This window comes from Oncorhynchus clarkii, chromosome 1, assembly GCF_045791955.1.
Source record: "Oncorhynchus clarkii lewisi isolate Uvic-CL-2024 chromosome 1, UVic_Ocla_1.0, whole genome shotgun sequence".
In the NCBI taxonomy this organism is placed as follows: domain Eukaryota; kingdom Metazoa; phylum Chordata; class Actinopteri; order Salmoniformes; family Salmonidae; genus Oncorhynchus; species Oncorhynchus clarkii.
In genome coordinates, this window is record NC_092147.1 from 35014827 (window position 1) to 35086915 (window position 72089).

The window sequence follows — 72089 nt, forward strand, 5'->3', positions numbered from 1 at the left end:
GGATTAGATTAAGCTGTCCCTGCTGCCCGTGTGGGCGGAGTTTGCACCGGGTGGACAAAAAAATAAACGCATCATGTAAAGTGTTGGTCCCATGTTTCATGAGCTGAAATAAAAGATCCCAGAAATGTTCTATATGCACGAAAAGCTTATTTCTCTCAAATTTTGTGCACACATTTGTTTAACTCCATTAATGAGCATTTTTCCTTTGCCAAGATAATCCATTCACCTGACAGGTGTGGCATATCAAGAAGCTGATTAAACAGCATGATCATTACACAGGTGCACCTTGTGCTGGGGACAATAAAAGGCCACTCTAAAATGTGCAGTTTTGTCACAAAACGCAATGCCACAGATGTCTCAAGTTTTGAGGGAGTGTGCAATTGGCATGCTGACTGTAGGAATGTCCACCAGAGCTGTTGCCAAATAATTTAATGTTAATTTATTTACCTTAAACCATCTCCAACGTAATTTTAGGGAATTTGGCAGTATGTCCAACCCGCCTCACAACCGCAAACCACATGTATGGTGTCATGTGGGCAAGCAGTTTGCTGATGTCAATGTTGTGAACAGAGTGCCCCATGGTGGAGATGGGGTTATGGTATGGGCAGGCATAAGCTACGGACAACAAACACAATTGCACAGATATACCGTGACGAGATCTTGAGGCCCAATCCAAGGCCCATTTTTTAAGCTATTTGTGACCAACAGATGCATATCTGTATTCCCAGTCATGTGAAATCCATAGATTAAGGCCTAATGTATTCATTTTAATTGACTGATTTCCTCATATGAACTGTAACTCAGTAAAATATTTGAAATTGTTTCATGTTACATTTATATTTTTGTTCAGAATATTTTATGGAAAATAGATATTAACAGTATTACCTTACCGTGCGGCTCAGATTACTGTTCGATTTAAGCTGGGAAGGCATAGCCCGGTACAACACAGGCTAGCTCAGCAGAATCCCCTCAGTGCCTCAGAATCAGTTGAGGCCACCCCCTCTAGCTTACTCTTTATGGTTTTTCAGATGGCCATTTTAACCTGCCCTAACAAGCAGTTCATGAGGCAGTCCATCTGCCTGTTTGCCACGCTGTACTTGGGCCCCCCAACGTACAGCTGCAGGGTCCGCTCCATGCCCAGCCCCTCACACCACCTATCTAGGACCATGACCGAGAGATAGAGGGAGAGAGAGAAAGTAAAACAACAAAAAAAGTCAAATAAGATTTACCTAGCATAGGTCTAGACCTATCCAAGGAGAATGCCCACTGGCTTCTTAACCAAACTGAGGAATTATGTCAGGTATCAAACATCTGACTAAATTTTTTTTTTTAAGGAAATTAATTCATTTTTACCATCCTCCTCTTGGTGATTGCAACCCTAAAATTGGTTCTCAAACACTTTAGGCCTATCTGGTGAAACAGTTCTAGGCTACACAAAATAACACACTTAGGTAAAGAGGCTAGTAAATTAATTGTAACGTAAACCGACTTTCTGTACATTATGGTATGTCGTCGGGAACACGCCTTTGGGATTAAAGCGGTTCGATGACAGTCGTGAACGCGCATCGCGGGCTTGACGTCACTGAAGCGCCCAGGCTCTCCAGAGCGAGAGCCACTGGTTGTGTTGGCAAAAAATATGGGAAAATTAGATAGAGGTATGCTGAGGAAATAAGGGAAAATGTCCGTATATGTGCCGTTTTCCATTTGACGCAGGATACAACAAACTGACTTGACTGACCCCCATCAGACAGAGCTACAGCACGGTAGGCTAGTTCACTCTATAAGTGATTTTCGTCATCATTGTGTTCATTTCTAAGGATTCTGCTTGACCATATCATATTTATGAATATGTATGCATCAGAATATTATGACATTTTTGGAAAGTAAATAACGGCATTATTGTTAGTCATTTTTTAGGGGGGAGCAAATTTCTTTAAATGAAGGAAAACCCCGTAAATGATGTTCAGCCCTACAGCAATGGAGGAGGAAAAGAATGGATATTTGAGAGGGTGCGATTGGGTGGCTCTTGTATTTAACGATTTTTTTTTTTTTAGATGTTGTCCATTACTATAAATTTTAGACGTCTTGCCATCCAAGTTGACAATCGTATTACCTTCAGACCATTTATCAGTTTTGTTAGCAGTCTATCTTGCATCCATGAGGTTTTTATTCCCCAATGTTTAAATGGCCAGCCCTTTCAGTCATAGCTAACGTAGCGAACAAGAAACAATGTAGCACGCTACCGTGCGCGATATAGGCTAGTGCAAGATCCATCCATCTACATTCAATTTCGGAACAGTGTTACATTGCAATATTTTTTTTTCGATATTGCAGCAAAACGTTACATTGTAACGCTTGATAAGTCACATTAGCGTCATTTTTGCTCTTAACTAGGCTGCCATTTGAAACTCCTACTAGCTATGGATACGTTTATGAGGAGTCTACAATCGAAATGGTCCGTGGTGTAATGTATCACGGATAAAGATTGTATTTGGGTTTTCTTAGGAAATTCTGTACTATCGGTCGCATTTTTGGGCCCACAACTCGCAGTCATTGGATACAATTGAAAAGGGGCGCTCCTCCCTACATTAGCCAGGTGACGTGACACATACTGTACCATAACGTACCAGCGTCCCTACTTGAAATTCTCTTTGACGCTGAACGTAAGGGGGGGGAAAAAAAATCGAAATTATCTATACAAAACGGTCTTTGCAGAGTCTACTATTGAACTGTAGGTGTAGCGGATTTCACATATGTATTGATACAACTGTACATTCATTCATAGTAGGCCTATAGGCCTACATTAACACGGCAATATGGGAATTATTCCATAGTAGCCTTTATACATTGGCTAGTAGAAATAAAAAATGTCAACTAACCTTTTCTTGCCGATACTTTCTTCGTTCTCTATTGGGAAGAAACGTATTTTACATGCCCGTATTCAGTTGCAGGTGGTTCTCAAAAAAATCAGAGAATATTCAGAAAGATAGTCAAATTCATATTTTTCCACAAAGTAAGGAGTTCCCTCCTTTAATCTGCAGGATATCTTACATTTCCCAAAATATTTTCAGGAACAAATCGGCGATAAGTCAGAGCAAAACAGGAAAAATATCATACTTGCTTTATGAAACATAATACACAACATCCGGGACTAGCATTAGCCACTGTAGCATGGTGGGGAAAAGGGTGTTTCATAAAGAAAGTATGCATATTTTCCCCGTTTCTTTTTGCCTTCTCTCCATTAAGTCGAATGAAGGCGAAAACCGACGCCTATGCAGCCTGAATGGACAATGTTTTATGTACGAACCGGTCCACGGGGGATACGAGTATATAGCTGGCTGCATACATTCCCTTTGGATGGTAAGATGACATGACTCTATCGACATCGTTTCTATGTGACACAACCGGGGCCATGTGTAGAAGTAGATGACAGCGCAACCAAAACAAAAATCAACACAAATACAAGAGGGGCGCCATAAAGCTCAGGTGTGAGTGCTACGCCACTGCTTATTAATTAGTTAATTTATTTGCCACCTCTTAGATAGTTATCTCCAGTTCAGGGTTCCAGCTATATGTCTCCAGTTCAGGGTTCCAGCTATATGGTTTGCTAACTTTCCATCTAAGTGGCAAGCTTGCTAGATCAAGCGTCTTGGTTACAGCAAATACCTCTTGGATCAAGATCCCTGCTGCCTAAATTAGTTTTGTGTGCACTACTGGTAATACTGTATACCCTGGTATGGTATGAAAATCTGGATACCGCCCAACCCTATTTCTCACTCCATACAAAATGTGGATTTGAACATTTTTTATTATATTCTCTTGTTTTTGGAGAACCGCCTGCAACTGAACACAGACATTTACAAGATGCATGCTTTGTTCTCAATTCGGTAGAAAAGTGTATCGGCTAAAACAGGTTCATTTGAAAAATTGCTTTAAACACTTTTTACTAGCCACGGTATAATGGCTACTATGGAAGAATTCCCATATCACTGTTTTAATGGATATCTACACCCAGTTGGTGGGCTGTCTATATGGGAATTTCTTACTGGACACGCTCAAAGCATCTGCCAAAATGCATTGGCCCTTTGAAAAACCTTAGAGCAGGTTTTATTGCAAGATTATGCCCATGGTAGGTAGTCTGGTTTCCACTGGTTTCTCCTTTAGTCAGCTTGTCTTTGTTGTATTTGGAAAGGCAACAATGTAGTGTTGTTGAATGCAGAAACATGAGTATGACCTCTTCTGGAGTGTACGGTACAGACTCATCTAGAGTCTGTTTCTTCCTAGTTCCTGCCTACTAAGTTTTATTTTCTTGCCACTATAACCTCTGCTTGCTCTTTGGGGGTTACGGTCTGCATAGTTGTGACATTTGAGGCACTCATCCTACACGCTTGGTGTAGGGACCCTGGATGTACTGTCGTGGCCAAAAGTTTTGAGAATTACACAAATATTAATTTTCACAGTCTGCTGCCTCAGTTTGTACGATGGCAATTTGCAAATACTCCAGAATGTTATGAAGAGTGATCAGATGAATTGCAATTAATTGCAAAGTCCCTCTTTGCCATGCAAATGAACTGAATCCCAAAATAATTTCAGCCATGCCACAAAAGGACCAGCTGACAACATGTCAGCGATTCTCTCGTTAACACAGGTGTGACTGTTGACGAAGACAAGGCTGGAGATCACTCTGTCATGCTGATTGAGTTCGAATAACAGACTGAAAGCTTCAAAAGGAGGGTGGTGCTTGGAATCATTATTCTTATTATTGTCAATCATGGTTACCTGCAAGGAAACACGTGCCGTCATCATTGCTTTGCACAAAAAGGGCTTCACAGGCAAGGATATTGCTGCCAGTAATATTGCACCCAAACCAACCATTTATAGGATCATCAAGATCTTCAAGGAGAGCGGTTCAATTGTTGTGAAGAAAGCTTCAGGGCGACCAAGAAAGTCCAGCAAGCTCCAGGACCGTCTCCTAAAGTTGATTCAGCTGCGGGATCGGGGCACCACCAGAACAGAGCTTGCTCAGGAATGGCAGCAGGCAGGTGTGAGTGCATCTGCACGCACAGTGAGGCGAAGACTTTTGGAGGATGGCCTGGTGTCAAGAAGGGCTGCAAAGAAGCCACTTCTCTCCAGGAAAAACATCAGGGACAGACAGATATTGGGGCGGCAGGGTAGCCTAGTTGTTAGAGCATTGGACTAGTAACCAAAAGGCTGCAAGTTCAAATCCCCAAGCTGACAAGGTACAAATCTGTCGTTCTGCCCCTGAACAGGCAGTTAACCCACTGTTCCTAGGCCGTCATTGAAAATAAGAATTTGTTCTTAACTGACTTGCCTAGTTAAATAAAGGAAAAATAAAAATAATTCTGCAAAAGGCACAGGGATTGGACTGCTGAGGACTGGGGTAAAATCATTTTCTCTGATGAATCCCCTTTCTGATTGTTTGGGGCATCCGGAAAAAAGCTTGTCCGGAGAAGACAAGGTGAGCGCTACCATCAGTCCTGTGTCATGCCACCTGTAAAGCATCCTGAGACCATTCATGTGTGGGGATGCTTCTCAGCCAAGAGAGTGGGCTCCCTCACAATTTTTCCTAAGAACACAGCCATGAATAAAGAATGGTACCAACACATCCTCCGAGAGCAACTTCTCCCAACCATCCAGGAACAGTTTGGTGACGAACAATGCCTTTCCCAGCATGATGGAGCACCTTGCCATAAGGCAAAAGTGATCACTAAGTGACTCGGGGAACAAAACAGACCTTAAACCCATTGAGAACTTGTGGTCAATCCTCAGGAGGCGGGTAGACAAACAAAAACCCACAAATTCTGACAAACTCCAAGCATTGATTATGCAAGAATGGGCTGCCATCAGTCAGGATGTGGCCCAGAAGTTAATTGACAGCATGCCAGTGCGGATTGCAGAGGTCTTGAAAGAGAAGGGTCACTGCAAATATTGACTCTTTGTATCAACTTCATGTAATTGTCAATAAAAGCCTTTGACACTTATGAAATGCTTGTAATTATACTTCAGTATTCCATAGTAACATCTGACAAAAATGTCTAAATACACTGAAGCAACAAACGTTGTGGAAATTAATATTTGTGTCATTCTCAAAACTTTTGGCCATGGCTGTACAGTACCAGTCAAAAGTTTGGACACCTACTCATTCAAGGGTTTTTCTTCATTTGTACTATTTTCTACATTGTAGAATAATCGTGAAGACATCAAAACTATGAAATAATAAAAATGTATTTTATATTTGAGATTCTTCAAAGTAGCCAGCCTGTGCCTTGATGACAGCTTTGTGCACTCTTGGCATTCTCTCAACCAGCTTCATGAGGTTGTCACCTGGAATGCATTTCAATTAACAGGTGTACCTGTTTTAAAGTTAATTTGTGGAATTTATTTCCTTCTTAATGCATTTGAGCCAATCAGTTGTGTTGGGACAAGTTAGGGGTCGTATACAGAAGATACCAATTCCATGTTATGGCAAGAACAGCTCAAATAAGCAAAGAGAAACAACAGTCCATCGTTACTTGAAAACATGAAGGTCAGTAAAAAAAGGAAAATGTCAAGAACTTTGAAGTGCAGTCGCAAAAAACCATCAAGCACTATGATGAAACTGGCTCTCATGAGGACCGACACAGGAAAGGAAGACCCAGAGTTACCTCTGCAGCAGAGGATATGTTCATTACAGTTACCAGCCTCAGAAATTGCAGTCCAAATTGCAGTTCTTAGAGTTCAAGTACAGACACATCTCAACATCAACTGTTCAGAGGAGACTGCTTGAATCAGGCCTTCATTGTCGAATTGCTGCAAAGAAACCACTACTAAAGGACACCAATAATAAGAAGAGATTTGCTTGGGCCAAGAAACACGAGCAATGTACATTAGACCGGTGGAAATCTGTCCTTTGGTCTGAGTCCAAATTGTAGATTTTTGGTTCCAACCTCGGTGTCTTTGTGAGACGCAGAGTAGTTGAACGGATGATCTCTGAATGTGTGGTTCCCACCGTGAATCATGGAGGTGGGGGTGCTTTGCTGGTGACACTGTCTGTGATTTATTTAGCATTTAAGGCACACTTAACCAGCTTGGCTACCACAGCATTCTGCAGCGATATCCCATCTGGTTTGCGCTTCGTCCAACTGTCATTTTTTTTATCAACAGGACAATTGTGTGCCGCCCTATGGGACTCCCAATCACGGCCCGTTGTGATACAGCCTGGAATCTAACCAGGGTCTGTAGTGACGCCTCTAGCACTGAGATGCAGTGCCTTAGATCGTTGCGCTACTAGGGAGTGAAGGAAAAGCAGCCAACAAGTGCTCCGCATATGTGGGAACTTCTTCAAGATTGTTGGAAAAGCATTCAAGGTGAAGTTGGTTGAGTGAATGCCAAGAGTGTGCAAAGCTGTCAAGGCGAAGGGTGGCTATTTTGAAGAATCTCAAACATAGAATATATTTTGATTTGTTTTGTTTAACACTTTTTTGGGGGTTACTACATGAATCCATATGTGTTTCATAGTTTTGATGTCTTAACTATTATTCTACAATGTAGAAAATATAAAAATAAAGATAAACCCTTAGGTGTGTCCAAATGAGTAGGTGTGATATTCAACTTGTTCCTCATTTCATGCATCATGGCTAGATCAATATTACAGTAAAGCAGCGATGGTATGCTTTTGCCTTTCGGTGTACGGACTTTCTCATTTAGCCAACTCTGTTCCTTCCAGATCAGTCTCCTGTGTATCGACCCTCTGAATGGTCGTTATCTAACTCCAAGAGCAGCTGTCACTCAGTCCCTTCTGAGATTGAGAGAGCGCTCCGCTGTTTCACATGAAACAAGCGCTCACTTACTTCAGTTGAGTCCGTCACACACTAGACAAGGCTACATCTCCACGTTTCGGACACTGCACCTCTTCCCACCATCCAGCCGTCCACTCCTCTGCTTCAGCGAACATGTACGGCAGCGCCCGTTCCGTTGGCCGAGCGGATGCCAACCACAGCGGAGGAGGGAGAGACACTGGGAGGGATGGGGGGAGCAGCCAGGGTTCTGGGCGCTCCCCTCGTCTCCCCCGCTCACCACGGATGGGTCACCGTCGCACCAACAGCACGGGGGGCAGCGGAGGATGTCCAGGCGGAGCGGGGGGTAAGACCCTCTCCATGGAGAACATCCAGTCCCTCAATGCAGCCTACGCCACCTCAGGACCCATGTACCTGAGCGACAACGAGGTCGCCATGTCCGACCGCGTTAACAAGAGCGGTCGGGAGATGACCACAATGGGGCGACAGAGGGTGACATACGGGTCAAGGGCGAGCGCAGGTGGGGGTGGAGGCGTGGCAGCCAGCACACCAAACATCGCCACGTCGGCCCCAGCCAACGCTGTGCTCCCTGGGGGAATGATGGCAGGTGACTCCCTGGCTTTTGGGGATCACCACATGGCCTCTACAGTGCCCCACTCCCTGAGACAAGCCCGGGATAACACCATACTGGACCTGCAGGCCCAGCTCAAAGAGGTCAGTAGCCCCAGTTGCAGCTATCTAATTGACTGATTTGCATATTTTAGTGAGACTGGAAGCTGTGATGTCATAAGGACATTTTGCAATGACACGTTTGACATGTACCGTATTTTGAGCAGCGCATCCAGTTTGACTTTTGCATAGTGTCTGCCATTCCAAGGTTTGTGTGAGAACGTTTCGGTGCAGAGTGTGTGTGAGTGAAGGTCAGACGGTATGTTTGACTGACTGAGTCTCCTTGTCCCTCAGGTTCTGCGTGAGAATGAGTTGCTGTGTCGTGAGGTGGAGGTGAAGGAGAGCAAGCTGAGTTCCTCCATGAACTCCATAAAGACCTTCTGGAGCCCTGAGCTGAAGAAGGAGAGAGCCCTAAGGAAGGACGAGGTGTCCAAGATCACTGTCTGGAAGGAACAATACCGCGTGGTGCAAGACGAGACACAGGTTAGTGTGGGTGATATTTTACATCCATGTAATTGTTAAAGAAAGAATTGGGGGCAATTTACTACCTCGAGCAAAGGGAAGGTTAGAGCCTATTGGCTGTGTGTGTGACAGGGGAGAGACGTAGGCTCTAACCTATCCTATAGCTATCGGCAGTGTGTGTCTGAGGGAGGATGTGTAGCTTTAGCAACATCAGCTAATCCTCTTATATGCAGCTATGTGCTCATGCTACAAACTGTAGATGAAAGAGGGGTGTTAGTTTAATGGCTGCATAAGTCTGTACACAACATCCCCCTTTTGTTAAAGGAATGGGAGGATGTAGTGAGCAGATATGAGAGGAAACCTGTGAAAAAAGAGCTTCAGATTGAGCTAGGGGGATGTTACAATGCTACTGTACTGTACCTGCCATAGAGAGAAAATAAATAATGGAAACCGCAGAACAGTCTCTTGGGGATAAGACGTAGAGTAAATAGCAGGCTCTTGGGAAAAGCATATAAAAGCAAGTGTTTAGTCCCCCCCACCCCCCTGTGTGTGTGTGAGAGAGAGAGAGCAAGCTTTTATTTTCCTCACATTGCTGTCTTATGTGGTGACAGCTCACAACTCGGCATACTGAAGACAAACTTGCTAATCAGAGACCAAGGGCTCTATTTTTGTCTGCTGCTACGGCGGTGCGAGTACCGAACACACGGTAGTTTGCGTTTTCAGCATGTAAAAACTGGCCCCATGCGCCAGGTTCATGCCTAATATCAGCTCACTTGCGCTGAGGTGGGAGAGATGGCCATGTTTGAGGTGTGTCCTTAAAAACAACATGGATTTTGTGAGTGGAAGGGCAACCAACCTAGCCGTGACGCACAGTGCCCTTATGCTCATCGAACAAGAGAGGGGATGTGTTTTTTTGTAGGTACCCTTGTGGTTAGAGCGTTGAAAGGTTGCTGGATCAAATCCCCGAGCTGACAAGGTAAAACTCTGTCGTTCTGCCCCTGAACAAGGCAGTTTACCCACTTCCCCAGTAGGCTGTCATTGTAAATAAGAATTTGTTCTTTAACTGACTTGCCTATTTAAATAAATAAAATAATAAATCAAGCATATAGCCTCCCCTCAATTAATGCTGGTTTCAAGCCTGAAAGGGTTTGACTCGTGAGAGTGCTTTGAAATTAATCTTAATCTCCAACGCTTTATTCAAATATCAAGTTTGGGAGCAGCAAAACAGTGAGCCAACATCCCCTTTTTATGTGTTGCGTAGGCCTACATTATTTTAGCCAGCTCTCGTTTTGGGTGTGCGTAAACCACCTCCAAATAGGCTACATGTGTCCATATGCCCATCACCAAACGAGATATGAGATGATGCTGGTGCCCCTTGTGTTTAGAACTTATTTTCCTCGAACAATTGCTTGTTTTCCATTTCACATGATTAAAAAGCATTCCCTCCGTAGGCTACCCTCACCCTAGACCTATAGGCTGTAACAACACATGATTAAAAAGCATTCCCTCCGTAGGCTACCCTCACCCTAGACCTATAGGCTGTAACAACACATGATTAAAAAGCATTCCCTCCGTAGGCTACCCTCACCCTAGACCTATAGGCTGTAACAACACATGATTAAAAAGCATTCCCTCCGTAGGCTACCCTCACCCTAGACCTATAGGCTGTAACAACACATGATTAAAAAGCATTCCCTCCGTAGGCTACCCTCACCCTAGACCTATAGGCTGTAACAACACATGATTAAAAAGCATTCCCTCCGTAGGCTACCCTCACCCTAGACCTATAGGCTGTAACAACACATGATTAAAAAGCATTCCCTCCGTAGGCTACCCTCACCCTAGACCTATAGGCTGTAACAACACATGATTAAAAAGCATTCCCTCCGTAGGCTACCCTCACCCTAGACCTATAGGCTGTAACAACACATGATTAAAAAGCATTCCCTCCGTAGGCTACCCTCACCCTAGACCTATAGGCTGTAACAACACATGATTAAAAAGCATTCCCTCCGTAGGCTACCCTCACCCTAGACCTATAGGCTGTAACAACACATGATTAAAAAGCATTCCCTCCGTAGGCTACCCTCACCCTAGACCTATAGGCTGTAACAACACATGATTAAAAAGCATTCCCTCCGTAGGCTACCCTCACCCTAGACCTATAGGCTGTAACAACACATGATTAAAAAGCATTCCCTCCGTAGGCTACCCTCACCCTAGACCTATAGGCTGTAACAACACATGATTAAAAAGCATTCCCTCCGTAGGCTACCCTCACCCTAGACCTATAGGCTGTAACAACACATGATTAAAAAGCGTTCCCTCCGTAGGCTACCCTCACCCTAGACCTATAGGCTGTAACAACACATGATTAAAAAGCGTTCCCTCCGTAGGCTACCCTCACCCTAGACCTATAGGCTGTAACAACACATGATTAAAAAGCGTTCCCTCCGTAGGCTACCCTCACGCTAGACCTATAGGCTGTAACAACACATGATTAAAAAGCATTCCCTCCGTAGGCTACCCTCACCCTAGACCTATAGGCTGTAACAACACATGATTAAAAAGCATTCCCTCCGTAGGCTACCCTCACCCTAGACCTATAGGCTGTAACAACACATGATTAAAAAGCATTCCCTCCGTAGGCTACCCTCACCCTAGACCTATAGGCTGTAACAACACATGATTAAAAAGCATTCCCTCCGTAGGCTACCCTCACCCTAGACCTATAGGCTGTAACAACACATGATTAAAAAGCGTTCCCTCCGTAGGCTACCCTCACCCTAGACCTATAGGCTGTAACAACACATGATTAAAAAGCATTCCCTCCGTAGGCTACCCTCACCCTAGACCTATAGGCTGTAACAACACATGATTAAAAAGCATTCCCTCCGTAGGCTACCCTCACCCTAGACCTATAGGCTGTAACAACACATGATTAAAAAGCATTCCCTCCGTAGGCTACCCTCACCCTAGACCTATAGGCTGTAACAACACATGATTAAAAAGCATTCCCTCCGTAGGCTACCCTCACCCTAGACCTATAGGCTGTAACAACACATGATTAAAAAGCATTCCCTCCGTAGGCTACCCTCACCCTAGACCTATAGGCTGTAACAACACATGATTAAAAAGCATTCCCTCCGTAGGCTACCCTCACCCTAGACCTATAGGCTGTAACAAAGGCTGGTTCAACAGACATCCGTCATGTCTCTTTTATCCTGTTGGTTTTATGATATCATGGTTCTGACCCCAAGCTATTTAGAAATATTGTTGTAAAAAAAAAAAAAAGACAGTGATTTTGTTTTAATTTGATTAAAAAACCAACTTATTAGAATGATTCACCGTCCTAGCTTTGTGATGAGATCGTCCAGCTCGCATGCAATGGAATTTAGGAACCGTCTGTTATTTCTGGTGTGAATGCCATATGTAAGATGGCTCCATTATGTTTCTGAAACATATTTGGGAGCAGTATAACGGTTGTTCTCTTGATATTGGAGCTTTGTCCAGCTTCTGTGAAAAGTTTGATGTGTGTAAAACCTTCCATTGTCTGCATTGCCTTATATTATGCTCATGGGAACAATTTATGGTGCCTGTAACTATATTTATGTATAGCATATTTTAAAACAAGTTTTGATTTAAATTTTATTCGAATTTTTTGCTCTTTTTAGGCCTTGTCAATAGTAAATTCAATCTTGCTTATTGACTACATTTGGCATGTTCTTGGCTCAGACATAATGCAATTTACAGTAGTCTTATCCCCTGATTCAGAGGGTTGGGTTTATATTATGTATTTATTTATAGACAACCATTTTTTTCACCTCTTCCACACTGACTTTACGAATTCAAATGTACAATTCTTGTCTTTCATAATTTGGTCCGGTATACTTGGGATGTGTAGTGTCAGCATTTGTTGCTGACATGTCATCCCTAAGTTTGCTTATCTTGCCAATGAAAAAGTAATTAAATAGTTTGCAATATCAGTTGGTTTTGTGATGAATGAGCCATCTGATTCAATGAATGAAGGAGCCGAGTTGCCTTTTTTCCCAAAATTTCATTTAAGGTGCCCCAAAGCTTTTACTAGCATTCTTTATATAATTTATCTTTGTTTCATAGTCTAGTTTATTTTTTATTTAGTTTAGTCACATGATTTCTTAATTTGGAGTACGTTTGCCAATCAGTTGGGCTGCCAGACTTAATTGCCATACCTTTTGCCTCATCCCTCTTAACCATACAATTTTTTTCTCATCAATCCAAGGGGATTTAACCGTTTTTACAGTCATTTTCTTAATGGGTGCGTGGTTATTAGTAACTGGAATAAGTAGTTTCATAAATGTGTCAAGTGCGGCGTCTGGTTGCTCCTCATTACACACCACAGACCTGCAAATATTCTTTACATCATCAACATATGAATCACAACAAAACTTCTTGTATGACCTCTTATACACTATATTAGGCCCAGCATTTGGAACTTTGGTTTTCCTACATATGGCTATTATATTGTGATCACTACATCCTATGGATTTGGATACTGCTTTAAAGCAAATATCTGCAGCATTAATAAAGATATGATCAATACATGTTGATGATTTAATGCCTGTGCTGTTTGTAAATACCCTGATAGGTTGACTGACAACCTGAACCAGGTTGCAGGCAATGATTACAGTTAGAATTTTTTTCCTGAGTGGGCAGCTTAATGAAAGCCAGTCGATATTTAAATCACCCAGAAAATATACATCTCTGTTGATATCACATACATTATCAAACATTTCACCCACATTATCCAGATACTGACTGTTAGCACTTGGTGGTCTATAGCAGCTTCCCACCAGAATGGGCTTTAGGTGAGGCAGATGAACCTGTAGGCATATTACTTCAACAGTATTTCACATGAGATCGTCTCTAAGCTTTACAGGAATGTGGTTCTGAATATAGACCGCAACACCCCCTCCGTTGGCGTTTGTCTTTTCGCTAGATGTTATAACCATGTATTTCTACCACTGTAACGTCATAGGTATTATCTAAGTGCGTTTCAGAGATAGTCAGAATATGAATGTCATCTGTTACAAGCAAGTTATTGACTTCATGGACCTTGTTTCTTAGGCTACATATGTTAAAATTGGCTATTTTTTTTGTGCTTTTCTGGGTTGTTTGATTGTTTTTAATGCTTTACTGGGAAGCTTATCAGAGGAAGACTTACTCATGTTATTTACATTGGAGCTGATAGTGCAGGGTAAGCTGCATAAAGATGTCTTCCTACTATTGCACACCGCCTCAGTACTAACAGTGTAACTCTGGTTCATAGTCTCATGATTAAATGCGTAAGACACATTTCAGTTGGACAACTGACCAGGTATCCCACTTTCCTTTCCCTATATTAGTAGGAAGGCTATGTTTTAAATATATATTTCAATATTGAAGCCATTCAATTACTTAAAACAATGTGGACTGCAAACTTGTTCAACATATTATGCAAAGATGGGATAGGCCGACATTTTGTTTCTGTAGACTATTTAATAAACTGGGCTATAAAAGACTAACATTCAAATTGGAATTGATGACAACACGGTACATAAGACTTCAAATACACAAGTTGAATCAACTGCATATTTAGCCAAGGAGCACATTCTGATTGGCTAGTGAGGGGTCAAGCCTCCAACTTATTTATTCATCAAAACTCCTACTTTAGCAGTCAATGGCATTTGATTCTTACCCCCTCCTGTCTCCTTGGATTTGTGCCAAGTTCAATTCCACATCAGGTGCTTTAAACACAGCTACCCGCCTCTCTGTTTCTCCTGCTCTTCAGAGTGAGTGAGAAGAGACGCTGCCTCTGCGTTTAGGATAATGCCCAGCTCAGCACCCCATCACTGCGTGTGTATAATGTGTGGATGCTGGCAGAGGGATTTTCTGCACTCCAACCTTCTGTCATCGTGTGTGTGTGTGTGTGTGTGTGTGTGTGTGTGTGTGTGTGTGTGTGTGTGTGTGTGTGTGTGTGTGTGTGTGTGTGTGTGTGTGTGTGTGTGTGTGTGTGTGTGTGTGTGTGTGTGTGTGTGTGTGTGTGTGTGTGTGTGTGTGTGTGTGTGTTTGTGTGTGTGTTAACTAGCAATAGCAATCCTGGTTTAACAGGAGATTAACTGTATGAGAAATGGGGATAAATTCTGTTTCAGAACTAGTGTATTTAGGAAATCATCTATAATCCAGATGTCTGGAAAACATGGATGATTTTTCACTTCATGTTTTGGAATTCACTAATCAAATTAATGTATTTCCCCTCTGAACACTGGCATTCTGACATAAGGCATGTCTTTAATGATTAATGGCCTGATCTGGATAATTTGGTGTTTCTTTTCCTGCCCATTATGCCCTGCTGAGTCACACACACACACACACACACACACACACACACACACACACACACACACACACTACGGGAGAGTGGCTGTGTGAGGGGGCTGACGGTTAGACGGACAGGGTAATTACCCAGATGCCTGTGCAGTGGGGGGCTGACAGTCTGAAAACAGCCATCTATAAATTAGAGCATTAGAAGCTAGTGAGGCTACTGTAGGGCTAATCAGCGGGTGCTCAAATTTAAAGATGGCTGTTTTCAGACTGTCAGCCCCCTCACACAGCCACTCTCCTGGTTGTGTGTGTGTGTGGCGTGCGTGCGTGCGTGCGTTGCGTGCGTTGGTTGCAGCTCTTGTCATCCCAGTAGAAAATAGAAGACATTGATCCCCTTCATCCCCAGTGATAAGTGACTGCTATTAGTCTCAGAATGTGTGGCGAGCGCTGTAAAATGGCTGTCATCTTCCATCTCCTACAGTAGTACGAGTGATACTCAGCTATTTTATATTGCCTGTTACTCACTAAACACCACTCGCCTCGCCACTCAGATACACCATTTGTCATGTCAGAAATTTTAAAAATGCTTAATTGGCTCATATTAAAGTGGATGTATAAGAGATTTGTGGTAAGATAGGGAATGAATACAAATGGGAGGGAGGGATAAATATATAAAGAGGGGGAGGGAGTGTCAGTGTTGATATGTTAGTGTTTATCGTACGTTTGACCCATATATAGCATTGTACTGCAGTGTGTTGTGCTGCAGAGCTTTGCCTAGTGTGTGTGTGTGTGTGTGTGTGTGTGTTCTGTTTAGATCAGCTTGCTGAATCCAGTCTCTTAAACGCCTCTCTGTTGTCTCTTCTCATGAGGGAGAGGAATGGAGCGAGGGATCAGTGAGTCAGACTTAGTCACTGGGTCTGGGAGGGGCGAGGAGGAGAGAGGATGAGGGAACGTGTGACAGAAACGGGAAGGTGAGGAGGGGAGTGAAAGAGACAGAGCGAAGGAGAGCGCGAGGGATACAGACACGGACTTGTCTTTGTGCTGTTGTCTGAAACACCTCCCAGCTGATCCAAAGCAGAGAATAGAGCACAGCATTGTATTTCTGTCACATAGCTACTCTGTCAAAGAACTGTGGCAGTACAGGCTGCAAACAATGAATGCTGGCTGATTGTGCTTTTGCTCTCTGTATTTCACTACATGGGAACGCCAAAATGTCCTGATTGAGTAGGTGGTGTATTTGTTGCTGTACCCACCGATCCTTCTCTTCTCTCCCCTTTCCTTCCCTTTTTGATACATATAACTTCTCCCCCTATCTCTTGCTCTCTCTCTAGCACCTCCACATGACGGTCCAGGCCTTGCAGGATGAATTGAGGATCCAGAGAGACCTGAACCAGCTGCTCCAGCAGGACCCTGCCAGCCAGGGTCGCGAACTGGCCCTGAACTCTGAACCCACGGAGGAGAACTACCGGCGGCTTCATGGGGACCACGAGCGTCAGGCCAAGGAGCTGTTCCTGCTCAGAAAGACCCTGGAGGAGATGGAGCTGAGGATAGACACCCAGAAACAGACCCTGGGTGCCAGGGACGAGTCCATCAAGAAACTGCTGGAGATGCTGCAGAGCAAAGGTGTGTTACTGGGACACAAACAGCGACCCATATTAGTCATTTTCCAATGTTAACGCATCTTCTAAATGACCATATTGTTGTATTCCAGGGCCGTCGGCTAAGGCCTCAGAGGAAGACCAGGAGAGAACCAGGAGACTGGCTGATGCTGAGATGCACAGACACCATCTAGAGTCCCTACTGGACCAGAGAGACAGGGAGACGACTGCTCTACGAGAGGTGAGGGACACTGGGAGAGATGAGGAGGAGAGAGGGGAGACGGAGGAAGGTAACACATAGAGGGGCTTTAGTTGGGTCACAATACAAACCATTTGGGATTGAGTGTTGTGTAGTAGACAATGTGTATGAGCTGTGACAACCTTGTTCTCTTTAGGAGCTGCATCGTCGATACGAGGGAACCCCAGAGTCCACCAAAACCAAGGCTCTACAGACAGTCATCGACATGAAGGTACCTGTCTCTGTGTGTGGCTGTGTCTGTCAGTGTGTTTGTCTGTGGCATAACCCCTTATCTCTCCGGTGTGTGTCAGGATGCTAAGATCAACTCTCTGGAGCGAGGTCTGAGGGACATGGAGGAGGAGGTGATGATGCTCAAGTCCAACGGCCTGCTGAGCTGTGAGGAGAGACAGGAAGATATGAAACAGATGGAGGTCTACCGCAGCCACACCAAGTTCATGAAGAACAAGGTTAGACCAGTTCCCATTGGTCTAAATTCAGTTGCCCTTGGTTCTGATAGGTCAGAATTCAGCTCAATATCAATCTGTTCTATAGTTGTTTGTGTTCTCATTATGTTCTCTTCATAGCCATGCACTCCTTCCTCTCCCTCTGCTCATCACCCACTACTTCTCTACCATTCCTCCTCTCCCCTCTCCTGCTCTTGTTTTCCCTCTTCCTCCACCTCTCTCTCTCTCTCAGATGGACCAAGTAAAGCAGGACATGTCCAGGAAGGACACAGAGCTGCTAGGTTTACAGACCAAGCTGGAGACTCTGACCAACCAGTTCTCTGATAGCAAACAGCACATCGAGGTCCTCAAGGAGTCGCTGACCGCTAAAGAACAACGAGCTGCCATCCTACAGACAGAGGTACACACACACACGCACACACACGCACACACACACAGAGCCAGTATGCTGAGCGGTTCCCCTCTGTTGGCCAGGTGGATGCGTTGCGTCTGCGACTGGAGGAGAAGGAGACCACACTGAACAAGAAGAGTAAACAGATCCAGGAGATGTCTGAGGAGAAGGGCACGCTCAACGGAGAGATCCACGACCTCAAGGACATGCTGGAGGTCAAGGAGCGCAAGGTCAACGTCCTGCAGAAGAAGGTGGAGCTTGACTATATATCACGCTGTATAATGCAAAACTCATACTACGTCCTGTTTAGTAAGCGTTTTGTGTATGTTTTTCGTCTAGCTCACCTAATTTTGTGTGTGTGTGTCCAGATTGAGAACCTGCAGGAACAGCTGAGAGACAAGGAGAAGCAGATGAGCAGCCTGAAGGAGAGAGTCAAGTCTCTACAGACAGACACCTCTAACACAGACACAGCTCTTAACACACTGGAGGAGTCCCTCGCTGAGAAGGTACACACACACACACTAGAGTCCTACATTGGTCAGTTTTATGGATCCGCGCCTACCACATCAATTCCGATACCTACCTGACATCAGGACAGGTTGTTCTCCCAAACCGACCCACGCACTTAGAATTGTTCCCGAGAGCCGGTCCATTACCCACCAAATTGCATTAATTTATTTAATTGTTTTTATGACTCCAGACAGTAGGCTATTCCTTTTCCCTGCTAGAATGAATTTGTCTCCATGTCTATTCAACAGTTGGATAAAAGAAACCATGCGGCACATTGACAACTCAAATAGCTTTGAATGAGAGCCTTCTTACCTAAAGAAAGCTATAGGCTTAGCCTACATAACAAAACATGACCTTTGCATTCAATATTGTTTTGATTTTCAAATAGTTTAATTGAAACTTAAATAAATAATTTTTTATTTTTATTTTATTTTACCTTTATTTAACCAGGCAAGTCAGTTAAGAACAAATTCTTATTTTCAATGACGGCCTAGGAACAGTGGGTTAACTGCCTGTTCAGGGGCAGAACGACAGATTTACCTTGTCAGCTCGGGGGTTTGAACTTGCAACCTTCCGGTTACTAGTCCAACGCTCTAACCACTAGGCTACCTGCCCAAATTTAATATAGCCCACAAAAATACGTAAACCTTTTCCAGCGTCACCGGTCAAATGCAAATTATATGGCCAGTGTATGGTGAATGAAAGTCTGAATTGCGAATGCCTCTGCACATGGACAAATTAAAATGTTTCTGCCCCAATAACGGACAGTTCCCTGCTCCACACTCTCACTGTGGCTGGGTCTGACACCGCTCACACAATGGGATTTACACCAATAAAACAAGCTGCTGGGTTTGTACAAATTGTATAAGCATGATTTAAAACATTTCCGACCCGCAATATAATTGTTCTGAACTGCGAGCCAACCCACGGGTTCAAGGAGTGCTTTCATTCCACCCGCCAGCAGATTTTTTGTTGTTGTTGTGGGTCACCCGTGGGGAACCTTCGGTACTCGATGCAGTGCTCGAACACACACACACACACTGTCCAACTCCGGCAGAGACTCATGAGCAGTGCTGTTTCTGTCCGGGGTGTTTGTACTCTCATATGGACTCTGAAATGACGCCTCTGTAGGAGCGCATCATTGAGCGTCTGAAGGAGCAGAGAGACAGAGACGACAGGGAGAAGACTGAGGAGATCGACAGCAACAAGAAAGAACTGAAGGATCTGAAGGAGAAAGTCAGTCTGCTGCAGGGAGATCTGTCTGACAGAGAGGTACACACACCCAAAATGTAGTGACACTGTTGACACATTTGAAGTTTATTTTTATTTTTTATTATTATTTTTTCAAAACGCTATATCATAAAAAATGATTGCTTATGAGTACCTTCGTGTGTGTAAAATATTACAAAAAAAAATTTAATTAAAAGATTAATAATAATTTGTGTTGTTGTTGGGAAAAACACATATATCCATTGTTTAGCTGGAACGGAATGTTCATATCCTGTATATCTGACTGTGATACGTGGTTGTCTCACCTAGCTATCTTAAGATGCATGCACTAACTGTAAGTCTCTCTGGATAAGGGCATCTCCTAAATGACTAATGTCAAATGTAAATGTTTTACATAGAGGTCATATTACTGTATAGAATTATTATTTTTTAAATGTAAATATTGATATCACAAATGTATTTAAAAAAAAATGAATGTAGTTATTTGTTACATTTTACTATGTAAAACCAAGCAGTACTCCTTATTTCCCTGAGAGTGAGTCATTTACACTGAGTGTACAAAACATTTCCATGACAGACTGACCAGGTGAATCCAGGTGACAGCTATGATCCCTTATTGATGTCACTTGTTAAATCCACTTCAATCAGTGTAGATGAAGGGGAGGAGACAGGTTAAAGAAGGATTTTTAAGCCTTGAGACAATTGAGACATGGGTTGTGTGTATCATTCAGAGGGTGAATGGGCAAGACAAAAGATTGAAGTTCCTTTTGAACGGGTATGGTAGTAGGTGCCAGGTGCACCTGTTGTAGTGTGTCAAGAACTGCAACGCTGTGGGGGTTTTCACGCTCAACAGTTTCCCGTGTGTATCAAGAATGGTCCAACACACCCAGCCAACTTGACACAACTGTGGAAAGCATTGGAGTCAACATCCCTGTGGAAAGCTTTTGACACCTTGTAGAGTCCATGCCCCGACAAATTGAGGGCAAAGGGCGGGGGTGCAACTCAATATTAGGAAGGTGTTCTTAATGTTTTGTACACTCAGTGTATGTAGCATTTAGCAACAAAAAAAACATGATTATTTGTCTCTGGAATAAAACCATCAAGTGATAGACGTATTTGTTTCAAACCTGTCATTGAACAACCCCATGCCATGATTAGTGAAAAAACACACATCCCTTTCATTATTTATTTAAACAATAAAAGCTAATTTACCAACATTTCTGAAATGGATTTATAGCATTTTGGAATGAAACTCTTTAATTTATGAACCCCTCTCCCTCTCCAGACCAATCTGTTGGACCTAAAGGAGCATGCATCATCCCTGGCCTCCTCGGGGCTGAAGAAGGACTCCAAGCTGAAGAGTATGGAAATCTCTCTGGACCATAAGAAGGAGGAGTGTCTCAAACTGGAGAACCATCTTAAGAGGGTGAGATGTTGCCTCTAGACAATGATCTAAGGCCATGTTTACTTACTTGTCTGATCATAGAAAAAAAATGTGCCTGACTGTGTGTGTTTTCAGGCCCAGAATGCGACTTTGGAGGCCAAGGCGAACACGGAGCTGTCGGAACGCATCACCTCCCTGGAGCAGGAAGTGACCCGACACAGAGAGGATTCTGGCAAGGCTCAGGCAGAGGTGGACCGGCTGCTGGAGATCCTGAGAGAGATGGAGAATGAGAAGAACGACAAGGACCGCAAGATCAACGAGCTGGAGAAGTATGTGTATCTTTCTCTGACCCTGACTCTACTTGTTTGTGACTAACTCAGTCTCTGTAAACAGCACGTTATCTATATACGTGTACCTGGTCTAATGTAGGTGTTTTCCTCTGAAATACCACACGGTCCTCCTCTTCTCCTTCCTGTCATCTTGTCTTCTTGCTCTCTGAATCTGTTTCTCTTGCCTTCTTGTCTTTATGCTGGAACTCTCTTGTCTCCTCTCCAGTCAGTCCTCCAGGTTAGTAACATGTTCTCTGCTCTGTCTACTGGCTGGACTTCCTACCTTTCCCCCACCACCCCCACTCTCTTTTAATCTCAATTGCTTTTGCTCTCCCTGCCCTCTCACTTTCACCACTCTCTTCACTTTATCCCACGTCACCCCCCCTCTCTCTAACACCCTCTCCCTCTGTGATGCTTTAGTGTAACCCAGTCCTCTTGTGTCCCATGGTGCCTTGCAGGCAGACCAAGGACCAGAGTAAGAAGGTAGCGTCCCTGAAACATAAGGAGCAGGTGGAGAAGAGTAGGAACGCCCGACTGGTGGACGAAGCTAAAAAGAGAGAGGACAACATCTCAGAGAGCTCTCAACAGGTCAAGGTGTGTGTGTGTGTGTGTGTGTGTGTGTGTGTGTGTGTGTGTGTGTGTGTGTGTGTGTGTGTGTGTGTGTGTGTGTGTGTGTGTGTGTGTGTGTGTGTGTGTGTGTGTGTGTGTGTGTGTGTGTGTGACTAATAACAACACTGATATAGAAAGCTCTTCTTGTTGCACAATTTTTTTTCGACATACAGAACCAGTTTGGAGTCAAAAGTTTGGACACCTACTAATTCAAGGGTTTTTTATTTATTTGTTACAATTTTCTAAATTGTAGAATAGTAGTAAAGACATCAAGACTATGAAATAACACATATGGAATGACGTAGTAACCAAATAAGTGTAAAACAAATTAAAATATATTTGAGATTTGAGATTCTTCAAAGTAGCCACCCTTTGCCTTGATGACAACTTTGCACACTCTTGGCATTCTCTCAACCAGCTTCATGAGGTAGAATGAACCTGGAATGAATTTCAATTAATTTGTGGAATTTATTTTCTTCTTAATGCATTTGAGCCAATCAGTTGTGTTGTGACAAGGTATGGGTGGTATACAGAAGATAGCCCTTTTTGGTAAAAGACCAAGTCCATATTATGGCAAGAACAGCTCAAATAAGCAAAGAGAAATGACAGTCCATCATTACTTTAAGACATGAAGGTCAGTCAATCTGGAAAATTTCAAGAATTGTAAAAGTTTCTTCAAGTGCAGTTGCAAAAACATCAAGTGATATGATGAAACTGGATCGCATGAGGACTGCCACAGGAACGGAAGACCCAGAGTTACCTCTGCTGCATGACCTCCAGGCGGTGTAAGGGTTATTTGACCAAGAAGGAGAGTGATGGAGTGCTGCATCAGATGACCTGGCCTTGACAATAACCTGACCTCAAACCAATTGAGATGGTTTGGGATGAGTTGGACTGCAGAGTGAAGGAAAAGCAGCCAACAAGTGCTCAGCATATATGGGAACTCCTTCAAGACTGTTGGAAAAGCATTCCAGGTGATGCTGGTTAAGAGATTGCCAAGAGTGTGCAAAGCTGTCATCAAGGCAAAGGGTGGCTACTTTGAAAAATCTCAAATATTTTTTCATTTGTTTAACACTTTTTTGGTTACTACATGATTCCATATGTGTTATTTCATAGTTTTGATGTCCTCACTATTATTCTACAATGTTGAAAATAGTACAAATAAAACCCTTAAATGAGTATGTGTGTCCAAGGTTTTGACTGTTACTGTAAATATCCTTTATGTAAAATGTCTTTATCTACCTCAGTCTTCTCTCCCCTCCCATCTAGGACTCTCTGCGGTTGAAGACTGAGCGTATCGAGGAGTTAGAGGAGGCTCTGAGGGAGAGTGTTCAGATTACAGCAGAGAGAGAGATGGTACTGGCACAGGAGGAAGCTGCCAGGAACCACCAGGAGAAACAGGTACACATGCACAAACACCTGGAGGAGGTGTTGGAGATTAAGTGAAACGCGCAACACAAGGGTACACACGCAAAACACACGCACACATGTGTAACACAAATACAGCTTCTATATCCTTTCTCTTCTCATCCTATCTGCTGGCCACATTTCACTCTGTCCCTCCCTTCCTACCTGCTGTCCCACCTTTTCTCAGTTTTCTTGTCTCTCATTTTCTCCTGTCTTCTCTGTTACTTACTGCCTCTCAGAAGCACTCACACAAACCAATGCATGAGTCCAACCACGTCCACTTTAAGTGGTCTAAGGTATGACGTAATGATCCTCCTCTGTTGTATTTCACCCTTTTGGATCAGTAGCTCTTTAGACCATGTTATCATGTACCATTTACCTACTATTCACTTTGAAATGACATGGTGTAAACTAAACCAGAACCATCTGATACTTGTTTCTCGTGACGCCAATCTGTAACTTGTTGGTAACCAATGATACCAACATTGCACCTCAGAGAAAGTCAATAGTTATTATTTAGCAATGTTGGGCTGTACTATTAACCATGTGACTTCTAAGTAAATGTCAGTTAAATGAAAGTACTACAGTGAAGTCGTACCTTTTATTGCTGTTTAGATCTGTCATTGGACCCCCTTGTTGTACGTTCAACACCTCAGTGGGGTTGGATCCAGAAACAACCCCTAGCCCTGTTCACCATATTGCTGGTCTATTACCCATCAATCCGTTCAGATGTACACTAGTACCTAGGTGCTATAGGGTGTAAGAGCTAGTGCCAATGGGATAGGGTGTAAGAGCTAGTGCCAAGGGGATAGGGTGTAAGAACTAGTGCCAAGGGGATAGGGTGTAAGAGCTAGTGCCAAGGGGATAGGGTGTAAGAGCTAGTGCCAAGGGGATAGGGTGTACGAGCTAGTGCTAAGGGGATAGGGTGTACGAGCTAGTGCCAAGGGGATAGGGTGTAAGAGCTAGTGCCAAGGGGATAGGGTGTAAGAGCTAGTGCCAAGGGAATAGGGTGTAAGAGCTAGTGCCAAGGGGATAGGGTGTAAGAGCTAGTGCCAAGGGGATAGGGTGTAAGAGCTAGTGCCAAGGGGATAGGGTGTACGAGCTAGTGCCAAGGGGATAGGGTGTACGAGCTAGTGCCAAGGGGATAGGGTGTACGAGCTAGTGCCAAGGGGATAGGGTGTACGAGCTAGTGCCAAGGGGATAGGGTGTACGAGCTAGTGCCAAGGGGATAGGGTGTAAGAGCTAGTGCCAAGGGGATAGGGTGTAAGAGCTAGTGCCAAGGGGATAGGGTGTAAGAGCTAGTGCCAAGGGGATAGGGTGTAAGAGCTAGTGCCAAGGGGATAGGGTGTAAGAGCTAGTGCCAAGGGGATAGGGTGTACGAGCTAGTGCCAAGGGGATAGGGTGTACGAGCTAGTGCCAAGGGGATAGGGTGTACGAGCTAGTGCCAAGGGGATAGGGTGTACGAGCTAGTGCCAAGGGGATAGGGTGTAAGAGCTAGTGCCAAGGGGATAGGGTGTAAGAGCTAGTGCCAAGGGGATAGGGTGTAAGTCAGGAATCATCAACTAGAGCAGCCGCGGGACCATTTTGTTTCTTGCGCGGATGTTCAGGGGGCCGGAATTGAATTACAAATCATTTGTAGACTGCAAATTCAACACAAGAAGCCCAAACTGATGTAATGTTTGACTAAATAATGTCAGTCCTTGCTTATATTTGTATATGATCATGTGTGTCTTTCTATTTTGCGTGGGAATATTTGGGAACAGATTTACAAAATTATATAACTTGGAGCTGATTTCCTGACTTTTTTCCAGTCTTTTATGTCCAACAATGAACATTAGAAAACTTATCGGTGGCAAATATTTGGCCTGCAGTCTGCCAGATGGGTAACCCTGGTGTAAGGGCTAGTGCCACGGGTGTAGGGGCTAGGGGTTCTTTCTTGTGTGCCTTTGATTGACAGCTCATCAAAATGGGTCTGTACTTGAGGAAGGTTATGTCTTTGAATGATAAACATGATCTAATACATTTTCACTCGCTCTGCTTGTATTTGTATTGTCTTATTTTTATTATGTGTGCGTGTGTACAGATTGAGGAGCTGCTGGGGGCCATGGAGAAGGTTAAACAGGAGCTGGAGTCTATGAGGGCCAAGCTATCATCTACCCAACAGTCCCTGTGTGAGAAGGAGACTCACCTGACCACTTTGAGGGCCGAACGCAGGAAACACCTGGAGGAGGTGCTGGAAATGAAGTAAGACACGCACGAAGACACACGCATCATACACTGTATATACACCCATTCCCTCCACTTTCACATTTTGCAACATGTCTGCTGACTTGGTAGTCAGGTAATGCTGTAATACAGTCAGGTAATAGAATATCCGGTAAATGACTCATTCTAAAATGCCACCCTGTAATACCTCCTGGTGCAGACAGGAGGCGCTGCTGGCAGCCATCAGTGAGAAGGACGCCAACATTGCCCTGCTGGAGCTGTCCTCGTCCAAGAAGAAGAAGACGCAGGACGAGGTGGCTCTGCTAAAGAGAGAGAAGGACCGTCTGGTACAACAGCTCAAACAGCAGGTAGGGAACAATCCCTTGTCATGTTACCTAGGTCCAGCAACATAGGCCTCTGTAAAGTCACTTCCTCTACTCATCTCCTTCACCTGAAATGGGGGGAGACTAAACAGACCTCAGACAGTTTTATAGGTATAGCTTTTAACTTTGCAGCAAGTGCCAAAATCAAAAAGTAGGCAGCCATAAACTTCTCTGAGCTGTCTGCTCAATGCACCATGATTAGGGTGGCAGGTAGCGTGGCGGTTAAGAGCGTTGGGCCAGTAACCAAAAGTTTGCTGGTTCAAATCCCCAAGAAGACTAGGTGCAAAATCTGTCTGTGCCCTTGAGCAAAGCATTTAACCCTAATTGCACCTGTAAGTCGCTTTGGATAAGATTTCTCTCTCCCTCCCTCTCTCCCTCTCTCTCTCTCCCTCTCTCCCTCCCTCCCTCCCTCTCCCTCTCTCTCCCTCCCTCTCTCTATCCCTCTCTCCCTCTCCCTCTCTCCCTCTCCCTCTCTCTCTCTCTCAGACTCAGAACCGTATGAAGCTAATGGCAGACAACTATGAGGATGACCACTTGAAGACCGCTCCCGACCAGACCAATCACAAACCTTCTCCAGATCAGGTGGGTACACAGTCAACCAAACAGAATCATATTTTTTGCAGTTGAAGGCTATCTAGATGCTACTATTGTGTGAACACACGTGTAGCTTAACCAGAATATACCATCTTTCTCCAGTATATAAAGTTATCACGGCCGGCCAGCTCATTAGGCTGGATTACACCTGCATGCTTGCTGTTTGGGGTTTTCGGCTGGGTTTCTGTACAGCACTTTGTGACATCAGCTGATGACAGAAGGGCTTTATAAATACATTTGATTGAAATTGGATTAGGCAGCCACCTATGGCGGCAGATTGATGAGGGCGGCATCTTCCGAACTAAACTGACCTAGACACACCTCCAACAACAAATAAAACCTCACATTATTCTGCTCAAATACAATGACAATTTCTCTCAGCCAGTGGCATATGGGCTTTTTAGGTGATCGCTGATGCCGCCCTGTGATAAGCAGTGCCCACTTTGTCAAGGTAGGGGCGAACAATATGTTGCTTCCTCATTCCCAGCGTGCCTCTCCAGGGTGCTGTTGAGAGACTCATCGCTGCGGCGCTCCACCAACGTTCCGTCAAAAAAAAGAATCTAACATAAATCATGTAGCAGATATAGAGTAGGGTTTCCCAAACTGGGTGAACTTTTTGTTTTCTGCCCCAGGACCGAGTTTGGGAAACTCTGATATAGGATATGGTAGAAAGAGTATGTGGCCTTTTCTGTAGCTTGCAGGCTGGAGATAAAATATATGACAATGTAATGAGACGGGCACTTTTTTACATCATGCAGGTTTCTCTGGTCAAATAGCCTAACTAACCTAAATGGTGCTAAATAATTTTAACAAACAACATATCCTAAAAACAGGACAGGTCAAACAAAGTAAAATGGACAAAATGGAATGGACAATCACAGCTGTTGTCCAGGAGTTTCACCCCTTTGTCATGATCAATGGTTTAAAGTTTGTATCTGTACAAGCTGATCACAGTGAAAAATAAAATACTTCTGCTTTCCCCGCCGTGTAAACACATTGCAAACAGGCTCACGATAACTCCTGATAAAGTTGAGTAGCTGATATACAGAACTTAAATAGCCAAATTGATTAGTCACAGGTATCAGAACTAATTAAACCAATGCATCGGCCTGTTTTACAAATGGTGGTCCTACCACATGAATGGGCATTTATAACATGCAGACATGGTAGGCTACACCTCAGTAAGCACGGACTGACGCAGATGCCTTGTGGACATCTTTTTTTGGCATGGTCCAGACCGGCCTTGATTTCAACGTCCACAGACATTGATTTTTGGTCAGTTTTCTGTCTCGCACTCCTATATTTCTCTGTCACACTCTCTCTCTCACACACACATACACACACTAACCAAGTGTTTTTTTCTAACGCTGCAATTGGCTAAACCATCTGTCCAATAGGATGATGAGGAGGGTATTTGGGCATAGCCAACCCCGCGCCCCCCTCCCCTCTCTCTCAGCCATTTTGTTCAGAAGGGTGAGAGCACAAATGAATGTCCGAGTCATCTGTCCATTTTTTCACCACCTTCCTGGCATGTATGCCCGTCTCTCACTCCATCGTCAGTGTGTCCCGTTTTGCTCCTCCATTTTGTTTTGTCATCCGTTTCTCCTCTCACCATTTTATGTTGGTGCAGTGAGTTGGTCCGTGCAGTGTTTGGTACATGTCATCTGTTCTCATATTTGTATTTTTTGTGGGAATGATATTTCTGTTGTTACTGTGTTACCTTGGATGGTGTTTCAGTGTTTGTCTGCCCACCATGTAGTGTAGCTTGGACACTGTTTGTGAACAACTGAGTCAATCAAATAGGCAGACACACACACACACACGACACACTTCTGTCCCACATACCAGACTCCACAATCTTTTCTCCTTGTGATCTAATGCATGTGAGATGCAGCCTTTTTCCTCCTCCTGCATGCTCCATGATTTTGGTTTAGCATGGTTTAGTCTCTGAAAACACACAGGGACCGAATGTCATTTTTCTTATCTCTCTTATCCAATTGGCTCTTCCATTTCTTTCTCCCTTTCCTCTCCCCCTTGCATCTCTCCCCTCCAGATGATCCCCCCTCTCCTGTCCCTGAGTGAGAATCGCAATAAGCTTAAGCTCTACATTGCCCACCTGACTGACCTCTGCCACGACCGAGACCCCAGCATCCTCAGCGTCCTGACCCCACCCCCCCACTATCACCACGCCAACCCACCAGCCTGGGAGGAGGAGCTACACAAGATGACTTTGGAGAAGGTAACAGAGGAGTCCCTCCCTCTGGTGTTTTCTCTCTCTCTTGTTCCCTGTCTCTTTCTCACCCTCTATCTTTATTTCTGTGCTCTGTCATATCTTACTCTTAACAGGAATGAGTGAAGTTTTTAAAGCCTCAGGGGAGATGGTGGGGGAGGAGAAGTATGCTAACTCATTATCTCTCCCTCTGTCCCTTTTTCTCCCCCCTCCCTTCCTCCTTAGTTGGAACTGGAGTTGGAGTTGTGTGAGAAGGAGAGCGGGGAGCTGCAGGAGTATGCCAACTCAGTGCTGCAGCAGATTGCTGACTACTGCCCTGACATCCTGGAGCAGGTGGTCAACGCGCTGGAGGAGTCCTGCTGAACTCTCACCTTTATAGACCACCCCCTGATGACCCCAGGACCCTGCAAGAGCTTCAGACAACCTTCCTCCCATCTATCCACACGTGATCTTGGCGGAGGGAGGACTGAGCGATCATACTACACCCCCACATGCTCAATTCTCATTCCTGGGGAGATTCACCAGCCTGAGGAGATGATGATGATGATGATTAACTGATGAAGAACAGTCACACAGTGGGCTAATGGTGGAAGGATGTAGATGCATGCTGGTCATGGGTTGTGTTCAGTAGTGCGCATGGCACAAAAACGTTTTGAAAGAGAAAACAAAGTTAAGGTAGCACCTCCCTGTTTCATTTTTTTCAAAGTTTTCTGAGTTTTTGTCCCTACTGACACAACCGTTGTTTTCTCTTTGTATCTAAACCAGTGTTTTTTCTGAGTGGTGGGGAGTCATGGCATGGAAATGTTTAGAAAACAGTGACCATTTAAACAAAAACATTTTAGCATATATTATGTGTTATTTCCTATGTTTGACATTAAGAATCTCCTATATGAGTTTCTGGACAACAAAACTTTTCCCATTTCCCCTCAACCACCCAATGAGAGAGAGAGAGAGACTAGCTGGGTTTTAGGGCTTGATCTATGGCTGACTTACTGCATGTTCTGTGAACGTATCTTAAGACATAAGAGGGAGGAATCCTAACTCAATATCCTAACTTGAACTTCCACACACATCTCCCATTGACATCAGTGTCTGATTTACATCAAGTAAGGATTTGGACCGGGGGGGGGGGGGGGCAGTGGTTGGTTTTAGATGGTTTTGCAGACAGCACCCTCTTCAATATGTGGTATGTAATGTTAGTTTATTTTAGCCACGTACACTTCTAGTAGTGGACCACAGGAGGTTGGTGGCACCTTAATGGGGGAGGACAGGCTTGTGGTAATGGCTGTAGGGGAATGGTATCAAATACATCAAAAACATGGTTTCCATGTGTTTGAATCCATTCCATTTACTCCGTTCCAGGCCTTATTATGAGCCGTCCTCCCCTCAGCACCCTCCACTGTAGTGCACTATATGGAATAAGGTGTCATTTGGGGATGGTATGATAGAGTGGCCTTTGAGTGTGCAAAGGGATCAATACTGGACCTACATGAGGGACCTTTTTATTCCTCAGTTCTATTGGTGCTACAGCTTGACATAAGACATGAAGAGATTACCAGTCATAGGATCTCATCCATAGGATCTATAGATATGACTTTGTAAAACCTTATCATTGTTTTAATTTATGTTTGAATTATGTTCCCTGAGATTGACGTTGCCCCTTTTGTGCATTTTTCCAAAGCTTCCGAGTGTACGGTTCTTGTAATGAAATGATAGTGAATCCTACTTAAAAGGATATGAAAGTCCCTTCCCAGTGGGTTTGAACCTTTTTTTAAATCAATTTGTAAATGACTCATTAAATACGTAGTGACTAGGGTTGAATATTTTCCCGGTGTTTTAGAAATGTTCCGTCCCGAAAATAAATCCCTTTTCTCCTGGGTAACCTGGTGTTTCCCACCAAAACCAGAGGTTTCATTCAAAATAATTATAAAGCATATATGTTTGGATTTGATTAGAGCTTTGATCAGCATGAACATTCTAACCTGAATCTACCTGAGCCTGATGAGCCATATATTTAAAAAATATTTATGAGCCCTACATTAACAACATTTAATGAGCCTAAGCCCAAAAATGCCCAAATGATTATGCCATTATCCAATACATGTATGATAAATGCTACTGCACATTATGCGTGACAGAAAAACATAGAAGCCCCTAGATGTAGCCAGCTATAGCCTATGCTCTCTTGGGTAAATAAATGAAACTAGCTCCAGTAGGCAAATCTTTTTGACTGTGGACTGTATTGTATTATATGGACTGGAATTAGGCACGTCATTGAAACCATGATGAAGCAGAAGAGAACATGCAATTCTGGTGCAGCACATGCGGCCTACAAAGTTCAAAGTATTGGCTAGCGAATTTGATTTTAATTTTGAAATATAATTGGGCCTATTTGTATAATTAGTAGGCTGACATATTTCTATACCTACCTGTTTATATACCCTGGTTGTTTTCCTCTTTCTCTCATTCTTTCCGTGCTTTCAACAATGAAATGAAATGCGTTTCGTTGTCCTTATCTTCATCATTCTAATGACATCCTTGAATAATATAGGACTAGAATTAGATGCAACAGGCTTTCACTTCGCTTCACAAAGATTGAATGGTTATGGGTCTAAATAAATAACTGCTATAGCCTACCGCCATCGCAGGTTCACTCATCTTTCAAATTACCCATGAGTTCTATTGACTTCTGTGTATAACATTCAGCTAAAAAGAGAAGGCATCCCTCTTCAAATAGTCTATTGGTATAAAAAATGCTACAAAAAATGATCCAGCAAGCTATTCTGGTCTAGCTTTTCCTGCATGAAGCTAAGGAGTGGTTTTTTTAAGGATAGAGGTCAGCGGAGCACAGGTGCTTGCGTATTGGATAAGAGACAGAGGCTATAAGTTAGAAGCTTATTATGCATAACCCATCATTAATTAGCTAAATATAAGGCTAATACTGCATTGAACGTATTACCCGTAGAAGATAGGCTATAACATCTCTATATATAGGGATATATATCAATCTAGAACAGGATTATCTATTTTGGATGGAGTTGATGGAGAGCGACAGAGAAAAAACAAGACCTCCGAAAGCCAGAAGGACATGGGTAAATTAGACGTGCATTAGATCTTTATATTACTGTAACATAGGCCATGCTGCAGCAAATGTAGTCCCACCTGTCATAAGAACAAAAAGTTGAGATGATAGGTCTACATGCATTATGAACTGTGCTCCATACTGAGATGGGCTGTCTGTCCCCACCCTGAGCGCTGATTCATGCAGAGGCCGTAGAGAAGCCAGATTTAGATATAGCATATAATATAACAGTTCCATTTCACACCATGCTGTTCATATAAATAATTTATTATAATTTACCGGTTTCTCGCAGTTATTTATCCCAGGGAAAAGCGAGTGATTTTTAGAGGTAAATCCCAATAACCGGGTTCCCACCGTTCAACCCTAGTAGTGACTACATAAATGTAACCCAGTGGAAGATGTTGTGAATTCTGTAAAAAAACAAAGTGAGAAGCTAAAAGCAGTGCAGTTAGTTGTCTATTTTGTGTGTGTGTGTGTCTCAATTTGTCTGAAGACAAAAGATATGACCGTACTGCCATAAATTGCAGAAAGTCATGTTCTATAAATATATATACATATAAAAGTATGATGTTGACCATATGGATATATATGCATTGAATGTTTGCACAGAATTGTGAGGAGCAAGGCTCTCTGAACAAAATGGCAGACCGTTCTAGTGTCTTCAGCTAAAACTGGAGAAATATTTCAAAAAATAAATAAAAAAAACTTTTATAAATGTCAAATTACATGTAAACTTCAAATGTTTTCAAACTGTGACTGTGTAGAGGGAGAGTACTTTTTATTTTATTTCATTTATGTATATTTCTTGAATTTTTTATGTATACTTTTTCCACATGATGTAAACGTATTACCCTGAGGTTCCAGTGTTTAGTTATTTCATATATCCGAGATGTTTGTGGGAATGACGCCCCCTAGACTGTGTTCCCCTGTTCTCCACATGTCTCACACAGTAGTCTGACCGTTTAGGACAGAACGGTCTCCAACCATAGTTCTCCTGATATTCAGTGGCCTGATTTACAGAGCTCTGTCCATGATTGAACAATGATAAGTTACAAATCAGCTTGGTCTCCAGGACCAGAGTTGGAGACTAGGCTACTGTTTAGGTTATCTTATCCTGCCCCTTGTCCATAAACCAGGATGTGATTCTAAAGTACTCTCTATGGCCATCTCCCTTTCCAGAAGTCATTACTGACCTGATAAAATCGTAGAGGTAAAAGCAAAGGGTTTCACTGGTCAGCTTTCACCTATCCACGTCATGAGAACAGTCTTAACAGTCTTTCAGGAAGGAGGAAAAAAAATGTGTCTTTCAAAAAAGTTGGAACAGGGCCCTAGCCTGTGTGTATCCCTGCCCTTGCCTTAATGTCTGTGGACTCACCAGTCTGTGATAACTTTGTTTTCAACTCTTCATTCAGGAACACAGTGCTGCTAAAGGGGCTACTTCTAAAGTCATGGTTCGTGTTTTATTTTTTTTAACTTTCTTTTGCATTTGTTAAAGAAATGTACTGCCTTCTGTCTGTGTTAATGAAAAAAGTTATGTAAAATTAAAGCAAAACAGACACGTTTGAGTATTTGCATTTTGTATGTATGTAAATAAACATATCCTATCAGTCTTTCACTCTCTGTGGGGATTTTTGTTTACAGTACTGCCATTGTGCATATTTATCAGCATAATTAAGTGTAACATAAAACAAAATGGTTTGTCACACACCGGATAAATGACACAGTGATGCTGAAATGTTTTTTTTTTACCCAATAAATTACTGGGAGGTTATACATATGAAGTGTGCGACCCCAAATGGTTATTTCTGGACCAGCATAACTTGTATTAGAGTAAGATAATGGAATGGCCCCTAATGTTCTGAACACCCTGCACCTTCTGCAATATTTAGTACCTGCTTTTTCCATAGTAAGGCCCTCCTATAAACCTCAAATGGGCGACAGAACTCAAAATAAACAATTTTGCAAAAAAAACCATTCAGCATTTTTATTAATAAATATCACTGTTGTATGAATATAAAACCTTTTTAAATTACCCTTTTTAAAAAACACACCAATGATCTTTCCATGAAGGCTTTACAGGAGAAAATATGATGTAGGTTATTGATATGTTGCATACAGACTTCAAATACATGCTCTTGATAACCAAGGGCAAGATAAAGTCTATTTTGCCACTCTCCATTCTAAAGTCCCCAGGGGGGAGAAGGCAGATAGTTTACCCCTGTCATATCCACACTGTTCATGTTTACCAGAAGGAATTAGGAAAGACAGATTACAATGTTAGATACAGTACAACTCCTCAGGCATTGAAACTACCAATTCAAAAAGGTGTACTTCAAAAACAAACTATTCACTTCAATTTGAAGTACAATGTTCTGGCTTACAGCCATTCATTATAAAAAATATATTTATTAACATAAGAAAAATACTTCTTAGTCAAAGCTTCAATCCAAGGCATTAAGGCCTTCATGTGCAGTGTTAAGAGGGACTGTGTTAGAACATAGTTGTTTTGCATGAGTCGATCATCAATACTGGTAAACAGTTAAAGGGAAAGTTGAAAAATGTGGCAGATATCCCATATTTTTTTTGTTTGCATGGAAAGACAGTGGGGTTGTGTCCCAGGCACTCCAGTTTCTTCAATGAATGAGGTAGCTAGTAAAAACCTTATAAAATGTGATACAATGACAGGATAGTTAACATGGAAATTAGGGAGAAAGCAATTATACCAAAATAAGGGGTGGAATAATGCTATGACAGTGAATGTTTAAAAAAGGGTTGATCCCTTCTACTAAAATTAAGGTCACAGTATTATAGTTATTAAAAGGTAATGTAAAAGTATACAAGCTGACCCGCTCTGGTATTCTATGAAGATTAAAAATAATACACCTTCCACAGTGAAAACCCCCACTTCTTCCTCCCAGCTTGGCTTTCACCTCACTTTCTCACTCTCCGTCATCTGCCAGAGTCCCAGGTTTAACACTTTAAGGCACGGGAGCTGCGTTATCCTCTCCAGCCCCCGCTTGGTGATTTTGGTACACCCGTACAGGTCGATACCGGTGAGCTGCGTAAGGTGGTCGGCGATTAGCTCCAGCCCCTTGTCAGTGATGCGTACGCACTGCCCGATGTTCAGGGTCTTGAGCTCGTGCATCTGGCGCACCATCCGGTTGATCCCGTCGTCACTGATGTGGCAGGAGCACAGGGACAGAGACTTGAGCTGGTACAGCCCTTGGGCAATGTAGGCCAGGCTCTGGTCACCTATCTTGTCGCAGAAGGACACGTCAAGGCCAGAAAGCTGTAGAGAACCCATTGCCAGGTGCATGATGCCTGTGTCACTTATGTTGTCACACGACCTCAGGTTGAGGCTCCACAGGTGAGTCATATTCGACAGGTGGATCATACCGGCGTCCGATATTCCTCCGCAAAAGCTGAGGTTGAGCACCTTGAGATTGGCCAGTCCCTTGGAGACGTGTTTGAGGGACAGGTCCGTCAGCTTTTGGCAGTCTTGCAGGGTCAGCTGCTCCAGAGAGAGGCAGCCTTCGGCAGCACTTCGGGTCATCCCAGCCAGGTGACCGATGCCCACGTCTGACACATGCCTGCAGCTCCGCAAATTAAGGCTCTTGAGTTTGTGCAAGCCCCAGGCAATGAGCAAAAGGCCTGTGTTGGTGATGTTACTGAGGCCACCGAGTTCCAGCACCTCCAGATTTTTCAGATACTGGGCAATCCTGCCCAGGCTTGAGTCTGTGATTGGTTTGCAGAGGCTGAGGTTGAGGATCCGCAAGGAAGGGATGTCCTGAACAAAAGCATGTCCGAGGCCATTGTCCGTGAGGTTAAAACAGCCACATAGGTTAAGGCTTTCAATGTTTGGCATCCCCTGGATCACGTAGCTCAGGCTGCGCCGCAGGCTGAGGATCTGGACCTTCTTGATGCCCCGGGTATGGAGGCTGGGGAACAGGGACGGATTGGCCCTCCGCAGATGAAGCTTCGCTTCCACCCCCCTCCACACAGACTTGTGGTACGAAGCGTCCCTCCAGGCCGCACACACTTGGGCCACCCTACCTTTGTCCCTTACGTCCAAGTAACTGAAAATCATAGCTAAAATTTCCGGGAAAAGGCCAGATATGTGTGTCTCCATTTCAAACATGTTTGGAAGGGGAGAGGTTAGCCAAAACTAACCAGGTATCCTATTATTCGAGTAGGCTAGCTAACGTTAACCGTTCGCGAAGTTAGCTAATGTAACTCAGAAAAAGAACATGTTCAAAGTCCAGGAATCCCAAGCCAGCTTTACATAATACATATCTGAAAATCCAACGCGAAGTTCAGGTTGTGTTATATTATTCCAAATCAACTGAGATAGTTAGCTAACTGCTTCCCATGAAAACGTAGATAACTAGCTGACGTTAGCTTGCCTGGCTAGTAGCCTAGGCTAGCTAGCGAACCATAAGGCGGAAAACAGAGACGGTCAGGCGACTCTACCCGTGTTCAAGTCAGATGACGGTTGTCGTTCTTCAAGTGGATCCAGTCGGTCGTTCATTTTCAAAATAAAAACTGAAAATGTATCTCTTAAACCAGCAGTATTCTTTTCTTCTGTGTAATGGGTAAAAGGGCACCGTTTATATTAGTATTTCAGTTCTGTTGATGGATTCATGGCGCTTCTTCCCGTGGCTACGCTGTGCTGCCTTTGTCTGGCCAACCATTTCAAACTGACCACGTAGGAAAAGCAGTGCTTGGTGGGGGGGTACAAAAACAATTAACATTAATATGAGAAGACGTAATAAATGTAATTGTCCGTATTTAATAACATAAATATTAAAAAGTTTGAGATTTTATACATAATCACTTTCCTCAGAAATTATTTTAAAGATAATAACCTTTTTTAGGACCACCACATTTTTTTATTTTTGGTTTCGCCCAATTCGCTACAAGTTAGTGGTCCTCTGGAAGCGACTGTGAATCAATGAAATTATTTTATTTTAATCAGTTGTGAATGATAATATATTCTCACAGTGTGAAATAGTATAATGTAACGCTCTGAGGATCCCATATAGCCAGTGGAAATTTCATGAAATGCCTGAAATTTTTCCCCACAGATAGAAGGGGTAACTCAGACACGTCACGTGGGCTATTAACCGTTTAGAACGTTTTCTCACTACCAAATATGGTAGTGAGAGGAAGTTCAGTCGGTAGCGGGAAAAGATGCAACTAGGTTAAACTGGTCCGATCTTCTGCACATTGTCTCATCGATTAAACATCTGATCTCAATAAATTTTCTTTTCCCAAAACTACAAATCTGTTACGAACACAGTGCCCTTAAAATTTCTAGACTTGAGGCTATGCCAAAGATTTTTTAGCAGGAGTACAAGGTCGAATTGAGTTTGTGCGCACGCGCACTTCACAGAGGAGGGGTTCCCTAACGGAAATATGCAAATAGGTGCTACAACGCGCCATTAAACTCGTGCTTGGTTTTGAACCTCCTTGCTTGTTCTGCTCACGATGCTTCATTTGCTCCCATGTAAACCACAGAGATGAATTATCTTGGGTTAGTTATACATTTATTTGATTTCCCTTTTCAAAAACGTCTGTGTCTGTCCAGAGATCACTGACGCGGGGAACTTTGAGGGCCTGGAATAGGCACATTAATATCCCGTTATTATTCGGGATACTAAAGTATTCTGTTTTTGAGATAATCAAAAAACCTTGTATCCAGGTTATGTTAAACCAGGACAAAATGCCAGGGGTATGATGATTTTAACGGGATGCTGTGGCATATAAACATTGGATCCCGTTTACTGTTATTTTTCGCGGTCTGCGCAGGCTCAGTTGCGCATATCCTGGGTGTTGTGCCGTCTATGGTGTTGTGTTATGATGTTTTCATCTGATTGTCAAACAAATCACTTAAAAAAGTTGTCTACCTGCACAGTTCGATCCACCATAATATACCATACTCGCTACTTTCACCCCTAATTTACAAACGTTCTTGCTTATAATTTCCGACATTTGGTAGGCCATATTACAATTTTGGACATTTGGTAGTCCATTTGTTTGTCAACTACAACAGTAAGAAATAAATAATTTTCTCCACTTCTGTTCCTGAGACAAAATGTAAACTACATTTGTTATTTCATTTTACTGCAAGAAATGCATAATTCTGCTGGAGTTAATATTATATTACGCTACATATATATAGGCCTAAAGTCAGTGTTCATTCAGTTACTATTCCATTTAACCCATATGAATTTAAATGAGGAATATTCTGTTTATTCAAGGTACATGGACACTATAGTTAGATACATGCAACTTATTTTATGTCACAACTCCAAAATAGTGGAAAGATTGGTCCTGTGCTAAATGTCCAATGTCATCCGTTTGACCAATTTTAAGGAAATTAAAAGCTGAGAAAAATGATTAAACATGTTTCTGATAAGACTTCAGTTCGTCTTGGGTGCATATTTTATGTGGTTGAAATACTGTCTGCTTGCATAACAGTCAAAGATTACCCATTAGGCTACATGCACCTTTGCATTTTCTCAAGAGATGCTGACGCTGAAAGAAAGAAATCATATTTCTCCACTCCTGTTCCAGAGACAAAATTAACATTTATTAAATCCTTTTACTGCAAGAAACACATAATTCCGGCCTCATGAGTGGCGCAGCGATCTAAGGCAATGCCGTGCTTGAGGCGTCACTACAGACTCGGGTTCGATCCCAGGCTGTGTCACAACCTGCAGTGACCCGGGGTCCCATGGGGCTGTGTACAATTGGCCCAACGTCGTCCGGATAGAGGAGGGTTTGGCAGGGAGGGATTTACTTGGCTCTTTGCGACTCCTTGTGGCGGCTGAGCACCTGCAGGCTGTCTTCAGTTGAACATCTTTTCACCAGCACTAATAATCGGGCTGGTGTAAAGAAGCGTGGTTTGGAGGGTCATATTTTGGAGGAGGCATGACTTGACCTTCACCTCTCCCAGGTCGTTGGGGAGTTGCAGCATGAGACAAGATTAAGATTGGGGAGAAAAAATGGGGGTAAAATACAAATATATATATATATTTGTTTTTTGCATAATTCCATATGAACTTCAATAAGGAATATTCAGTTTATTCACAGGTATAGGGATACTCATGATTGGGATATCAAAGGTGCAGGTAAACAGCTTATCCCAAATAAGACCTTAAGCAGGATATGAGCTACTATCTGGAATACTATGCGCATGTAAACGTGGTACCTGTTGCAAGTTCGCTAGCCACAGCTTTGGGCTGGACCTTCACAATAATTGGGCTGGACCCAGTTGATTTGATAGACTACAATGATGCACTTCACTAGTGATAGCTCAAGTTAAGACAGATCCACTCTTAGAAAAAATGGTTCTTTGGCTGTCCCCACAGGATAACCCTTTTTGGTTTCAGGTAGAACCCTTTTTGGTTCCGGGTAGAACAATTTTGGGTTACATGTAGAACCCTCTATACAAAGAGTTCAACCTGCAACAAAAAATGGTTCTTCAAAGGGTTATCTTATGAGGACAGCCAAAGAACCCTTTAAGGTTAAAGATAGCACATTTTTTCTAAGAGTGTAGAAAGGGAAGCAGACAGGCAAAGTAGAAAGATTCATGTGATTGAAATAACCTGCATTTTCATCAGGATATTTCAGTCTGTCTGTGTCATTGTTTTTGTAGGCTATTTTTAATTAGTTGACAATTATAGGCCTACTACTACATTGGCCTAGGCTATCTCTTAGTTCCATGCACTCATGGTGCATCAATGTGTCCATATAGCAGAGGCTGGTGCTCACCCATTAGTGGAATTTTAACTTTATGATTTTAATTCAATTTGTATTATTAAGCAAGTGACAATGATCTTGAGAAACGAAAAGTTATTATTGAAATTAAACTGTTCCAAGAAAATGCACATATGAAAATCATGACTGGCACGCAGATTGGTAGAAATGATAGAAGAAATTAAATTGTAAACTTCCCCAAACTTGAAACTAACAAACTTGAAACTCAGGTGCAGCCTAGGATTAAACAATTCTGAAAAGAGCACACATTTCTTTGTACTGCATAATTACAGGTGTACAGTTGAAGTCAGAAGTTTACATACACCTTAGCCAAATACATTTAAACTCAGTTTTTCACAATTCCTGACATTTAATCCTAGTAAAAATTTCCTGTCTTAGGTCAGTTAGGATCACCACTTTATTTTAAGAATGTGAAATGTCAGAATAATAGTAGAGAGAATGATTTACTTCAGCTTTTATTTCTTTCATCACATTCCCAGTGGGTCAAAAGTTTACATACACTCAATTAGTATTTGGTAGCATTGCCCTTAAATTGTTTAACTTGGGTCAAACGTTTCGGGTAGCCTTCCACAAGCTTCCCACAATAAGTTGGGTGAATTTTGGCCCATTCCTCCTGACAGAGCTGTCAGGTTTGTAGGCCTCCTTGCTCACACACGCTTTTTCAGTTCTGCCCACACATTTTCTATAGACTTGAGGTCAGGGCTTTGTGATGGCCATCCAATACCTTGACTTTGTTGTCCTTAAGCCATTTTGCCACAACTTTGGAAGTATGCTTGGGGTCATTGTCCATTTGGAAGACCCATTTGCGACCAAGCATTAACTTCCTGACTGATGTCTTGGGATGTTGCTTCAATATATCCACATAATTTTCCGTCCTCATGATGCCATCTATTTTGTGAAGTGCACAAGTCCCCACAGCAAAGCACCCCCACAACATGATGCTGCCACCCCCGTGCTTCACGGTTAGGATGGTGTTCTTCGGCTTGCAAGCCTTTTCTTCCAAACAAAATGATGGTCATTATGGCCAAACAGTTCTATTTTTGTTTAATCAGACCAGAGGACATTTCTCCAAAAAGTACGATCTTTGTCCCCATGTGCAGTTGCAAACCGTAGTCTGGCTTTTTTATGGCGGTTTTGTAGCAGTGGCTTCTTCCTTGCTGAGCGGCCTTTCAGGTTCTATTGATATAAGACTTGTTTTACTGTGGATATAGATACTTTTGTACCTGTCTCCTCCAGCATCTTCACACGGTCCTTTGCTGTTCTTCTGGGATTGATTTGCACTTTTCACACCAAAGTACGTTCATCTCTAGGAGACAGAACGCATCTCCTTCCTGAGCAGTATGACGGCTGCGTGGTTCCATGGTGTTTATACTTGCATACTATTGTTTGTACAGATGAACGTGGTACCTTCAGGCATTTGGAAATTGCTCCCAAGGATGAACCAGACTTGTGGAGGTCTACAATTTATTTGCCTGATTTATTTAGATTTTCCCATGATGTCAAGCAAAGTGGCACTGAGTTTGAAGGTAGGCCTTGAAATACATCCACAGGTACACCTCCAATTGACTCAAATTATGTCAATTAGCCTATCAGAAGTTTCTAAAGCCATGACATCATTTTCTGGAATTTTCCAAGCTGTTTAAATGCACAGTCAATTTAGTGTATGTGAACTTCTGACCCACTGGAATTGTGATACAGTGAATTATAAGTTAAATAATCTCTGTTAAACAATTGTTCGAAAAATGTATTTTGTCATCCACAAAGTAGAAGTCCTAACCAACTTGCCAAAACTATAGTTTGTTAACAAGAAATTTGTGGATGTCGAAAAACGAGTTTTAATGACTCCAACCTAAGTGTATGTAAACTGAATAGATGAGAGCATATCATGAGTGCACTACTTACAAAACAGAGCTGAGAGCTCCCTAAGGCAGAATGGGGACCATATATAAATAGCCCATGTTGTATTTCTCTTCCCTACTCCAATACCATTATCATGTATATCAATAATGTATCAGAAAAATAGTTGAAGCATTTTCTATTGTAACAACACAAATTCTTGCAGTTTTACCATCTCACTAACAGGGGGTGCTGCAGCACCTTCAGCACCAGTATTTCATTCTGCTATGTCAATTGATGTTTACTGATCATGAAACATATGCAGTTACTTGCTTTATAATGATAGGCCTAGAGCTAGATGTGCGCAATTGTTTTTCATGAAATAATCAGAAATGTGTATTTCTGACTATGCTCTTCAAGAGGTGATGATATTAAAACCAAATAGTTAAGTTATTTACCAATCCCTGGAAAACGGCACACGGTTGTCAATGATTATAATGGAACTTAGGGTCTCCTGTTTCAAGGACAGCTTTTTTCCATCTTCGTAGCAATGCAAAAATCTGAAACTTTAAGTCCAAAAAATGATGCAGAAAAATTAATCCATGCTTTTGTCACTTCTAGGTTTGTCAAACGGTGAGTGTAGCTGGTGCATGGAAGTCAGGCGCAGGAGAGCAGAGATGAGTGGACAAAGCACTTTACTCAGGCAATATTTAAAACAGGACACAACCGCGTCACAAGAAACAAATACCAAAAGAACAAGTGAGGCAGAAGAAAGTACACACAACCAAGTACAAAGTACCGGCTGCCACAAAGCACGGGTACAAAACAAAACCCGGCATACACCAGCCGTAAGCGTACCAACCTGACAATAAACAATTTCACACACAGACATGGGGGGGAACAGAGGGTTATATACACGACAAGTAATGAGGGAATGTAAACCAGGTGTGTGGGAAAACAAGACAAAACAAATGGAAAATGAAAGGTGGATCGGCAATGGCTAGAAGACCGGTGACGTCGACCGCCGAACGTTGCCCGAACAAGGAGATGAACTGACTTTGGCGGAAGTCGTGACAAGGTTAGACTACTGCAATGCTCTACTTTCTGACTACCTGGATGAAGCACTAAATAAACTTCAGTTGGTGCTAAACAAAGCTGCTAGAATCATGACTAGAACCAAAAAATGTGACCATATTACTCCAGTGCTTGCCTCTCTACACTGGCTTCCTGTTAAGGCTAGGGCTAATTTCAAGGTTTATCTGCTAACCTACAAAGCATTACATGGTCTTGCTCCTACATATCTTTGCGATTTGGTCCTGCCGTACATACCTACACGTACGCTACGGTCACAAGACGCAGGCCTCCTTACTGTCCCTAGAATTTCTAAGCAAACAGCTGGAGGCAGGGCTTTCTCCTGTAGAGTTCCATTTTATGGAATTGTCTGCCTATCCATGTGAGAGACGCAGACTCGGTCTCGACCTTCAAGTCTTTATTGAAGACACATCTCTTCAGTAGGTCCTATGATTGAGTGTAGTCTGGCCCAGGAGTGTGAAGGTGAACGGAAAGGCATTGGAGCAACGAACCACCCTTGCTGTCTGCCCGGCTGGTTCTCCTCTCTCCACTGGGATTTTCTGCCTCTAACCGTATTACGTGGGCTGAGTCACTGACTTACTGGTGCTCTTCCATGCCGTCCTAGGAGGGGTGTGTCACTTCAGTGGGTTGAGTCACTGACGTGATCTTCCTGTCCGGGTTGGCGCCCCCCCCTTGGGTTCGTGCCGAGGGGGAGATCTTCGTGGGCTATACTCGGCCTTGTCTCAGGATAGTAAGTTGGTGGTTGAACATATCCCTCTAGTGGTGTGTGGGCTGTACTTTGGCAAAGTGGGTGGGGTTATATCCTACCTGTTTGGCCTTGTCGGGGGTATCGTCGGACGGGGTCACAATGTCTCCCGACCCATCCTGTCTCAGCCTCCAGTATTTATGCTGCAGTAGTTTATGTGTCAGGGGGCTAGGGTCAGTCTGTTATATCTGGAGTATTTCTCCTGTCTTATCCGGTGTCCTGTGTGAATTTTAGTATGCTCTAATTCTCTCTCTTTCTTTCTTTCTCTCTCTTGGGGGACCTGAGCCCTAGGACCATGCCTCAGGACTACCTGGCCTGATAACTCCTTGCTGTCCCCAGTCCACCTGGTCGTGCTGCTGCTCCAGTTTCAACTGTTCTGCCTGCGGCTATGGAACCCTGACCTGTTCACTGGACGTGCTACCTGTCCCAGACCTGCTGTTTTCAACTCTCTAGAGACAGCAAGAGCGGAAGAGATACTCTGAATTATCAGCTATGAAAAGCCAACTGACATTTACTCCTGAGGTGCTAACCTATTGCACCCTCTACAACCACAGTGATTATTATTATTTGACCCTGCTGGTCATCTATGAACGTTTGAACATCTTGGCCATGTTCTGTTATAATCTCCACCGGGCACAGCCAGAAGAGGACTGGCCACCCCTCATAGCCTGGATCCTCTCTAGGTTTCTTCCTAGGTTCCGGCCTTTCTAGGGAGTTTTTCCAAGCCACTGTGCTTCTACACCTGCATTGCTTGTTGTTTGGGGTTTTAGCCTAGGTTTCTTTATAGCACTTTGTGACATCAGCTGATGTAAGAAGGGCTATATAAATACATTTGATTTGAAAATTTGATTTGATGTTCCTGGGATCATATGGTATCACATATATGATCCCAAAATTCTAAATCGTCTAACTGAAGTTCACACCCGTTCCAGGAGGTTCCAGGAAGATCAATATGGAGTAATGAGAGCAGCAGCTGCCTGTCTGCCAGAGTCTAGGACTTTTGCATTGAAAGAATCACTGCTGGCCTCGTGCGATAACTATCATATCTCTGTTGAGGATGCTGAATTTGCAGTGTTTATTCAGCAACTGCGTAGGAAAGTGGTGGGAGGTCAGGAATTCCCATCCCTTATTGAGGTTTTGGACAGCTGCAGCCCTGACATTTTCCCCAACATCAATAGACTACTAAGGGCCATTCTCAACCTTCCTATGACTTCATACTGTTGAGAGACTCTACTTCCCTACATGTCGTATTACAACATTCATCAGATCTTGCATGCTGACTGTATGTCTCAACAATCTAGTCCTATTGTCCTTTGAAAGGGAATACAGTGACTCTTTGGACTATGAAATAATCTCCATCTTCAACAAGCCTAGGCGTCTATGCCTTGTGCTGTAAAACGTGAAACACACAAGAAGCCTGAATGCTGTTTATTTAGGATTTAGCCTAATATTTTCATGCCTGCCTTTATGTGTTTGATTCCGGGTGAACCAGTGTATTCATACCCACCGTGATATTAGGCTATGTATGATGATTTCATGTTTTCATGCCTGCTTTGGTAGGCCACGTTGATGTTTACTGATTCAAGTGAGCTAGTGTATTCATATCCGTTGTATTATGCATAATGCTTTTCTTTTTTCATGCCTCAATGCCTACAGTAGCGTTTGCTTATTCAAAGTAAGCTATTCATTTCATAGTCGCCTTACAGTTCAAGATATATGTCACGAAAGCTAGGAGTAGTGGGTGTGGAGTCAGGCGCAGAGAGCAAAGCTTCCAATGTAGACGTGTTTATTCAGTTGGGTCTAGCCAACTAACAGGCACAACAACCAATAAACAGTTAAGTCCCCCAAAACCAGGGAAAATAACGAACAGCAAAAATACGTACAAGCAAAACAAAAATCTACCACTGACAGAGAGGAATAAACCCGCACAAAAGCAGGCGGGCCCTGGAAGTTTAAATAGCCCCAAATTAACAACAAATAAGGTACAGGTGAAAACAATCGAGACAAAACCAACAGAAAAGAAAAAGGATTCGGTGGCAGCTAGTAGACCGGTGACGACGAAGGTGAAGTCGTGACAATATAGGCCCAACGTGTTTGTATTGTATTGTTTGTGGCTGTTTCCATATGGCAGAAAAGTGTGCACTTTTGGGCAAAATTGTGGCCAAATTAAATTAAAACACTCAGGGCTTTCTATTCTTTGTGCATTAAGCTGTTTGCGCATATTCCAATCTAGTGCCAAGTTGGTATCCAGCTGATGCGCTGACCATGTCACTGAATCTACCTGTTGTGCCTGTACTGTAGATCGTTCCTTTTGAGTGGGGTGGTCGATCTGATCTGATAATATGTGAATATTTAATGAGGTTCGACTGTCGGATTGAAAACTTCATCCATTATCCGTATTTTCTGACAGTATAATCTTCCCCATTTTATCACTGCACCTTTTGCTCTCTCTCTCTCTTTCTGTCTCTCTCAACATGTGCATTTCATGATGTTTGTTTACTGTCTGACTTGGACAGTCGGCCTGTTTTGTCAGCAGTGTTGTTGTAAACGCATGGGGCTTGTTGATAAGGGGAATATGTGGTGTTTTTTGGTCGCATTTATCCCGTGTTATGTGTTAAATCATGCAATATGTAACGGTCGTCGTCTTCTGATGAGGAAGAATCGGACCAAAGCGCAGCGTGGTACGTGTTCATGACTTTTATTAACAACTGAACACTAGAACAAAAATAACAAAGTGCAAAACGACACCGAAACAGTCCTGTCAGGTGCAGAACACTAAACAGAAAACAACTACCCACAAAACATAGGTGGGGAAAAGCTACCTAAGTATGGTTCCCAATCAGAGACAACGATAGTCAGCTGTCCCTGATTGAGAACCATACCCGGCCAAAACAAAGAAATACAAAACATAGAAAAAGGAACATAGAATGCCCACCCCAAATCACACCCTGACCAAACCAAGATAGAGACATAAAAAGCTCTCTAAGGTCAGGTCGTGACACAATGTGATTCCACAAATCTTCACTTAAATATGTTGGAGTAGTTTTGCTGGAGAATGTTTCCCTAGGCATTTTTACTTATTCCCAGGCACACAACAATTTCTGCCTACAATGTCATTCATTCTCTTTCCTCAATTCAGTCCCAGGAGAGAGGTATAAGGCTAATGTGAAAAAAATATAGAGATGGTGTCACACCCTTTGTGATTGTCTCCACCCCCCTCCAGGTGATGCCCATCTTCCCCATTATCCCCTGTGTATTTATACCCGTGTTCTCTGTCTGTCGCCAGTTCGTTTTGTTTCGTCAAGCCTACCAGCGGTTTTCCCTCTGCTCCTGTCTCTCGATTGTTCCTGTTTCCTTGTTTTCCCGGTGTTGACCATTCTGCCTGCCCTGACCCTGAGCCTGCCTGCCGTCCTGTACCTTTGCCCCACCTATCTGGATTACTGACCTTTGCCTGCCCTGACCCTGAGCCTGCCTGCCATCCTGTACCTTTGCCCCACCTTTCTGGATTACTGACCTTTGCCTACCCTGACCCTGAGCCTGCTTGCCATCCTGTACCTTTGCCCCACCTATCTGGATTATCGCCTCTGCCTGCCCTTGACCTGCTTTTTGCCTGCCCCTGTTCGATTAATCAACTGTTGTTACTTCGACGTTGTCCGCATCTGGGTCTTACCTGAAACATGATAGAATGGAAATGAGTAAAACATTTACAACATCGATGAAACAGTCTTTAGATTCCCATTGACTGACACTTGGTCTAATTAATGAATTATGTTATTGTAATAATGTAACCTTTTTAGTGTGTATTATTGACTGATGATTAGAGTAAACATAATATCTATGTATCTGACATCACAGATGGTAGAACAAAAAACTGATTCCCTGTTATTCATCCTCCTCTCTCTCTCCTATCTTTTCTGCCAGTGCCTGTGGCAAGGAGGAGGCAGATAGTGGCTATGTCCCAATTATCTCTCCTTCCTCCCAGTGTGCTCTTGTTCACTTCCCTTCACTGATTTGAAAGGAAATTATTGGTAGAAGAAATATGATGGAATTTCGCACTAGCCCAAGCCTCCACCAATCCACTGCTTTGTGGGAAGTAGTAAATAAGTGCACACTTTGGGAGAAAATACATATTATTGGGATATACACCCAGAGAGAGTGAAACTGACCCCAGACTCACACTGATCTTCAATGACCCTGACCCGGGGGAGGCCATCTTACAAACAATCATCTCCTTTCATGAAGCGACCTGAGGTAAATACTACGTTCCGGGTTTGAGGAGTTAGTGAGGCAACTTTGAGTTCAACTTGGGATAATCGGTCATACGAAAGTGGCTCACCTTTTTGTCAGATACATTTCTATGGCAACAAATCCTTAGGGGCACGCTAACTCCGCTAACTTCATTAATTCTGAGTAACTAGCCCCCCCCTAAGAACAATGTCTAATTGCTGTCACAAAAAAAGCAATGTTTGGAAAAATAATTGGTATATGGATGAAGGTCATGTTTAGGCAAATAACTATAAAGGGAAATAAATGGCTACAGTTTACACTTTTTTAGTTATTTCATGAAATGTTGTTTATAGGCGGTTTTTTAAAGTCCGGGGGGTGCCAGTTACCCTGGTAGAATATTATGGGATAGGGTTTCAGACAAGTGTGTTAAAATCCATTTAATAATTTTATGTATAAATTCTTTAGTAAGGGCTAAGTCTAGTTGCCCCCAACAAACTCATCCAAATTACTACTTTACTCAAAAATTATCTACATTTTTCTCTCTAAACAAGTGGATTATTTATCTTAAGGCTTTCTTACTTTTATATTAAAAAAAATATATATAGATCTAACTTCATTGGAATATATCTACAACTTTTTCTCAAATTAAAAAAATTAGATCAGCGTACTGCAAATTATTTTATTTTTTAGGTAGTTACCCCCTACTATTCAATTGTTAGTGTACCTACTTATGAGTTTAACAGTCAAATTGACAGGTTTAGAGGTTCCAAAACCCTTTAATGGATTATATGTCTATGGCCACCACAACGCAACAAGCTGTTCTGTTGGTTCGACAGATAGCAGAAAGAGCGATAGGAGCAGGAAAAAGGTGCTTGTGCATTGATAAGCACACCAAAGATGGCATTAACGATAAGTAATACAACAAAGACGACACTTCTAAAAGCCTATTTCACACCATAGCATGCTGAATGGGCAAGATAACTTTTCTTCCTCTTAGATTTTGGCACAAATAAACATGTGGCACTGACTCGCCCATGGATTGATGTTTAAGCAGTGTCTCAATGAAGAGTTCCGCATTCGACTGGCCATGTGCGATATGCATGCGCAGTTACAAGCCTGCTAGAGTTAGTGGCAGGTGTACGAGCAAAGGGCACTAGGGGGTAACCCTCCCCATAATTCACAATAAGACCACAAGATGTCACCAAATTATTTTCCCAACACTTTCCCTGGCTGCCACTGCTCTTGCTCAAATATTTCCTCTGTCTTCACAAGTTTTGGAGATATTTCAACAAAATAATTTTGTAGTAATTTTATTTTAAAAATTCAATTTGGAAAAAGTTTAGATATATTTCAACGAAGTTAGATCTTTAATATTTTTTTATTTTAAATATACAAGTAGTAAAGCCTTATGATAAATTATTAACTTGTTTAGAGAGAAAAGTACAGATCATTTTTGAGTAAAGTAGTAATATGTTGGATGAGTGTGTTGGGGCGTAGCGAACATTCTGCTGTTGTAAAGCACATTTTCAGCAATTCTACAAATGTTTCCATTGAGCTGAGAGAAAATGATGCCATTTTAAAGCTAATTTACTGCAATATTATGTATTTTGTCATTGCTAATGCTGTGTTCCTGTGCTCATACATTATAACAACATCAATGCGTATGTTCCCTGAATGCCCGGATTTTGAAATTTTCTAGCTTTTATTTGATTTGTTACTCCTCAAAGCTGGTATTATACAATATATATATATATATACACTACATAACCAAAAGTATGTGGACACATGCTCATCGAACATCTCATTCCAAAATCATGGGCGTGTTAGTCCCCCCTTTGTTGTTATAACAGCACTGATGTTGGGTGAGTAGTCCTGGCTCGCAGTCAGCGTTCCAGTTCATTCCAAAGGTGTTCGATGTGGTTGAGGTTAGGGCTCTGTGCAGGCCAGTCAAGTTCTTCCAGACCAATCTCAACAAACCATTTCTGTGTGGACCTCGTGTTTTTATTTGGGCCCCCGGGTTTTCTGAGCAAAACATATTTTTAAATGTGTGTGGAATTTTCAATGTTGGACATAAAAGACTATAAAACCACCAATCGAGGGATTGTGTTGCTGGAGCCAAGAGAATCCCAATACCACAGATACCTGCGGAGACTCAATTAGCAGGAATTGGATCATCTCGCTGTGGTTCCCCGACAGACGTAGGTTGATGGGGTGGTATGGTGGGTGACCCGGCCCATAGAGCGCCCGTCCAGCGCTCTAACATTCATGGGAATGGAGAGGGGTTGAGTGGGGATGTCCAGCTCGGATGCCAGAGTCGATGAGTATCTGGAGAGACTTGGACTGGTTGCCCCACCGCAGAGTGGCATGGAGATAGGGCGAGTAGGGGGAGAAGCAAAATTATCCTTAAGACCCACCGGAGTACTACCAAAGAGCTAGGTCTCTTGAAGGGACAGGTTGACACATAATGACCTGCAATACAGATAACTCTGGGTGTTAAGTCTGCGTACGTGTTAGGCTGGAGACAGCCTAGTCCTGCCGAGCTTCATCGGCTCAGGAAGAGGCAAATCGGCAGTCATCGGAGGCTCATGAAGGAACTCTGGTAAGCTCAAATCCTCTAGGGGACTTCCGGAGTTCATTAAATGCAAGGTGGGATCCTTGAGTGAGCGATTGGGACCACAATCAGACCTCTTCTTCCTCCTACATTCCCGTAGCCAACCATCGTTAAAGTGATGAGTGAGTCGAGATCCGTCAGTAGTTCCCGGGCTGCAAGCTCATCCTTTAATTCCCCCGATAATCCGTGCAGGAACGTGTCGCACAGCACTTCCGGGTTCCAGGCACCCCCCGCTGCTAGCGTGTGGAAATCCACTGCATAATCGGCCACACTGAGGGAGTCCTGCTGAAGCTGGAGTAACTTCTGGGCAGCCTCTCTCCTGGACACCGGAGCCTAGAAAATGTTTTGTCCCCTCCGCCACGAATACCTCCAGACTGAGGCAGATGGCGGATTGTTGCTCCCACACCTCTGTGGCCCAGGCGAGTGCCCTCCCGGACAACTGCATAATAATGTACGCTATCTTTGAGTGGTCCGAGGGGATCGAAGAAGGCTGCAGCTCGAAAACGAGGGAGCACTGGGAAAGAAAGCCAGGGGCCGCCAGCGCCGCCCGTCTGCCAGGGGCCGCCAGTGCCGCCAGTCAGCCAGGGGCCGCCAGTGCCGCCAGTCAGCCAGGGGCCGCCAGTGCCGCCAGTCAGCCAGGGGCCGCCAGTGCCGCCAGACAGCCAGGGGCCGCCAGGGCCGCCAGTGCCGCCAGTCAGCCAGGGGCCGCCAGTAAGCCAGGGGCCGCCAGTGCCGCCAGTCAGTCAGGGGCCGCCCGAGCAGCTGCCCCTCTGTCCCGAGCAGCTGCCGCCCCTCTGTCCCGAGCAGCTGCCCCTCTGTCCCGAGCAGCTGCCGCCCCTCTGTCCCGAGCAGCTGCCGCCCCTCTGTCCCGAGCAGCTGCCGCCCCTCTGTCCCGAGCTGCTATCGCCCCTCTGTCCCGAGCTGCTATCGCCCCTCTGTCCCGAGCTGCTATCGCCCCTCTGTCCCGAGCTGCTATCGCCCCTCTGTCCCGAGCAGCTGCCGCCCCTCTGTCCCGAGCAGCTGTCGCCCCTCTGTCCCGAGCAGCTGCCGCCCCTCTGTCCCGAGCTGCTGCCGCCCCTCTGTCCCGAGCTGCTGCCGCCCCTCTGTCCCGAGCAGCTGCCCCTCTGTCCCGAGCAGTTGTCCCTCTGTCCCGAGCAGCAGCTTCACCTCTGTTCTGAGCTGCCCCTCTGTCCCAAGCAGCCCCTCTGTCCAGTGGGGTCATTGAGAGGGGTGGCCATGGTGAGTAAGCCACGGAGGCGGACAATAAGGCGGACTAAGACAATGGTGAAGTGGGGTCCGCGTCCCGCGCCAGAGCCGCCACCGCGGACAGACGCCCACCCAGACCCTCCAATATAGGTCAAGGTTTTGCGGCCGGAGTCCGCACCTTTGGGGGGGGGGGTACTGTCACGTTCTGACCTCTATTTCCGTTGTTTTGTATTTATTTAGTATGGTCAGGGCGTGAGTTGGGTGGGCAGTCTATGTTTGTTTTTCTATGTTTTGGGGCATTTCTATGTTTTCGGCCTAGTATGGTTCTCAATCAGAGGCAGGTGTCATTAGTTGTCTCTGATTGAGAATCATACTTAGGTAGCCTGGGTTTCACTGTGTGTTTGTGGGTGATTGTTCCTGTCACTGTGTTTGTGGTCACAGGATAGGCTGTATAGGTTTTTCACGTTCCGTTTGTTGTTTTGTAGATTTAAGTTATTTCATGTATCGTTAATTTTCCATTAAAGAACATGAGTAACCAACACGCTGCTTTTTGGTCCGCTTCTCCTTCTACAGACGAACGTCGTTACATCGGCTCTCGGAAGTCATTAAGTTGCTTCAATATGCTTTAAATGCTCCAGGACCACTGACAGTTTTTTTGCCTGATGCAGGACTCTAGTGCCAGAGAAGAGAGACTCTCAGACTGAAAACACCTCCATTAACACCCCCACCGATAGATCAGTGTTCTAACTCCACCTTGATAGCGTGGTTTAATGACAGAATGCCACTATCTACCGCTAACTTTTAACGGAAGCTCCACTGTACACACAATACCCCATAATGTCAAAGTGGGATTTTGTTTTCAAAATTTGTACAAATTAATTAAAAATGAAAAGCTGAAATGTTTTGAGTCAATAAGTATTCAACCCCTTTGTAAGTTCTGGAGTAAAGATTCTGCTTAATAAGTTGCACGGACTCACTCTTTGTGCAATAATAGTGGTCAACATGACTTTCAAATGACAACATTCACATTTTAGCAGACACTCTTATCCAAAGCAACTAGGACTATGTGCCTTGCTCAAGAGCACAACAACATATATTTCACCTTGGGGATTTGAACTAGCAACATTTCCGTTGCTGGCCCAACATATTTTACCACTAGGCTACCTCATCTCTGTACCCCACACATACAATTATCTGTAAGGTCCCTCAGTCGAGCATTGAATTTCAAACAGATTCAACCACAAAGACCAGGGAGGTTTTCCAATTCCTCACAAAGAAGGATAGATGGGTAAAAAAAAACATTTTTAAACAGACACTGAATATCCCTTTCAGCATGGTGAAGTTATTAATTACACTTTGGATAGTGTATACCCCGTCACTACAACGATACAGGCGTCTTTCCTATGTCAGTTGCCGGAGAGGAAGGAAACTGCTCAGGGATTTCACCATGAGGCCAAATGGTGACTTTAAAACAGTTACTGAGTTTAATGGCTGTGATAGGAGAAAACTGAGCATTGATCAACAACATTGTAGTTACTCCAAAATACTAACTTAATTGACAGAGCAAAAAGAAGGAAGCCTGTAAAGAATACAACATTTTCCAAAACATGCATCATGTTTGCTAAAAGGCACTAATGTCATACTGCAAAAAAAATGTGGCAAAGTAATTCACTTTTTGTCCTGAATACAAAGTTTGGGGCAAATCTAATACAACACATTACTGTGTACCACTCTCCATATTTTCAAGCATAGTGGTGGCTGTATCATGTTATGGGTATGCTTGTAATCCTTAAGGACTGGGGAGTTTTTCAGGATAAAAAGTAAACTATATTGAGCTAAGCACAGGCAAAATCCTAGAGGCAATCCTGGTTCAGTCTGCTGTCCACCAGACACACCAGAGATATCTACTGCAGCCCTCATCCGCCACATGCAACACCCGTTCTGCCAGTCACATTCTGTTAAAGGTCCCCAAAGCACACACATCCCTGGGTTGCTCGTCTTTTCAGTTCGCTGCAGCTAGCAACTGGAACGAGCTGCAACAAACACTCAAACTGAACAGTTTTATCTCAATCTCTTCATTCAAAGACTCAATCATGGACACTCTTACTGACAGTTGTGGCTGCTTTGCGTGATGTATTGTTGTCTCTACCTTCTTGCCCTTTGTGCTGTTGTCAACGCCCAATAATGTTTGTACCATGTTTTGTACTGCTACCATGTTGTGTTGCTACCATGTTCTTGTCATGTTGTGTTGCTACCATGCTGTGTTGTCATGTGTTGCTGCCTTGCTATGTTGTTGTCTTAGGTATCTCTTTATGTAGTGTTGTGTTGTCTCTCTTGTTGTGATATGTGTTTTGTCCTATATTTATATGTTATTTTATTTTTATTTTTTATTTTTTATTTTTTTAAACCCAGCCCCAGTCCCCGCAGGAGGTCTTTTGCCTTTTGGTAGGTCGTCGTTGTAAATAAGAATATGTTCTTAACTGACTTGCCTAGTTAAATAAAGGTTAAATAAAATAAATAAATAAAAAACACTGAAAGATGAATTCACCTTTCCGCAGGACAATAACCTAAAACACAAGGCTAAATCTACACTGGAGTTACTTACTAAGACAGTGATTGTTCCTGAATGGCCGAGTTACAATTGTGGCTTAAAATCTACTTGAAAACCTATGGTAAGTCCTGAAAAAGTTTATTTAGCAAGGATCAACAATCGAGCTTGAAGAGTTTTCAAAATAATAATAGGCAAATGTGGCACCTGGAAAACTCTTAGAGACTTTTTTTAAACCTTCATTTAACTAGGCAAGTCAGTTAAAAACAAATTCTTATTTTCAATGATGGCCTACCAGGGAACAGTGGGTTAACTGACTTGTTCAGATGCAGAACAACAGATTTTTACCTTGTCAGCTCGGGGATTCAATCTTGCAACCTTTCGGTTACAAGTCCAACGCTCTAACTGCTAGGCTACCTGCCACCCCTTACCCAGAAAGATTCTCAACTGTAATCACTGCCAAAGGTTCTTGTACAAAGTATTGACTCAGGGGTGTGAATACTTATTTAAATGAGATGTTTCTATTTTTAATTTTCTATTAATTTGCATAAATGTCTAAAAACATGTTTTCAATTTGTCACTATGGGGTGTTGTGTGTAGATGGATTCAGGCTGTAACACAACAAAATGTGGAATAAGTCTTATATTTATGAAGGCACTGTACATTTCACAATGCCATAGACTCTCAATATCCCAAGCATTCATACATTTAAAAGGAATAACGTGCCAGAAAAGAATGCTTTCAGTCATTTCTAGGGCTGCCAGAGTTAATCAGTTAACTGTTTGTAATTTTTGTGCACAAATTATTTTTAATTGTGATTAATCGTATTGTCTGAAAGCGTTCATAATACACTGAAAACATCCAAAATACACAATATATTCAACTAAAAACAACACTGTAATGTCAAAACAGGTTGACATTGCGGTTAAAGAAAGTGTGCTTCATCTGTTTACCTGGATTCTACTTACCATTTGTTTGGAAAAAATCAAGATGTCAATATTTTCGTCATACTTTTTGTATCAATTGTTTTAAAATACGGCTCAATTTGAGAAAATTCAGAATTTGCGATAAATCGCAATTTATCACAGCAAATCCAGTGATGAACTCAATTGCATTTTTGTATCATTTGACAGCCATAGTAATTTCATTATCTGTTGTAATTATACCCCGACTGTTTTATTTGGACCATTTTCCATTTTTGTCTGGTGATCTCTGGACCCAGCTGAATCAAATTATTTCCTTTTCTTTAGTTTTTCTTGTCTCTTTGTTGCCTGTTTGGTCTGGTGAGCATGCAGCACAGTCACAGCTTCATCCACCTTGGAGCGGAGACACTCTGGAGACTCCAGCATGTAGAGCAGCTCAGAGTTGTCAATCTCCAGCAACATGCCAGTGATCTTTCCTGCCAGACTGGGGTGCATGTTCTGGATGAGCGGGTAGAGGCGTTGACCCAGCATTTCCTTCTGTTCCTGAGGAGGAGCAGCAGCCAGCTTGGAGGCAGTCAGAGGCTCCTGATCCTGCACATGGACAGCAGGCTGCTGCTTAACAACCTGGGGAAGTGTATGAATGTATGAAGGCTTGCGCACTCCTGCAGCATACTTGTACTGAGGCATGTGCACTGGGGTTACAGCAGGTGCAGCCTGGGCGGCCATGCGATGAGGGGTCACCATGTGAGACACATTGGGCCTCACAGTGCTGAAGGTCGCTTGCATGTTCTGAAAATACTGTTGTTCGGTTATCCAGCGAGGGCTGGGTCTCCGCCCTGCCAATTGGTTGGAATTGAAATAAGAAGTATGTAGAATGGCATCCATGAAGTAGTCAGAGGGAGGTGCTAAGGGAGAGATGCACTGATTGATTTAAGTCAGCTTGATAATTGGTGTTTTGACAGTTATTTCAATCACAGGTTTATGTATCCATTCCTCAGTAACCCAGAAGATTGAAATGAAAGTCCCCATAATAAAATGTGGGTGTATTTTATAATCTGTTATTATTTAGGCAATTACACACCAGACCACCAGGGGCAGACAGATGGTGGCGGTAAACACACATCAGGTGTTCTATAAAGACAGATGTTTGAACCTATGGTGAGTGTGGATGGTGGGAGAGCTCACTGTTCTTACCACAATCAAAACCACACAAATGAATGCAAGAAAACGCAAGAAACCCCAAACAATATACAAAGGATTACTACAGTCAACTCTATGGTTCAACATTCATTCAAGGTAACCACTATTGCTCATTTTGAGGCATGTAAAAAACAAGTCTATTTGATACTTCTCACCTACCTTCCCATGATAGTTTGGCAATTTCCTTCTTGCAGATATCCTCTAGTTGTTCTGTCACCTCAGATACAAAATTCTTCACAAAATGAAAATATATGTGTGGATTGACAGATATGCTGGGTAAGGCATCAGATCCAGGAGGGACACAGAGAGACTGAAAACTCTGTTGGGAGAAACAGGTTGAAAAAACAGAAATGTGGAGATGTTTTATCTAAAGTTTACAAGTTCTTTTAGATTTTTTTGCTGATATAGACAGACTGACGTCACCTGGAAGAAATGGATGTGATCCTCTGTGTGTGAAAGCTGCTCCAGCTCAGCATCTCTCCTCCTCAGCTCAGCTATCTCCTGCTCCAGCTGCTCCAGCTGCCTTTTAGCCCGACTCACTTCTGCATTTTCCTGGGCTGTTATTTGCTGCTTCACCTCAGAGTTCCTTCTTTCAATGGAACAGATCAGCTCAGTAAAAATCCTCTCACTGTCCTCCACCGCTACCTGTGCAGAGAGCTGTTAGAAGACACAGAGAGAATGAGGGTCCATTTCATTCAGCCCAGGATAGACTATAAGGACTTTTCTTACCAGCATTCCATTGACAGCCAACATCTAAAACTGATCCTTACCTTAACCCTAACCTTACACCAAACCCTTTACCCTGACCCTAACATAATTTTAACCAATTCTGAAATGAAATATTGGTTTGCTGGTCATGTTAATATATATTTAGTTTAAATATAGATGGCCCTAAAACTCACCTTCAGAGAGACCACAGCCTGTCTCAGCTCCTGCATCTCCTTCTCTTTCTGCTGGATTCTCTGCTGGGATTTCTGCTGATTCTCTACCAACTGTTTCTGCAGAGAATGGTGACAAGACTTTGTAAAGGCTCCTTCCATGATGTTCATGTGAAGTAGGATAGTCCTTCAAACCACTGAGACGCAGAGATGCAGCCAAAAGAAGGAGATATGTTTAAATATAATACCATAATGATTGCATTTTGGGATGTGTCAAAGTATTATTGTTATTATTATTACTTATGAGAGTCACCAAATTACTGCAACAATATAATCAGGCAATTTTGTTCAAGTACTTTGACATCTCCGGGCGTTGGATGTTTTTCTTACTCTTCCAGTTATATCACCTTTGACATAAAACACTTCCATTTGATAAGAGGTACATCCACAATATGTTGTAAAGTCAAATGTCCAAATGCAGATCTATGATGTTTAACAGTGGAGTTGTCATCCTTACCTGTTTCTCAGTCCTTTCTGCTGCAGCTGTATCATGGCCTTTATGTTCATTCATTGTACACAGATAACAGATACACTGCTGATCGGTACGGCAGTAAACCTCCAGTGGGTTGTCATGATGAGAGCAGATCTTCTCCTGGAGTTGTGTGGAGGCTTTGACCAGCTTGTGCTTCTGAAAGGCAGGGGATTCAAAGTGAGGCTGGAGGTGAGTCTCACAGTAAGATGCCAGACACACCAGGCAGGACTTGACAGCTTTGAGTTTCCTCCTAGTGCAGAAATCACACTCCACATCTCTAGGTCCAGCATAACAGAGAGCTGGAGGAGCAGATTTTAATCCTGTCTTCTTCTGTTTCTCCATTAATTCAACCAATAAGATGTTTTTCCTCAAAACAGGTCTTGGGATGAAGCTTTCCATGCACAGTGGACAGCTGTAGACACCTTTCAGATCTCCCTGATCCCAGCAGCCCTTAATACAGCCCATACAGTAACTGTGTCCACAGGCAGTAGTCACTGGATCCTTCAGTACATCCAGACAGATTGAACAGCAGAAGGGATCCTGACCCAAAGTTGCCTCTGCCATGTTGATACACACACTGACTGACTGAACAGTTGTGGACAAGCATTGGGGTGTTGTCTGTCTGCTTACTTTCATTTCTCTGAAAATGTTTGTGACTTCCTGGTTCTGCCTGTCTAACCACATTGAGGGTTTGTTTGGCTAATGGCCAAAATATAGTCATAGATTGTAATTTATTTTTTTATTTAAACTTTATTTAACTAGGCAAGTCAGTTAAGAACCAATTCTCATTTACAATGACAGCCTACCAAAAGGCAAAAGGCCTCCTGGGGGACTGGAGCTGGGACAAAAAAATATATATATATAGAACAAAACACACATCATGACAAGAGAGACAACACTACATAAAGAGAGACCTAAGACAACAACATAGCATGGCATCAACACATGACAACACAGCATGGTAGCAACACAACATGACAAAACATGGTAGCAACACAACATGGCAGTAGCACAGGATACAAAGATTATTGGGCACAGACAACAGCACAAAGGGCAAGAAGGTAGAGACAACAATGGTAGGCCTACTGAATGGAAGGAGACCATTAAAACATGTTATTTATGAAATTATATTATTCCATATACAGAAATATTTAATTAGAAAATCAACATTCTCTCTGGGGTACTTCGGGATAAGTAACAGACTAGACTGAAATCACTGAACAACAAATCTAAGTTTTAGATGTATTATTTTCATCCAGTAGGTGGCAGAAAAGTTTAAAGTAGACAGTCGACTTGAATGTCTTTTCTCTCCAAGAAAAGGAGTACTCAACAGCCCGAGAGACGGAGGAAATGAAAGGAAAAGGTAGAAAGAACCGTGTTCTCTTGACTATGGTTTTACTTTTACAGTCATTCTCTCACCTCAAGGACGAAAGGACGAATGTGGGAAAAATATAGGCTAAGAAATAAAGTAACCTTTAAAGATTTAAATGAATAAAAAGTACTAATAAAATCGATGGAACAATGTAAGGTAACGATTGACTCAACGCCTTGATTTGATAATTAATTAATTACATTATTATCAATGTTATTATGATGGGTTTAGTTTAAATAGCGTTTACTTAGTTTAAGTAAAAAAAAATTAAAAGGCAGCCTCTAAGAATAGTCTAAATCAAGATGTATCTTATTTTGCTTTTCTATGTTCGAGTTTAATCAATAAAATGCTTAATTCGTTAAATTGTTTAGTAAGCCTATTTATGAGTCGGTGAATGGACAGGGACAGGCTATGTTGTGCAACATGAAACCAAAATTCACAATTTGAAATAAATCGATTTAAAATACATATAATTAAAATAGTCTTATTTTTGAACGATAACTGGTAAACTCGGGGATTCTCATCAAATTGCATAGGCCCACTGTATTCAGAGGACAATACTCCACCTCCACATCATTATTAATGCACATGGCCCGCCTGCACATCTACCAGCAGCGGTAGAGCACGAGGGGTGACCAGCTGGCTGCGTCTGTTCTATAATGTATGGTTTGGACAATGGGTGCGCGTGGACAGATTTCAACGCAACTTTAGAGGTTGAAAAGGTTTGAAATCCAAACCGCTCCTCTCTGACGAACTCAGCCCGGATCACCTGAAAGGGTGAGATCTCTTTTTCAAAGTAGGCCTCTATGTCTGTCTGTGTAATTATCAACAGCAGGTGAATGGGAGAAAATTGGAGTATGGGGATGTTCACCGGCTGTAGGTCTATATATTGAGGGGATGTGAGCCCCGATCTACAGTTCGAGCGGGACCTTTCAGTGACAGCGCCCCATTTCGAGCAACGGGAGGGAACATGGTTATGGAGGAAGATTCATGCCACACCCGATGGACAGCACAGGTTGTATAAAATGTGTCTCTGAGCTGAAATGGCTTGGATAAAAAGGAAAGCATGAAGCTCTTTGCTTGGGCTAAATAAAAGGTTTTGTGTTGTTTATAAATATATTGTTTTAAGTATAGACTATAGGCCTATCCTAAAACTGGAAAGGCAAAGAACTTGTGAGTGGAAAACTAGATTAACACAAACTAATTATTTACCTACATCACATTTTTTCTAAAGCCTCCACGTCAATATGGGGATGAAGGTGAACTGCCGTGGAGGGTGACGCTTACTGCATGGCATGGAGTGGGCCTAGGCTAGAGAATAGATATCCTCATCATCGAGAAAGAACTGTTGCACTGGTTCACTATCCGCCATATGAGGAGCGTCATTCGATGCTGCCGCAGTGTGAGCGCAGGAGCTGCATGCGCACTCAACAAGCCCTAAAAAACGGAGAAATCTGTGCGAACGCTTTAGAGGCTAAGGACATTAATAGTATAATGAACATTTAATGCTCGTAACAGTAGGCCTATAGCCAATACACTTAAAAAACGATAATACAATCAAATATAATCTAAAATTATTAGTGTTGTCACCATCAGCAATCTTAATAGGCTATGTTCGCAATATCCGTCAAGTGACACACGGCACGGGACTACTGTGCCGCACGCGCTAAAGAGTTCCGTGACACTGACGAACTGTTCACCAGCAGCAGGAGGAGAGGGATGAGGGCAGCATGGATTACTCCCTCTCCACTGGGTTAAGATGCTTACCAACTAATTACCTTTCCATCTGAAAATCCCCGACCACGCAGCCCCAACAGACCGAGTGCTAGGAGAGATGAAGAGATAGAGGGACGGGGAGGCCGGTGGTGGAAAGAGGAGAGGATGGGTGTTTGTGTTTCTTTTTTCATTTCAGGATGAGGATGCTGTCCTTTGGGTGATGTGGCCTTCGTTCAGGTATGGAGCTATTCCTCGAAGAGGGGGAGGTAGGGAGAGAGGGGTGAGTAAAGGGAAGAAAACAGTCATTGACTAGACAAAGTTGTATAGACAAAGTTGTATAGACAAAGTTGTATAAGCTTTATACACGGTATTATTTTTACGTAGGTAAAGTGCGGTTTAATAATTTCGTTACATGATTATGTAGAGTTATTGCGCAGTGCGCTTTATGGAATGTCATTTCAGTCACAGAAGTCGCTGCATTTTAAAAGAGAAAACAATAGGCCTATTTTTCATTACAAAAATAATACAACTTGGCATTTGGTTCGAAATTCATGTTTTCTATGCGGTGTTGATTCAAGTGCATAAATGTTTTATAGGCTATTGCATGTGTCATTGCAGCCTGATGCCTTATACAATTAGCAAATAAAAACTAGTAGCTTCGCCTTCTGAAAAATGTGTTTTATTCAAATTGTAATTGTATTTAACCTTACAATATATAATTTCCTCCTACAATGCAGTTGAATCAAATACAATTACTTAGCACTCTAAGTAGCCTAATTATAATTCGTTCAGGTTTGCTACTTATGCGTTATAGATCATTTATTTGTAGGCCTACAAAAAACGATGTAATCACTTTTAGTCCACATGAAAGTTAAAGCAGTGACTTCGCGGGTTAAACTGTAACAAAATATATCAAGGTCATACCTGGACAGCTATGGGCCTTAACTACCCTTTTGGTGAACCCTCTCGTGCACTTCTTCGAGGGTTTGTATTTCTAAAACGTTCCTAAAATAACAGGAGGTGGAGGAGCGTAGACTGCATAATCATCACAGACAAATGCGATTATCCACCAGCATCGAGGGCATTCTAAAGAAAGGTGAATGTCGCTCCCGCACGCAACAAGGCCTGTGGCTAACCTACTCTCCAAATCGTATTCCTGCCTATGGGATTAGGCGACTGAATAATAAAAAAGTAACCGACTGTTTTCTGAAGAAATTTAAACGAAGCCTATAACCTAATATGTATTATTGCTGCTATATCCTATTTATTCGTTTAATTGAGGCTTTTTGATTTGCATATAGGCAACCGGAATTTAAAGGTTAGGCGGATAGGGTTGTAACGTTTTTATAACGTTATAAATGAGCATTTGCTTTTTCTAATAGAAAAGGCCTATAATACCAGTGAAACGTCTGTTGCTAACCATTTTCAGGGGCATTCCTCTCACCATTGCAAAGGGCCCACTCAACTTGCTTAATGACAGAGGTCTCTCTCTCTCTTTCTCTCTCTCTCTCTCCCAACCAACGTTGCTCTTTAGGTCTATTGACGATTTCTTCCAGAAGCGGGAAGAGGAGCTCTGGGACCCATTTGGAGCTTCTCAAAAATCACTTAGTGCATTATTCCACACGGCTGTGATCAATCTTCGAGCTGGGTAGTGGGTCTGCATGGCGCAGAGATGAATGTCTGCCCCTCTCTCCATGTCCCGATAAGGGATGTTTGTTGTAACCTGTTTGTTTTAACCCGATGGACAGAAGGCATGTGCAACAAAGCCCATGAGGACATGGATATAAGAAACTTGTTGCGGATTTTAATATTTTAAGTGGTAGTATTGAATACATGGCTAATGCTGTGTTGAACGACATGTTGGAACACATTCTTTTAGAACACATGTAGTGTGGAGTAAGGTCTGGTGTTTAAGTCATGCATTTCATTCAAGCTCTGCCTTTCTGCCCCGTTCATTCCCCTTTTGTGGATCAGAAACAAGGTAGAAGATGTAAGCAATAATTTGACTTGAGTTTCTATCATATTTCTCTGACCTATCCAAGTTCACAGGGGCGGGCGGCCTGTCCATCTGGCATTTTGGGTAATGCCAGTTGGGCTGGTCAATTTTTACCCCAGTTGGACTGTCTAACTTGTGCCCCTCAAGGAACAAAATGGGCTGGTGTGGGGGCCTCAAAGAAAAAACAGAGTGGCTGTGGTTCTGGATCTTCTGTAACCCGACTTTCTGTTTCTAAAAAGAATACGTAGATTTCTGCATATGCGGGATTCACTATCCTACCTCCTTTCAGCTGTTGTTCAGTAATAATGGGAAGTTCTTACCGACTCAGATCTTTTTGACTCAGTCAAAAGAATGAATCAAGCTCAATCCATTCAGTTGATTCAGTAATGCCCAGAGCATGCAGGACCCCTACCGGCGAATGATGAACTAAAAGCTCGAAGGAATCATGATTGCACAAGTCTCTCATTCACCATAGGAGGCTTATTGGAGCTGCCATTTGTGACTGAAACGTATAAAACTGTGCTTCATACAATGTACATTTGTGATTGCTAAGCATACAAATAAGATTATTTATTGATAGATTTGAAACAAGGTCTTGTTGCAGCCGCAGCCGGACTAGATTGTGTGAACGACTCTTGGCGGAATGCTTGACTGCCGCGAGGGAGATCAGCAAGATATTGTTTACGAACTGCAGCAGCCCACCAAAACGATTTTTATCGAGTGTTGGGCAGAGTCAGGCTGTGTATGTTTTGATTCTACAAAGCTGTGTCCATAGAAAAACATTCAATAATCAAATCATTGCATAAATTCTCGCAGAATGCGATCACCTATCAGTTCTAAGAATGGTATTTCCTTTTCTGCTGCCTGTATTTTTCTGTGCACACATGATAGACAGTTGGTAGACGCGTATTAATCCTACTTTATAATTTTTTTTGTGGCCAGCAGGTCAAAAGAACGACTACAATGAACGAGTCACTCGGAAAAACGAATCGTGACTCTCGAGTCAGTTAAAAGAGTAGTTCAAAAAGAACGAATGGTTCACAAACTGCACATCACTACTGCTCAGTGCTCAGTCACTCCGCGACGCCACTGCCGCTTGCACACAAGACAGGTAGTCAATAGCAATTTAATGGTTTAAAAAATAAATAATTATGATCATTGCAAACATAGGCTAAACAGGAGGGAGACTGCAGTGCTGGTAAAATGGCAGCATAGCTATAAAGATTACATCCCCACTCAAAATGCTAATTGTTTTGCCCCAATGCAATGTGTCTTGCTTGTGCTATGGCAATATCAGTTACAGAGAAGGTTGTAGCCTTCATATATATTTTTGGAACGCTCATTCAAATTGCAGTTGTTCAGAAATATGAGGCAGAGACATAAGGCTGGTTTACAGTTGGTCGATCGACATGTCTGTAAACAGTTATCGCAGTGCCATCATGAACATTCTATTGTCATCCGACATCAAACTTGTTGTCGTCGTTATGAGTATAAAAGTAGAAACACAAAACGAAAACCTTGTGCATAACATCAGCATTCTGGTGTTCCAAATAGAGTACTTGCTCTTTTGAACAGCAATAAACCCAAAATTTAAAAAATGAATTTAATACATGTCAACCTAGCAAGCCAGGCAACAATGTTTTGGTTCATTGTCAGCTAGCTGGCTAGCCAATTAAAATTAGGGCCAGAGTACAGCTGACAACATCTTAACTTTAGCTGCTTTTTATGAATTATTACAGGAAAATAAACCAACGACCACAACACACCACATTATTCACAAGGTAAAATTGCTTACGGTTGTGAGTTTAACAAAGGGTGTGTCGGTAAATTCACTCTGGAGTGCCAGAGTGTGCTCATAGTGCGCTCTGGGCATTCGTAAACTCAGTATTGTCAGATTGTCCATTTGTAAATTCACTCTTGGAGAGTTCAGAGTGCACACTGGACGCTCTGGCTGAGGAGTAGGGTTGATCCGAGAATTTCTGACCACACAATGGCATTCAAGCACCCAATCTAACTGGCTAACGTTGGCTATCTTGCTAGCTACTTCCAGACACAAATGAGAGAACACCTCACTCTGACCATTTAACTTGCCCTAGCACAGCTGGTTAGACTGTTTTCATGTTATCCAGAGCGTTGGTGACTGCAACAGTGCTGCTGGCAACAATTTAAATCAGTTTTTTTGCTGACGTTTAGCGACACCGGCCATAGTCAACGGGTGTTGAGCATTCGTAAATGAATCAGTTATTCTGCGCTCTGGAACACTCAGATTAGAGTGCTCTGAAATTGGAGTAGATAGCCAGAGTGAAATTACGAACACGGCCAAAATAAAAGTAGGTCATTTTTTTGTAGAATTTTAGAACTCCTGTTGTCCTGCACCTTCTTGCCACAGAGGGATTTAGTCTTGTTGCTGTAGCAGCCCAGTAACCACAACAACGGACATTGCGACAGTCGCAGAGACATTAATTTTTTTCATGTCTGTGCAACGATGACAGTCTACAGACATTCCACCGGACTATAAATTAAATGTAGTTTTGACCAGCGATAATAGTCGCGTTCAATTTGTCTACAGACATGTCGTTAGACCAAGTATAAACTGCTCTATGGGCTACATCATCATATCGATCAAATTTGTTTGAGGGTTCAGAAGAGGGTGAGTAAAGAGAGAAACGTGAATGTTTATGTAAAATAGCACATGCACAGAACGTGGTTCGGATCCTTAGTTTCGAGAAGTTTCCAGACGGGTGTGGCAGGGGCGAAAACTCAGTATGTGTTGCCTCGGCCAAGAAAAAAAAGGTCCGGTGTGTTTCAACTGACAAGACCGATTTCTGATCCCAGTCCGCCCCTGTGGATCTGTGATGGGAATAAACAAAGACAGAAGGTAGGCAACAACTTCCTGGATTGAAACACAGCTCTGCCATGTTCTGTGTTTTGTCCTGCCCTGCACGGATGTAGTAGGCTACCCATGCAGCATGCCCTGGTGCTGGGCTGATGACTCCTCCTGTTCTGTGTATGGCACTGGTAGAATTCACTGTGAAGGCACACTATCAGTGAATTACCATAGGGCCATAAACAGAGTAGAGAAATAACCAAATTACCCAACATGCATCGCTGACACTGTCCCTTACCCTCTGCCCTCTTTACATTCTATACACCAACTGCGTAAAATTCAGTGTTGATGAAAGTCTATGACCATGATTGTGTTCTAACAGCTGTGGTGAGACAAACAACTTGCTATTCATCCAACTATTTTAGTTTTCTTCGGGCTGGTGCTGTTGTTTAAGACATGGCCTCCACTCGTCTTCTTTTCCCATTTTGGCACTAGCACATTTTTGCTTCTGTATATATCGGTTTGAGCAATCATGTGTAGTGCCAATATAGGAGGAGACAGACACTCAACACTTGTCTTTTTGGTTTGTTTGAAAGGAGGTTGTATAGAACGTGGAATAGTGATACGTAGGTGATAGGTCCTGTAATCGATGTGCAGTGTCAGTGATTTGACAGAAGCTGAGGGTGGGACCAATGACTTTGTTTCTTTAGATTCATGAGTACTTGATCACAATTTTTCTTTATCTTTCCTACGGACAGTGAGAGAGACAGACAAAGAGATAGGTAACTCCAGAGGGAATGAAAAAGAGAGCGAGAGACCGCAGAGGATGATCTATAGATCAATGGTCTTGGTCCTCTCCTATATCTCTGGTTGCTATGGAGGTCTATACTCTGTTCCAGAGGCCCTGAACGCTGTAACCTGAGCTGTAGTCTCAGACACAGGCCTCATGACTCACACAGAGCCTTATGATGCTCTCAGACTTAATGCATTCAAACCATTCCACAGCAGTCAAGTTCCAGGGGCTTCCTAGGATGATCATTATTAATAACTCCTTTGTGACTTCTGGGCAATTCTACTGACCAATAATAATCAACAGAATGTGCTCCACCGGTGTATTTATGGTCGCCCCGCTCACCCCGGTTTTTGGCAATGGTAGAACTCACACTGGTGGGATAGATGGATCCGGTGGTTCTAGACTTGCCAACAACTGACTGAGAGCTTACCAGCCAGCCAGATCCACCCGGAAACCACCCCCTTAAGCCAATATGTTGTTGGAGTTAAACGACAAGAATGACACTGCAGCCTTTGATGGCCAGAGTTCTTTTAAACCTGAAACACGACAGGAGTGTCAGGTGAGCGTGACTAATTGAGTGTTGATTGGATGAGGCAGAGAGAGGAGGGGTTTGTGTGACAGGTGTGTAAGTGACTGTGGGTGGAGCAGAGAGAGGGTTAAATAGACTGTCCCCTCTTGCACCCGTACAGTCTCAAAACACTCATCACCATGGAAGAACACAGCCATAACTGAAGTTTTGTGGCCCACCTAAAGCCTTCTGGGGTTTAGACACACAGACAGACTACTTCAGTGTGGTGACCAAATTATGGGCAGAAGAACAAGCATCACCCATCCTCTTGTTCTGACTCTTCCTCTCTCCCATAGGTGCCAGGGTTCTCAGTAGCTGTGTGCCATCCCCCGGGGGCATCTGCGCTATGATTAGCTGATTATAACATACACTCCCAGAGTAACCTTACACTTGACAGAGGAGTGTGTGTGAGTACGTCTCAGCAATAGGGGCTGTAACAGTGATCCATACACACCTCCATGAACCATTTACCTCACTGGAATGAGAAGTGCATCCTACCGAGATTTGCCTCAGTCAACGAATCAGTCAATCAATTTGATTGATTCATGTACTTTTCCAGTCGTAGGGATGGTTTTGGCTGGGGCTCGAGATGGGGCTGGAGTATAGGGCTGGGGCTGGGCAGTGCGTGAGTGTAGTGGAGTATGTAGCAGTGTAGCAGTGATGTGTGGTGGATTAGAGCCTGCGTTGTCCCTGCAACAGCAGAAGGGCCTGCTGTAAATCCTGGGCTTTAACGGTAGCCACAGCCACCGCAGCTTATGATGCAACCAGCTCCCCCTCTACGTCACCACGAAAGGGGAGTGAGAGAGAAGGAGAGCAGGGGGTGGGTTGAGAAAGGAGAGGAGAAGAGAATAGTAGGGTGCAAAGTGGTCTTGATGATGTCATTTTGACACAAATCAGCTTTCAAACACTGCAGTTCATCGGGTTCAACACAGAATGGGGATGTTCACACACATGCACGGATGCACACACATATCCATAGCACATGGTTAAACTGGTGGCTATAGTGAGAGGGCAGTGTGCTGCTGACACACTGACAGCTGCTGGTGGTGATTAGACCATGTAGCCATGATGGACGGGATCAAAGACACACACACACACACACACACAAAACCACCTCCACTTCATCCTGTGACGGCTCTGTCTACTGGGTTTTGTTGTGCTTACTTCCTGCAGGAGATTGGTGTGCGGAGTAGTAGAGGTGGGAGGAGCTGGGAGGGTCGTCAGTGCTGATGGGGCACACCTGTGAAAGCTCAGCAGTAGCATGAGCCACTGCTTCCCCATTCAGCAAGAGATGCTTACCTTTGGTTTACCTTTGGTTGTTTCATTGTGGCTTTGGCAGTTGACACCTAATTTACTGACCTTCATGCCTCATCTGATTATTGTTGTGAGTGTTTACTTTATTTATGGATTCAATTCATTTTGTTATTCCCTTTGTGTGGATCCCCATTGTTTGTTACAATCTTGAGTCAGGTTGTAACAAGTGGCGGCTCATCCAGAACACACAACACAGTAATAAACAGGACCCCCCCCCTGCTGTCTTGGCTAGTTTTTATTGCTTTATTTCACTGTAGAGCCCTCAGTCCCGCTCAAATTGCCTTAGATAGCTCTTTCGTCCCACCCAACACACATGCGGGGACCTCACCTATGTTAATTGATAACTCCAGAGACGAAACCTCTCTCATCATCACGCAACGCATAGGTTTACCTCCACTGTACTCACATCCTACCATACCGTTATCTGTACATTATGCCTTGAATCTTTTCTACCACACCCAGAAATCTGCTCCTTTATTCTCTGTCCCCAACTCACTAGACGACCAGTTCTTATAGCCTTTAGCCCTACCCTTATCCTACTACTCCTCTGTTCCTCTGGTGATGTAGAGGTTAACCCAGGCCCTGTAGCCCCCAGTTCCACTCCTATTCCCCAGGCACTATCATTTGTTGACTTCTGTAACCGTAAAAGCCTTGGTTTCATGCATGTTAACTTCAGAAGCCTCCTCCCTACGTTTTTTACCCCACTGCTTTAGCACACTCTGCCAGCCCTAATGTCCTAGCCGTGTCTGAATCCTGGCATAGGAAGGCCACCAAAGATTCCCCAACAATAACATTTTCCGCCAAGATAGAACTGCCGAAGGGGGTGAAGTTGCAATCAACTGCAGAGACAGCCTGCAGAGTTCTGTCATGCTATCCAGGTCTGAGCCCAAACAGATTGAGCTTCTACTTTTAAAAATCCACCTTTCCAGAAATAAGTCTCTCACTGTTGCCGCTTGTTACAGACCCCCCTCAGCCCCCAGCTGTGCCCTGGACACCATATGTGAATGAATTGCCCCTTCATAGATATCACCCTGACCAACCTGCCCTCTAAATACACCTCTGCTGTCTTCAACCAGGATCTCAGCGATCACTGCCTCATTGCCTGCGTCCGTAATGGGCTCGCGGTCAAACGACCACTCCTCATCACAGTCAAACGCTTCCTAAAACACTTCAGCGAGCAGGCCTTTCTAATCGACCTGGCCCGGGTATCCTGGAAAGATATTGACCTCATTCCGTCAGTAGAGGATGCCTGGTTATTCTTTAAAAGTGCTTTACTCACCATCTTAAATAAACATGCCCCATTCCAATACAAATAGAACCAGGAACAGATATAGCCTTTGGTTCACTCCAGACCTGACTGCCCTTGACAAGCACAAAAACATCCTGTGGCGTACTGCATTAGCATCGAATAGCCACCGCGATATGCAACTTTTCAGGGAAGTTAGGAACCAATATACACAGGCAGTTAGGAAAGCAAAGGCTAGCTTTTTCAAACAGAAATTTGCATCCTGTAGCAAAAACTCCAAAAGTTTTTGGACACTGTAAAGTCCATTGAGAATAAGAGTACCTCCTCCCAGCTGCCCACTGCAATGAGGCTAGGAAACACTGTCACCACCGATAAATCTATGATTATCGAGAATTTCAAGAAGCATTTTTCTACGGCTGGCCTTGCTTTCCACTTGGCTACCCCTACCCCGGTCAACAGCTCTGCACCTCCCACAGCAACTTGCCCAAGCCTCCCCATTTCTCCTTCACCCAAATCCAGATAGCTGATGTTCTGAAAGAGCTGCAAAATCTGGATCCCTACAAATCAGCTGGGTTAGACAATCTGGACCTTCTCTTTCTAAAATGATCTGCCGCAATTGTTGCAACCCCATATTACTAAACTGGTCAACCTCTCTTTTGTATCGTCTGAGATCACCAAAGATTGGAAGGCTTCCGCGGTCATCCCCCTCTTCAAAGGGGAAGACACTCTTGACCCAAACTTTTACAGACCTATATCTATCCTACCCTGCATTTCTAAAGTCTTCAAAAGCCAAGTTAACAAACAGATCACTGACCATTTCGAATCCCACTGTACCTTCTCCGCTATGCAATCTGGTTTCCGAGCTGGTCATGGGTGCACCTCAGCCACACTCAAGGTCCTAAACGATATCATAATCGCCATCAACAAAATACAATACTGTGCAGCCGTATTCATTGACCTGGCCATATCGGAGGACTCAACAGCCTTGGTTTCTCAAATGACTGCCTCGCCTGGTTCACCAACTACTTCTCAGATAGAGTTCAGTGTGTCAAATCGGAGGGCCTGTTATCCGGACCTCTGACAGTCTCTATGGGGGTGCCACAGGGTTCAATTCTCGGGCCGACTCTTTTCTCTGTATACATCAATGATGTCACTCTTGCAGCTGGTGATTCTCTGATCCACCTCTACGCAGACAACACCATTCTGTATACTTCTGGCCCTTCTTTGGACACTGTGTTAACTAACCTAAAGACGAGCTTCAATGCCATACAACTCTCCTTCCATGGCCTCCAACTGCTCTTAAATGCAAGTAAAACTAAATGCATGTTCTTCAACCGATCACTGCCCACACGCCTAGCATCACTACTCTGGACGGTTCTGATTTAGAATATGTGGACAACTACAGATACCTAAGTATCTGGTTAGACTGTAAACTCTCCTTCCACTCATATTAAGCATCTCCAATCCAAAATTAAATCTAGAATTGGCTTCCTATTTTGCAACAAAGCATCCTTCACTCATGCTGCCAAACATGCCCTCGTAAAATTGACTATCCTACCGATCCTCGACTTCTGCGATGTCATTTACAAAATAGCCTCCAACACTCTACTCAGCAAATTGAATGCAGTCTATCACAGTGCTATCCATTTTGTCACCAAAGCCCTATATACTACCCACCACTGCAACCTGTATGCTTTCGTTGGCTGGCCCTCGCTTCATATTCGTCGCCAAACCCACTGGCTCCAGATCATCTATAAGTCCTTACAAGGTAAAGCCCCACCTTATCTTAGCTCACTGGTCACCATAGCAGCACCCACCCGTAGCACATGCTCCAGCAGGTATATTACACTGGTCACCCCCAAAGCCTCATCCCCATATTGTTATTTATTTTATTTATATATATTTTTTTTTCTCCTTTGCACCCCAGTATCTGTACTTGCACATTCATCTTCTGCACATCTATCACTCCAGTGTTTATTTGTGAAATTGTCATTATTTTGCCACTACGACCTATTTCTTGCCTTACCTCCCTAATCTTACTTAATTTGCACACACTGCATATAGACTTTCTATTGTGTTATTGACTGTACGTTTGTTTATTCCATGTGTAACTCTGTGTTGTTCTTTGTGCCACACTGCTTTTGCTTTATCTTGGCCAGTTCGTGAATGAGAACTTGTTCTCAACTGGCTTACCTGGTTAAATTAAATAAAGGGGAAATAAAATAAAATAAATAAAATACACCAGACTCCGACACGGACTCAGAGCGGCTCATTGGACGAGTCATGGCACAAGCAGTAAACACTTTGGGGAAACTCTGACCACTTTCATCCGGCACCTCTCTGAGATGGGCCGAAGGAATGGAAACCAGAGGAGGTGGTGATACATCTCGACCGGCAAGCTCACTTCCTAGAATCACCACCACTCCTTCGTCAGGCAATGAAGAATGCACTCCTATGATGACCTCACCTTGTACCAGATCTGTGGAGTGCACAAGTTTGTGTAAAGGGACATAATATACAAACCTATCCCTCAGATCAACACACTGTGTCCTATATCAGTCTCTGGACAAAAAGGGAGCACTGACTGCAGAATGTAAGAACAAAGCACCAGTGTCTCGCAGGCCTTTAACTGGGACCCTCTCTTCAAATCAAATCAAACTTTATTTGTCACATGCGCCGAATACAACAAGTGTAGATTTTACCGTGAAATGCTTACTTACAAAGCCCATAACCAACAGTGCAGATCAAGAAGAG

The 72089-nt window shown here is 43.2% G+C and overlaps 3 protein-coding genes across 4 annotated transcripts; 1 reads left to right on the forward strand and 2 right to left on the reverse strand.

Annotated features, from left to right (window-relative positions):
• The first annotated feature begins 1560 nt into the window (after window positions 1-1560).
• Window positions 1561-33479, forward strand: LOC139406457 (ELKS/Rab6-interacting/CAST family member 1-like). Of its 2 annotated transcripts, none has more exons than XM_071149068.1 (20): window positions 1561-1763; window positions 7727-8510; window positions 8760-8948; window positions 16601-16892; window positions 16981-17108; window positions 17263-17337; window positions 17417-17572; window positions 17802-17969; window positions 18044-18211; window positions 18329-18466; window positions 19602-19742; window positions 20986-21126; window positions 21220-21413; window positions 21872-22007; window positions 23292-23423; window positions 25513-25673; window positions 25855-26002; window positions 26504-26599; window positions 28665-28850; window positions 29067-33479. In XM_071149068.1, the coding sequence occupies exons 2-20, from the start codon at window positions 7953-7955 to the stop codon at window positions 29202-29204; spliced, it is 3345 nt and encodes a 1114-aa protein (XP_071005169.1). In that variant the 5' UTR covers window positions 1561-1763; window positions 7727-7952; the 3' UTR covers window positions 29205-33479. The 2 variants fall into 2 exon arrangements, with proteins under 2 accessions (XP_071005169.1, XP_071005179.1); XM_071149078.1 differs by lacking the exon at window positions 29067-33479 and adding an exon at window positions 28009-28084 and having other exon boundaries at window positions 28665-28789.
• Window positions 33254-36616, reverse strand: LOC139406518 (F-box/LRR-repeat protein 14-like). Its single transcript, XM_071149186.1, has one exon. It carries the CDS (start codon window positions 36059-36061, stop codon window positions 34850-34852), a length of 1212 nt encoding a protein of 403 aa, XP_071005287.1. The 5' UTR covers window positions 36062-36616; the 3' UTR covers window positions 33254-34849.
• A 17173-nt stretch (window positions 36617-53789) lies between these two features.
• LOC139406476 (E3 ubiquitin-protein ligase TRIM47-like) lies at window positions 53790-58139 on the reverse strand. The gene is made up of 5 exons (XM_071149104.1): window positions 57489-58139; window positions 56996-57091; window positions 56517-56750; window positions 56253-56412; window positions 53790-55798 (listed from the first exon to the last, which is right to left on the reverse strand). The coding sequence occupies exons 1-5, from the start codon at window positions 58137-58139 to the stop codon at window positions 55203-55205; spliced, it is 1737 nt and encodes a 578-aa protein (XP_071005205.1). The 3' UTR covers window positions 53790-55202.
• Window positions 58140-72089: the final 13950 nt, after the last annotated feature.

Coding starts and splice junctions, on each gene's coding strand:
- LOC139406457 (XM_071149068.1), top strand. CDS start 7,953: ATGTACGGCAGCGCCCGTTCCGTTGGCCGAGCGGATGCCAACCACAGC. Junction 8,511..8,759: donor TGCAGGCCCAGCTCAAAGAG/GTCAGTAGCCCC, acceptor CTTGTCCCTCAG/GTTCTGCGTGAGAATGAGTT. Junction 22,008..23,291: donor AGAGCTCTCAACAGGTCAAG/GTGTGTGTGTGT, acceptor CCTCCCATCTAG/GACTCTCTGCGGTTGAAGAC.
- LOC139406518 (XM_071149186.1), bottom strand. CDS start 36,061: ATGTTTGAAATGGAGACACACATATCTGGCCTTTTCCCGGAAATTTTA.
- LOC139406476 (XM_071149104.1), bottom strand. CDS start 58,139: ATGAAAGTAAGCAGACAGACAACACCCCAATGCTTGTCCACAACTGTT. Junction 57,092..57,488: donor CAGAAAGGACTGAGAAACAG/GTAAGGATGACA, acceptor CATTCTCTGCAG/AAACAGTTGGTAGAGAATCA. Junction 56,413..56,516: donor ATCACATCCATTTCTTCCAG/GTGACGTCAGTC, acceptor TTCTCCCAACAG/AGTTTTCAGTCTCTCTGTGT.